General features: G+C 50.6%; 2 protein-coding genes across 2 annotated transcripts; one reads left to right on the forward strand and one right to left on the reverse strand.

Moving 5' to 3' along the window:
* Positions 1 to 7010: 7010 nt before the first annotated feature.
* CEBPB (CCAAT enhancer binding protein beta) lies at positions 7011 to 8316 on the reverse strand. The gene has a single exon (XM_036245020.1). It carries the CDS (start codon positions 8075 to 8077, stop codon positions 7037 to 7039), a length of 1041 nt encoding a protein of 346 aa, XP_036100913.1. The 5' UTR covers positions 8078 to 8316; the 3' UTR covers positions 7011 to 7036.
* A 24712-nt stretch (positions 8317 to 33028) lies between these two features.
* Positions 33029 to 56885, forward strand: PEDS1 (plasmanylethanolamine desaturase 1). Its single transcript, XM_036244474.1, has 6 exons — positions 33029 to 33245; positions 40986 to 41105; positions 49557 to 49648; positions 50811 to 50955; positions 52355 to 52567; positions 55437 to 56885. Exons 1-6 carry the CDS (start codon positions 33122 to 33124, stop codon positions 55556 to 55558), a joined length of 816 nt encoding a protein of 271 aa, XP_036100367.1. The 5' UTR covers positions 33029 to 33121; the 3' UTR covers positions 55559 to 56885.
* Positions 56886 to 67738: the final 10853 nt, after the last annotated feature.

Raw genomic sequence — 67738 nt, forward strand, 5'->3', positions numbered from 1 at the left:
GTGTGGCTGGCTGTTCCACCACCATCAAGAACCCGAGAGCCTTTTATCTTCTGGTTTCACCGCCTTCACCACGTGGCTTCCATGCTTCAGGGTTTGCCTCATGGTTGAAGCTAGCCCCTGAAGCTCAGACCATCACATCCGAGGTCCTGGCAGGAAGCAGGAAAAAGTAATGGGGGGAAAGGAAATTGCAGAGGAGAGAGACAAAAGAGAATGTCTCTCATAGCTGAGTCAGCCCCCTTTAAAGAGCTTTCCTGGACACCTCACCTATAGCTGCTATTTATATCTCACGGGCCACCCCTAGCTGCAAGAGAAGCTGGGAGCCCTGGCCGGTTTGGCTCAGCGGTTAGAGCGTCCGCCTGCGGTCCGGAGAGACCCGGGTTCGGTTCCCGCTAAGGGCACGTACCTCGGTTGCAGTTTGTCCCCGGCCCTGGTTGGTCGTGCGGGTGGCAGCCACTCGATGTGTCCCTTTCACATCGATGTTTCCCTCTCTCTCTCTCTTCCTCTCTCTCCCTCCCACTCTATCTGTACAAAAAAAAAATGGAAAAATGTCCTCGGGTGAGGATAAAAAAAAAAAAAAAAAAAAAAAGAGAAGCTGGGAAATGCAGTCTTACTAGAGCACTTGCCCCCAGTAATACAGGGGTATCATTGCTAAGGAAAAAGAAGGTAGGTCTGAGTATCAAATAGGCAACGTTAGCTACAATGAAGAAAAAATGCACGTGGCACGTGGCACGAAAACTCTGGAAGGAAAAGTAACAACTGCCACATATAGAGTGCTCTCTCTGCAATCATCCTCTGTGAATTAACCTGTCGTATCTTTACAAAACTCGGGGGAAATGTTATTCTCTTCTCGCTACAGGTGAGAGACAGTCACTTGTCCCAGATCAGAACTAGAATGCAAGCAGGCAAATTGTGGCATCTGGGCTCTTGATCCCCCAAAATGGAAATGGTGCTACTAATGACGATGATGACAAGTACGTATGATGTGCTGGCACCGCTCTAAACCTGTTACGTGGATTAATTCATTGAATCCTCACAACAACCTTATGAGACAGGTACTGTTATTCCATTTTACAAATAAGGAAACTGAGGCCCAGAGAGGTGAAGTGACTTGCCCAAGGCTGCACAGCAAGTGTTAACAGGGTTTATTTCTGGAGAGTAGAACTATGGGTGCTCCTTATGTCCTTTTCTGATATTCTGCCTTCTCCAACCCTCCCACCACAATCGTGCATTACTTGGGAAAGCAAATAAAACCAACCTCCTACCTGCCCCCCAACTTCCTCCCACTCCCACCCCAGAAGCCTCAGGGAAGCCGGGCCCTGCCTGCCTCCCTCTCCAGCCTTGTCTCTCTCCCTCCTTGGTGCCCTCTCCCCTGCAGTCAAGGCTTCCCAAAGAACTCTCCCTCTCTTGGCTGCCAGCCTTCGCCCCTCTGGTGCCCGCCTCCTGGCATGCCCTTCCCCTCATTCCTGCCTGGTGAACAGCTCTGCATGGCTCCAGGCCCTGGGTCAGAGGCTCCTCACCCACAAGGTCTCCTGGGCCCTGGCAGGGGGCCTCCCTGTGCCCTTCACCCACTGCACTTTGCCTCCTCCAGAGGCCAACCGACCTGTTTTGTCCCATCAACAAACTTATCAAGGGCTTTCTGGGTGCCAGGCCTTGGCATGAACACCTAGTCATTCATCCTCAAAACAACCTCTCTCAGCCTCACCCCGGTCTCCACAGCCCCCACATGAAGGACCCTGCTCCCTCTGTCCTTCTCTCTTCACTCCACCCTGGTCACCTCTGCTCTAGCCACACAGGGCTCTGTCCTGTCTCAGGGCCTTTGCACCTGCTCCTCCTTCTGCCCAGAGTGCTCTCTAAATACCCTTCCTAGTCACCCTCTACCACTTCCCCCACGGCCTTTATCACAATCTAAAATTAACTTGACAATTTACTGGTTGTTTGTTGTCCGTCTTCCCATGACAATGTCGGCTCCAGGGGCACAAGGACCAGTCTTGGGTTCACACTAGATGCTTCTGGATACGGTACTGCTCTTTGTTCACAGGTGAGGAAGCCCAGGCCCAAATTAGCCCAGCATCTTGCCCAAGGTCACCCAGTAAGTGAAGAACAAAGCTCCAAGCTCCTCCCACCGTCCTCCCCTTCCAGGGGTATTAAAATCGCGGTTTGCCCGTCTGTTCCCCAACAAAGCAGAGACTGGCAGACAGGAAAGCGGCTCAGCCTCAGGCTAGGACAGAGATGGATTCCAGTTCCAACTTCTCTGCTTGGTGGGCTAGTGACATTCCTTCTCAACGCCTCAGGTCCCCGCTCTTTGAAATGGGACTGCTACCTCTTGGCTTCGGAGGACACCCAGGAGAGGTTCAAACTCCAACAGTCTGGACCTCAGAACCCCCACCCCCGTTCCTCAGCCCATCCTGGCCTCCCTCACCCCCTGCATATGACCACAGCCACTGCGAAGTTGAGAACCCCCCATGAGGGGCAGACAGCCAGCTGGGGCCGCTGGGACTCTACCACGAGTCACCCAGGAGGTCAGCCAGGGTAAAGAAAGGACAAAAGGAAGGACAGGGACAGAATGAGAGGTTTAGGGCTACGGGGGCAGGCAGGAGACGGAGGCCTCTCAAGTTCAAATATAATGTGTGAATTCAAATCTCACATCAGTCACTCACCAGCTGTTGAGACAGTGACTTTGTCTCTCTGTGCCTCAGTTTCCCCAACTAGGAAAGAGAGACGATGAACAGTACCCATGTCACTGGATTATTGTGAGGATAAAGGCACATAAAACACACACAGTGACACCTGGTGAGGACTGAGCGCTCGTTAAACCAAGGCTCCTCCCCCTTCGCACCTCAATCAGCTTCGGCTCAGATGCCAGCCCCCAGGAGAGGCCTTCCTGGACCTCCCCAGCCCTTCCTGCCCCGCTTCCTTCCTTCGGAGCCCTTGTCCCCACCTGCCATTATGTTGTGCCTGCTACTGGACACTTAGTCTGTCTCTTCTTATAAACTGTCACCTCCACCTTGGTCACCGCATGTCCCCAGCACCCAGCATAGGTCCTGCACATAGCAGGTGTTCAATAAATGCTTGTCAAATAAATGGGAAAAAGATAACTGGACAGATAATGTCTCAGAGACGAGGACAAAACAGTCCCAGGGAGGTCTGAACAGGACTTCAGGAGAGGAGGAAACATTCTTTAGGTGTTTACATGGAGTCTACACTCTCTCTGAGTCCACCTTCTCCTTTCTACTCCGGCTTCTACCCTTCTTAGCTGTGCAACCTTGGACAGGTCACTTCCCTTCTCTGAGCCTGTCTGCTTGGCAGGAAAATGCCAACAGCAAAGCCAAGCCCTCCAAGAGACTGATTAAACTGACTCGCACACTCTGAACACCAGCAGTGGACCAGCATGCCTCCAGCTTTCTCGACACCCACTCTTCTCCTAGGTAAGAGCACTAGGCCACGGGGCAGTTGCACAAGATTCTGAGGTGTGAATGTGTTTTGTCAACTCTCCTGTCCTGAGCAAACACTGGTTGGGGTTCCTAACTAGCCTCAGCAGTCAACCCTACCAAATGGGTTTTGGTTAATATGACCAGCCTTCTTGGGCAGATGGAAGGATCCAGCCAGTCCATCTGCCAAGGGCCAAGACCTTGGAGTGGTGCCTTGCACACTCTGAGCACTGAACTCACTTCCACTATGATTCCTAACACATCCCTGGCCTCCTGGGCTCCCCTTAAGCTTCACCCCATTCTACTTTCTTTTTTATTTTTATTGATTTGAGAGAGAGAGAGAGAGAGAAACATCAATGTGAGAAACATCAGTTGGTTGCCTCCCACATGCATCCTGACTAGGGACTGAACCTGAAACCTGGGTATGTGTCCTGACCAGGAATCGAACCTGCCACCTTTCAGTGTACAGGACGATGCTACAACCCACCAAGCCACACCGGCCAGAGCCCTACTCTTTCTTGTTTCCTGACTTTTGAATGAACCGGTGGTCCCTCCTCCCTGCAAGCCTTTAGCCCTCCTAGCCCAGTGATGCACAGGGTGGGTATCCTGTCTATGACATTTCCCGAAGTCCTTTGGGCACAGCTCTGCCCACCATACTCCCACATCAGACAACCCAGCCCATCAGAGCCCTCCACCTGTTAACTATTTTTCCCAGCCCTCTTCAGGTGCAGTCAGATGGGCTCAGGTTTAAATCCCCTTTCTGTTGTCTCCAAAGTGTGAAACCATGTGCAAGTCACTTAACTATGGTGCTCGGGGTGCCTGAAATTGAGGTTAGGCAAGGAGCCCTCCAGGGGGGCTCAGGATTTAGGGCAGGGGGCTGGGATTACAAGCCAGGGTCTCCAGCCCAAGCTTTCCCCAGAGACTGGGATCGTGTAACTGGCTCCACCCCGTTCCACCTTGAGTGCCAACACCCCTTCTGTGGGCCTCGGCGGACTTTTGCGAAATGTGTGTAATACCTTCCGCGGGTGTTCTGTAGATTCGAGCAGGTGTACGCAAGCGAAGAGCTGCGCTCCAGGCTGGCTGCAAGACGGCTCAGGGAAGGGGGGCCGGGTGTCACTGCCGAGCACGCTGCTCCCCTCTCACCTCCTTTGCGTCCTCTGCAAAATGGGTGAGCAGCAGCCACCAGCAGCAGCCACTCTCCCCTCTCAGTGACAAAGGGGAGAGCAGAGACTGGAGAGACTCATTCCCAAATTGTGACCCTCACCCCCTCCAAAAACTGAGCCGCCTCCTTCCCTACCTAGTCTGTTAGGCCTGGCCTATGCGCTGCAGCAGGTAAATCCTACAGGTAGTTGAGCAGATGTGCTGCTGTTGGTATTGGGCTGACTTGGAGACTCCAGCGTCCTGGCCGTCACCCGGCCACCCAGGGCAGGGAGGAGACCTGTTTAGAGCCACACTGCAGGCCCAGGGCTGGAGTAAGGTTATCTCTGTCCAGCACTCCCAGAGAGATTCTAGCACTGGGGAGATAGAAACTGCCTTGATCCTCAGCTCCATAATGATGGGGCTGCATGTGTCTGTGCCCCACATCCCAGGCTCCCACAGGGAGAGCACCTCCAGGCCCCCAAAGGGAAAGAGAGGGAAAAAGCATTCCCCATTCTCAAACCACAGTTATCAACAGCTGCTCTCAAAATCCCAGGGTGCCCCAAGCCTTTGGCCAAATAATCCATGAACTCCCTTTCACTTCCCCACTGCTGAATTCCTAAGGCAGGGGGACCCCGAACCAGTTTCTTGCCCATAGGGATCTGATAGCCAAAAACTGCTCTAAAAACGGGCCTCATAATAGTACCCACCTCTCCAAAGGTTGTTGTGAAGTTTAAATGGAATGAGTAAGTCCAGGGTTTACCGGACGCTGGCCCCTGGCAAGCCCTCGCCACACTCACAGTGCACTGCAGACTGGGGTGCCAAATGCCAAGAGCCTCCCAGCGAAAAATAATAACAAGAGCAAAGGCTTATATAACACCTCCTGCGTGCCAGGCACCGCAGGACGCGGTACGTGTATCCACTAACCCCTCTGTCTACATCCTCAACTCTCAGGAATGCTGTCCAGGGCTGGAATGGGGGTGTGGGTACAGTGAAAAGAGGCGGGAGCCTATCGGGGGCAGACACGCAGAAGCCTTGCCAGGGCTGTTTCTGTCCCAGGGAATTGGGAACAGGGTCCCCAAGTTCAAATCTAGACTCAGCCACCTTGAAACAAGCAGGTGAGGCTGGGCCTCGGTCCACATCTGGGTACGAAGGGCAGTGGTAAATCTCCCATTCCCAGGAAAGGGAGTGAAAGTGCAGGAACCCTTCCCCCACCTCTCTCCATCCGGCTGGGCTTCTCCCCTCCAAGGCAGGGACATCCAAACTGGCCAGGGACACACAAACACAAGATCGCCCACATACCCAGGCTCCTCTCTTAAAACATATAGACACAAAGTATTTTTTAAACAGCCCAACCCACTACACTTACTAAAAGAATCTGCCCCAACTCCTCCAGCCCTGTACCCCCTCCTCCAGCAATCACAAGGCCCTGAACACTGTGCAGGGGTCACAGACCTCTACGTCCCTCCAAACCCAAGCCTAGCACTCAGGACTGCCAGAGACCCTGGACCCCTCCTCAAGCAGGGTTCTCAGTCACTCCTCCCCCGCACCCAGGGGCCCTGAGTCACCCTGAAAGCCTGACCAAGCACTCTTCTGCTCCTCCCCACCCAGTTCTGGTACCCCCATCTCCAAGCACAGGCCCTGGGGGAGGGGGAGTAGCAGAGGAGACAAACCAGCTGCAACACCCTACCCAACCGCCAAAAAAAGCCAAAAATATTAGCAGCCCCCACGCACAACAACCCCCGACACCAGAAAAGCAAAAATAAAACCACAGAAATCCAAAATAAAGGAAAAAAGCAAAAGCCAACTACTGCCCCCAAAAGGCTTTTTAACCATCCTCCAAAAAAAAAAAGTTTATTAAAAGTTGTCTTAATGCTTGAAACGGAAAAGATTCCCAAATATACAGACGCCTCTTTTCTCATAGAAATAGATTATTTTTTATAATACAAAAAAAAAAACAAAAGACCAAAAAAACAACAACAAAAACAACATCAACAGCAACAAGCCGGTAGAACATCTTTAAGCGATTACTCAGGGCCCGGCTGACAGTTACACGTGGGTTGCGTCAGTCCCGTGTACACACGCGTTCAGCCATGTTTAAGCCGATTGCATCAACTTCGAAACCGGCCCTCCCGCCGGCGCCTGAAGATGGGGCAGAGGGAGAGCCAGAGAGTTTATCATTCATCTGTACACACAGGACATTTCTTCTTTAAATACCACGGGCGGGCGCCCCATCTGCATGTGCGGTTGGTTTGGACAAAAATATAGATATATATATATATATAATAAAATATTAAAATTACCGACGAGCTCCCCGCGCTGCCAAGTGCCCCAGTGCCAAAGTTTTGCCGGCGCCACCAGGGGCGGGGGCGGGAGCGGGAGCGGGAGCGCGGGCGCTTCCCGGAGTCTCGGCCGCCGCGCGCCCGGCAGCGCGGAGGCCGGCCGACAGGGGGACGCGCGCGGGGGCCGCGCTAGCAGTGACCGGAGGAGGCGAGCAAGGGCTCGGGCAGCTGCTTGAACAAGTTCCGCAGGGTACTGAGCTCGCGAGACAGCTGCTCCACCTTCTTCTGAAGCCGCTCGTTCTCGGCCGTGAGCTCCAGGACCTTGTGCTGCGTCTCCAGGTTGCGCATCTTGGCCTTGTCGCGGCTCTTGCGCACCGCGATGTTGTTGCGCTCGCGCCGGATCTTGTACTCGTCGCTGTGCTTGTCCACGGTCTTCTTGGCTTTGCTCTTGACCTGCGAGGGTGCCGGCGCCGCCCCCGCGTAGCAGGCGGCCGGGGGCGCCTTGGCGTCGGCGGGGCTCGGCGTGCCGGGCGGGCTGGACGACGAGGACGTGGACAGGCTCCCGCTGCTGCCGCTCGGCACCGCCTGGTAGCCGAGGTAGGCGCGGAGCGCGTACGGGAAGCCGGCCGCCATGCCTGCGCCGCCGCCACCCGGCGCTCCGGCCTCCTCCTTCCGCTTGCAGTCCGCGGGCTCGAAGCCCGGCTCCGCCTTGAGCTCGGCGGGCTGCGGCGGCGGCGGCGGCGGCGGCGGGTGCAGGGGCGCGAAGCAGCCGGGGTGCAGCGCGCCCTTGGCGGCCCCCAGGCGCCCCAGGCTCACGTATCCGTACTCGGCCGCCTTCTTGCAGTTCTTGCCCCCGTAGTCGTCGGAGAAGAGGTCGGAGAGGAAGTCGTGGTGCTGCCCGGAGGAGGCGGGCGCGGGGGCGGGCGCGGGAGGAGCCGCCTCGAAGGTGTCCGTGGCTGTGGCCGGCGCCGGGGCCTGCGGCGCGCCCAGCGGCTCCAGGTACGGGCTGAAGTCGATGGCGCGCTCGTGGTCGCCGATGCTACCCAGCTCGCCGGCGGGGGGGCGCGGCCCGAGTCTGGCCGCGGGGGGCGCCGCGGAGGCCGCCTTGCCACCGTAAGCAGCAGCCAAGCAGTCCGCCTCGTAGTAGAAGTTGGCCACTTCCATGGATTTAAAGGCAGATGGCGGCGGCAGGGGGAGACATGCTGGGTCCCAGGCCACCAGGCGTTGCATGAACGCGGGTGCCCGGGGAGGGGGCTGGGGGCTGCCCGCTCCGGCCGGCCCGCAGGTGGCGCGGCCTCCTCGCTGCAAACTGTTGCCGCTGTGTCGCTGCTTCTGCTACTGCTATTGCTGCTGCTGCTGCTGCTGCTGCTGCTGCTGCTGCTGCTGCCGCCGCCGCCGGAGTGGCCGCTACTAGTGCGGGGGCTGGCTGCTGGGCCCTTGGCTAGGTCCCCTTCCCGGTCCCGTGCGCGGCTCTGACTCGCTAAAGTTTCTCCTGAGCCCGGTTATTTATAAGGCGGCGCATGGCAACGGTGCGTCACGCCTGGCGGCCGCCCCGGCCCCTCCCGCAGCCGGCGGGACATGGCCACACTGTGGCCCCCTGAGACCCCCGAGAGGTCGGCGGCCTGACGAAAACCATGAGCGCACCCTCGGGGGTCCCCTGGCCCCGGGGGCCGGCCTAACGCCCCCTGCCCACTCCCACCCGGCTGCCCCGGGATTGGGAGCGAGAAGGGGAGGTGCGACCCCGCCCCCGGACCGCCCCCTCTGGGCTCGGAGGCTATACTGAAAGTGGGAGGGAATCCGGGGAGGGGGCAATGCTATCGCCTTACCCCACCCGAAACACGGCGGCGGCCCGCCCCCTGCTGGAGAAGGCGGTGGCTTTAGGGTCCGCGGCGCCCAGCCCCGATGCCCCACAGAGTGGGTACTTCCCAGGCGGGATCCTGGAGACCTCAGCTTCGAGCTGCGCTGCCATTCCCCGGACGTGGCTCCGTCCCTAAACTTGCCCCCATCCCCAGCTCTTGGAAGAAGGGGATTCCCACTTCTGTGGCGACTCCCAGCTTAAAGCCACCTCCAATACGGGTGGTAGGGGGGCAGGTCAGGGGCGTGCTCCACTGGGCCTCTGCGGGGGTCGGCCACGCCCCTCCCCGAGCTCCACCCACCACACCTGCCTGCCGCCTCAGACCACACCTGGCTCTTCTCCAGCCCCACCCCAACCTGACCTGGGCCCCCAAGAAGGTAGAAAGGGACAGGGTGCTTGGCTCTACCACATTATGTGACCTTGGGCAAGTCACTTCACTTCTGAGGTTCCATTAAGGTGTTGTTACTGTTATTAGTTGTATTACTGTCTCCACCACAGATGCCCAAATATAAGGCTTAGCTTAAATCCATTCTGGGAGGCACATCATCAAGAAAGGCCTCTCCCAGCGGATACAAGGCGGTCCAGAGGGGGGCTAGCACACTCAAGGTCACATGGCTTCATGTCCCCCATTAGCCTCAAAAGAAAAGCCCTTATCTGGGCGCCCTGAGACCTATTTGCCAACCCGAGGCCACAAAACCTGTTTCTGAGGCTGGTGGGGAGGGGAGTCAAGCCAGGTCCCTTGGGGGTCATGCAGGAGAGAAAAGAAACTTCTCCCCATATTTACCAAGTCCCTACCATGCACTGCAGGTGGGCCTGGACCCAGGGTTCACTTCTTCATCCTGCCAGGAGAGGCTTTGGCTGCTCCTGGTTCACAGCTGGGCAAACACATGGCCAAGCCTGGATTGAAAGGTGTCTGAGGCCCTCCCTGCTGAGTGGGCTCCAGCAGTCCCTTGCCCTCTCCAGCTCCATTCCTGGGCCATTTGAGCAGCTCCTTGGACCCACCCCTCTGTCACTCAGGCCCAGGCAAGAGCTACCAGCCTGCCTGGGGCTGACCCCCGGCCCACTGACCCCAGCCCTGGCGGGCAAGCAGGCATTGCTCAACCTTCAGCTTTATCTGCTGAGCAGGGAGTGACCTCTGCCCTGGCGAGCTAGAGAAATGACCTCTCCAAGTGCCCTTGGGGGGTGGAGGGCACAGAGGGATGGGATGAAACACTGACCCAGCTTGCTGGCTTTCTGGGCCTTCCCAGCGCCAAGGAAGGATCCAAGGCCCTGGGGCCACTAGGCCCTAGATACATGTAGGGTACTTGGGGCTGAGCTTGTGGCCACCGCCTCCAACAGGCCCTCCCTGCTCCACCTGCTGGTGACTTCCCTTGCAGCCCAGATCTCCAGCTACCATTATCCTGCTTGTCTTGTCTGCCTCAGTCTCCACCCAGACTGCTTGCTCTGTGAGGGCTCTCCCCCCAATACTGGAACACCTGGGCCAGACAAGCCCAAAATTTACCAGCGAATGAATTCATTTGCTGTCACCCTCTGGACCAAGAACCCTGTTTCCCCAGCTCTGCCCAGGTTCAGTTCAAAGGTCACCTCCTCAAAGAAGCCCTCCCTGACCTCCCCATTGAAAGTCCCAGGCTGTCCGTCACTCCTTTCACGTGCCCCGGCTTTAGTCCCTTTACCTTTCTCACTACTATCAAAATTACTTCACACCTGCTCGTCTTGTTTTCTGTCCCTGCTGTCTCCCCCCCATGTCAGCCCCGCCAGGGCAGGGGTTTTCCTTCGTTCACCGCTGTCCCCCAGGGCCTTCCAGCACACAGGAGATGCTCAATGGCTGGAGAAGGTGAGGTCCCTGGTTAGCTGGGCTGTGTGACCTCAGATAAAATGGTTCCCCTCTCTGAGCCTCAGCACCCCTCTCCCAACTCTCAGAGTTCTGGGGAGATGCAGTGAGACCTGGGGGATAGGGGTCATCTAAAGCTAATTGGAGGATTTCCTGTGTACCCTATTTGAACCACATTTTAAGCTCTTTGTGTGTATTCTTTTAATCCTTTTGCTTACTTGTAGGAATCGGGTCTTGTGATTATACCCACCTTACAAACAAAGAAACTGAGGCCCAGCAGAGCTAAGTGTGTCTGCTCAAGGTCACATTAAAGGGGTGGGAAAGATTCAAGTATTTCCAGCCTGACCTTCCCTTTTGGGTTTGTAATAAATCATAATAGGTCTGGTGATGTGAACCCCATTTACTGAGGGGAAACACTGAGGCCCAGAGAAAGCTGGCATGGGGTCACACAGTTAGTCAAGAGGCAACACAGACCCTGGGGACCGGCCCCATCTCATCTTGCCCTGCTGGCCTCAGATGTAACTGTACTCCACAAGTACTGAGCCTTTGCTTTCTCCCCTTCCCTGCCCAGGATTCCCCATTCTGGCCTGAAAGTAAAGTCGGTGCCAGTTGCCACCTCAGTGCCCCCCAGGTGTCCTGCAAGGAGGCTCCGTGCCTGCTCAGGTGACGTAAGCCCTTGTTTTTACAAGGCTCATTGCTCAACAGGCCCTGCCTGCTGCCTCCCATTGACACCCAGCCTTTCCTGGGGAGGGGGCTGATGGCAACTGAACCCGTGTGACCCAGAGGTCCGGGGCTCCCCCCGCTGGCCCTGTGGGCAGCGAGAACACAGAAACCAGGATCCATCTGACACCACCCACAGTGACCTCTCCCAGTTACACCCTTCCAAGGTGTTTGTAGGGACCTAGATTGGGAAGGGTCTCAAACTGGCAGCCAGTGGCCAAATCCAAGCCACAGATGTGTTCAGTTTGACCCCGTGGTATTTTTGCTTTGTTTTGTTATTTCTTTCGGTGAATGTATTGCCAACATTTAAAAATCAGGAGATTTCACATCAAACTTCCAATTTCTAGCTTCTCTTTTGAAACCAAAAGCTGTGGGCTGGGCCCACATGGCTGCAAGTGGTGGGCAGGAGCCAGGAGGGCGTTGTGGAGGGAGCGGACCCAGATGCACTCCCTCCTCTGCCCCAAAACTGCTTTCAGAAGTCCTTTGCCTTCGCCCCATTTCCAGGAGGAGAAAAGCGAGGTGACCTGCCCAAAGGAAGTCCCACTTTGCTGCTTTGACACAAAGTGATAAAGAGGGGCTTAGAAATCAGCCAGCGGGCAGAAAAATAAGGCGGAAAGGGGGTCCATCCGAGATGGTCGGTGGAGATTGTGTTTAGAGTGGAGGGGCTGCAGGGGTTGGACATTTGTCCTGGCTCTGTAGCCTCCTGATCGCGGCGCTCTTGTGTCCCCTCTAGACCTCAGCCCCTTACACGGGCCCGACTGGCACGTGGGAGTGAATCAGACCTCCCCCGAACCCCGCAGAAGGCAAGTCACAAACCCCTCACAAAGCAGGCAGATGGGAAACAGGCCCAGAGAGGGTTAAGACGTCCCCCAAGATCGCAGTGAACTGGTAGAAGAGCCGACTTAAAAGCCTGACCGCACCCCCCCCCCATTCCAACGTCCGAGACTTTCCCCACCAGGCCTCCTCTTTGCGGTCTCACTTTCCCCCTCTCTCTGCCTAATGGGCCTGGGACTGAATCCCTGAAGACTGGGTGTCAGTGTCCTGGGCAACGCTCAGGGCTGGCTTGCAAAACATGCCTGAACATATGCTGCCACCACGTGGCAGGCTCTGGGAAGGCAGGAGTGACAATGTTTTTGAATGAGAACCAGTTACTAGGGACCTTGCTCTGGGATACAGAGGACAGCACTGTGAATATGATAGATTCTCACAGGACATGAGCAAGCCATTGAAAGAAATAAAAATGGCCAGCCGGTGTGGCTCAGTGGTTGAGTGTCGACCCATGCACCAAGAGGTCAGGACACATGCCCAGGACAAATCCCCAGTGGGGGGCATGCAGGAGGTGGCCAATCATGGATGTTTCTATCTCTCCCTCTCTTTTCTTCTCTCTCTAAAAATCAGTACAGAAAAAAAATAAAGAAATACAAACGTCCAACAAATAGTCCAAAGGTGCTCACTTTCACTTAGTGATTCAGCAAATACTTTTTGGCACCTACTGTGGCTCCTGCCTAGAGACATACTCACGAACAAGACAGAAGCCATTCCTGTTCTCATGGAGTTGACACTCCCCTTGGGGAAGACAAACAATAAATAAGATTAATAAGGAAAGTATACATTGTGTTACACTCTGGTAAGCACCATGGAGAAAAATACAGCAGAGGAGGCAAGTGCTGGAGGATTTGATTTTAACGTTAGTTCAAGAGAGGCCTCGTTGAGATGACATTTAAGCAAAAACATGAATTGGTGAGGGAGTGGGCTGTGTAGGTAGCTATGGGGAGAGTGTGCCAGGCAGGGGGAATGGCAAGTGCAAAGGCCCTGAGGTAGGAGCATGTCTCGCCCATGTAGTTGCTGTGGGTAGGGTAGAGTATAGGGAGAGTGGCAGGAAGTTATCTCATAGAAATAGTGGGGGCCATATCACACAGGGTTTGGTGGGCCATCGGAAAGACTGGCTCTTACTCTGGGTGAGCGGGAGCCACAAAGAGTTCTGAGCAGAGGAGGGATAGGCTCCGATTTAGGTTTCAACAGAATCCCCTGGCTGCGTGTGGGGATGGACTGGTAAGGGCAGAATCAGGGGGCCCAGTGAGGAGGAAAGTACAGTTGTGCAGTGTGTGACAGGGTATGGATCCCAGCAGGGTGGTAGCCATGGAGGAGGGGAGAAGTGGTCAGTTCTTAATCTATTTTGAAAGTAGAACATTCAGGATTTGCTGATAAGTCCCATTGCAAAACAGCCACACAATGGACCACTCCATAGCCATCTAAAGGGACAGCAGCATCACTGGCAACCAAAAGAAAAAAACAGATAAACTAGACTACATCAAAATTAAAAACTTTGTGCAGCAAAGGACAAAACAGAGAGGGAAAGGTAACCTGCAGAGTGGGGAAAATACTTGTAAATCATTTATCTGATCAGAGGTTAATATCTAGAACATATAAAGAACTCCTAGCCCTGGCCGGTTTGCCTCAGCGGTTAGAGCATCGGCCTGCGGACAAAGGAGCCCCTGGTTTGATTCCAGCCAAGGGCAATGTACCTGAGTTGCTTGGTCCCTGGCCCCGGTTGGGGTCATGTGAGTGGCAGCCAACCGATGTGTCTCTTTCACATCGATGTCTCCCTCTCTCTCTACCCCCCCCCCATCTCTCTTTCTCTGTCCCTCCCTCCCTCCTACTCTGTCTCCCTCCCACTCTGTCTGAGGATAAATGTAAAAATATCCTTGGGTGAGGATTAAAAAAAAGAAAGAAAGAACTCCTACAACCTGGCAATGGAAAACTCAACTTAAAATGGCAAAGGACTTAAAATAGACATTTCTCCAAAGAGATACATGAATGGCCAAAAGCACATGAAAAGATGCTCAACATACTAATCATTAAGGAAATGCAAATCAAGACCACCTCACACACCCCCAGGTTGGCGACTATCAAGAAAAACAAAATAATCATTGGTAAAACTGTGGAGAAGCTGAGTCTTGTGCACTGTCGATGGGAATGTAAAATGGTGCAGCCACGATGGGAAACGGTATGGCTGGTCCTCGAGAAACCAAACGTAGAATGACCATACGATCCAGCAATTCCACTTCTGGGAACGTACACCAGTGAATTGAAAGCAGGATCTCGAACAGATGTTTGCATGGCCGTGTTCATAGCAGCGTTATCCCAACAGCCAAAGGTGAAAGCAACCCAAGTATCCATTGATGTCTTAATGGATACACAAAATGTGGTCCAGAGATTAGCCAAGGAACATATATGCATAGCCCAGGCGACAGTGTGGCGATGGCTGGGGTGGGGGTAGGGGGTGTTGCTGGGTAGAGGTGGGTAAGGACGGGGAGGAGTGGGGAATAGGGGACAAAAAGTAGTATTTGCTGAATCACTACATGAAAGTGAGCACCCTTTGGCTATTTGCTGGACATCTTTCAATGGCCTGCTCATGTCCTATGAGCATCTATCATATTCACAGTGCTGGCCTCGGTATCCCAGAGCAGAGCCTCAGTAAAAAGGATTCATTTAAATCACGCCTGCATTCCCAGAGCCTGCCATGTGGTGGCAGCATATGCTCAGTCAGGTTTTGCCAGCCAGCCCAGAGGAATAGTGTCAACAGTAAAAAAAGAACATAAATGGGATCTACACATAAATGAAGTATTCAGTCTTAAAAGAAAAAAAAAGAATGGTACATGTTACAGTATTGATGAACCTTGAAGTCATTATGCTGAGTGAAATAAGCCAGTCATAAAAGAACAACAAATGCTGTATGAGTCCACTTAACACAGGTACCCAGAGCAGGGCGATTCATAGAAACAGAAAGTAGAATGGCGGGTGCCGGCGGGCCAGGGGAGGGGAGCAAAGGGGAGTGAGTTAGTGATTGACAGGCATGGAGTGTCAGTTTTCGAATGGTCAAGATGGTCAATTTTATGTCAGGTGAATTTCACTACGACTGTTTTAAGACCAGGGAGATCTTCGCATGTCGACGTGGAAAGACGCCCTGAGGCACCATGATGAGAAAGAAGGCATGGCAAAACAGTGTCCTGGCAGAGTCGTGTTTGTCTTGAAAACTTTCACCAGCAGGTAAATTTTTTTCATATGAACAACACAGAGTTGAGGAAGGTGTGCAAAAACAGGTATTCTTACACACTTTTTTTGTTGTTAATCCTCACCTGAGAACATTTTTCCACTGATTTTTAGAGAGAGTGGAAGGGAGGGAAAGAGAGAGAGAAACATCGATGTCAGAGAGACATCGACTGGTTGCCTCCCGCATGTGCCCTGACTGGGGATCGAACCTGCAACCCAGGTATGTGCCCTTGACTGAGAATTGAACCCACAACCCTTTGGTGCAAGGCCCAGTGCTCTGGCTATTAAGTCACGCGGGCCAGGGCCTCTTACACACTTTTAGTGGTACAACCCCCATTTTTAAGTAATTTGGCCATGGCTATCAAAATGGGAAATACCACTGGGCCCAGGAATGCCGGGCATTTATACCACAAAGACATACCTGCCCAAAGACAAACCGACACAGCAATGGCAGAAGCTGTCATTACCAGAAAACACTTGGCAGCTGCTAAAACGACTGAGCCATCTCTGTGGGAGAGGACCCAGTCCGGCACTATCCCACAGAACTTTCTGGGATGGTGGAAATGTTCTACAGCTGCCCTGTGCCACAGAGGAGCTGCCAGCCACCTGCGGCCACTGAGCACTTGAGACGTGGCCAGTGTGACTGAGGAACTGGATATTTTATTTGTTCTATTTTGATTACATTTAAATAGCCTGAGGCTAGTGACTATTTTCTGACCAGCACACATTGAGAACCCTCTCTAAGATCTCTTGTTAAGTGAAAAAAGCCATCTGGCCTGTGTGGCTCAGTGGTTGAGCCAGACTGACCCACGCACCAAGAGGTCGCCAGTTCGATCCCCGGTCAGGGCACATGCCCAGGTTGTGGGCCTGATCCCCAGTGTGGGGCATGCAGGAGGAGGCCAATTGATGTTCTCTCTCATTGATGTTTCTCTCTCTCTCTCTCTAACATCAATAAAGAAAAACAAAAACCTTTTTTAACGGTTTAAAATAAATAAAGTGAAAAAAGCCAAGTGCAGGCCAGGATGTGTGATGTGCAAACCCCCACATAAACGAGGGGGGATTTGGGCATTGACCCAGGGGTGTGTTTGAGGATGCGGTCTCCCGCTGGGAAGTCCCTAAGAAACTGGCAACAGTGACAGGCTGGGGTCCAGGATGCTCAATATTGTGTAATAATAACACACCCCAAAACTTCGTGGTTTAAAACAGCCACCATCCTGTGGGTCAGGAATTTGGACAAGGCACCAGGGGACAGTTTGTCTCTGCTGGCTGCTGGCTGGAATGCCCGAGGTGACTACCTTCCATTGTAGCACCCCAGCAAGGATGGCTCCAACTTAGGCCTCAGTTCTTTGGTCCTCCTTTATCCAATGTCTCCCTCCTCACGTGGCCTCTCCTAGAGACCTCGGCACCGGCAGCCTTATCACAAGGTATCTTTACATGGTTCTCTACATGGCCCTTGCACATGGTCCCAGCTGTGACTCCAGGTGGCCTTGCCTCGTGGTCCCCGCAGCAAGGAGCCACACCTCTTACGTAGCAGTTGGTTTACCCCAGGGCACGGACGTGAAAGCTACCCAGCGGCTAGGCCTTCCTCACGCTTAAGCCCCAGCCCGGCACACCATCTCTGTCACATTCATCAGCCAGCTCAGAGCAAGGGCAGGGGACCAAACAAGGGACACACACCAGGCATCTGGTTCACGGGGAGCCCCTGCAGTAAGTCTACCACAGGAGAAGCGCTGGGGGCCGGGGGAGGGGGAGGAAGAGCTGCATCCTCTTCTAACTGAAATGCTCGCCACAGACATGTATTACCTTATTATTGGCTTGAGTTCAGAAAGCCACACATGCATGGCGCTGCCTCCGCGCTCTGCTTGTGCTGTTCCCTCTGCCTCTGACGCCCTTCCCTTTCACCTGCAGCTGAGACCGGCCGGAGAAACTTCCTTTGAATGTCTAAGTGAAATAACTCCCTGCTTCCTCTGCACTCTCTACCCTTCGTGCCTCCAGGATCTGAGTCCACCCCTACTAGAGTTAGTTTTATGTAATCTCCCTCCCCTGGGAGCTAGGTCAACACACACACACACACACACACACACACACACACCCCACCCCACCCCACCCCCACGGAAGTGCTGAGTAAGGTGCTCAGTGATTTGAGGACTCAATTCAAGAAGATAAACACTTGCCTGATGGCACAATCTCCCCAGCCGGCTGGGCCCCGTGCAGGCATCTGTGGTTGCATTATCTAGAATGGCCACCAGGTGGCGATGGAGCCCAGCCTCCAATGTCCCAGAGTTGCTACCTGAACTGACAAAACACAAGATAATTCCCTGGGCCAGAGGCTCCAAGGCAGGGGGCTCCAAGCCCAGCTTTGAAGAGAAGTTTCCCGTCCTCGTTCTCTGCTCCTCTCTTTAACTTTAAAATCTGCTTCCCCCTCCAGCAGCAAATTGACTTTATCTATAGGCATGCCAACCACTGACCGATGCAACGATCCGGATGACTCCAAAATCATGTGCCCAGCGAAAGATACCAGACACAAAAGAGTGCCTGCCGCATGATTCCACTTACCTGCTCTAGAATAAGCAAAATTAATCTACGATGGAAAATACAGCTGGGGGTGGGGAGGATTGACGGGGCAGGGTCCCAAGGTACTTGTGGGGGTTGTGGTAAATGTTCTGTTACTTTCCTAAGGCTTCCATAACCAAGTACCACAAATTAGGTGGCTTGAGACAACATACCTTTATTCTCTAACGGTTCTGGAGGCCGGGAGTCTGAAATCAGGGGCTCCCTATGACGGCCCTTGGAAAGAATCCTTCCTTGCCTCTTCCAGATGCTGGTGGCTGCCAGCAGTCCTTGGTATTTCCCTGGCTGGTAGGTACACCATTCCAATCTCTGCCTCTGTCTTCACATGGCCCTCTTCCCCCATGTGGGTCTGAGGTCAAATCTACTTCTCCTTTCTCTTGTAAAGACAGCAGTCACTGGATGTAGAGCCCACCCTAATCCAGTATGATCTCACTTAACTTGGTTATATCTGAGAGATCCTATTTCCAAATAAGGTTGCACTCAGGGATAGCACTTGAATATCTCTCTTAGAGGGACACAACCCACTTCATGTTCAATATCTTGGAAAGAGTTTGTATAACACAGGCAGATGCATCTGTCAAAAACAATCTAGGGTACACCTAAGATGTGTGCATTTCACTGAGTGTACATTTTACAGACAGAGAAACAAATATTGCCCTCTAGCTAATGATAAAGTGCTGAGGGGTGAGGTGTACTGGTGTCTGCAACTGACTCTGCACGGAAGTTGCCCTGTCACTTTGGTCTCCTTCCGTTGGTTTTTCTTTCTCATTCATGATCTTGAAACTTTCAGAGTTCAGCTCAGTTACTTTGTAGACTGTCCCTCTGATGGGTCTGAAGTTTCCTCTGCTCCTTTGTCAGGAATCCCCCAAGTGGTGGTGTTCCTCCTTGGCGATTCCCGTCAGGAGGCATCTGAGAGCCATTTGTCCCCTACCTGGTGATGCTGATATTGATCATGTGGTCAAGGTGATGACTGCCAGGTTTCACTACTGTCAAGTTCCTGTTGTTCTCTCTGTAATGAATAAGTACCGTGAAGGGAGATTTTTTTGTTTTTGTTTTTTTGTGGTACGTGCCCCTAGCGGGAACCGAACCTAGGACTCTGGTCCGCAGGCCGATGCTCAACCGCTGAGCCAAACTGGTTGGGGTGGGAGATCTTTTTTAACTATTTAAACATAGTGTTATTCCTCCAACTTTCACCCACTGACTTGAACATCCATTTGTGTGCTTGCCTCAATCAATCTATTGCTATGTAATAAATGACCCCCAAATTCAGCAGCTTAGAATAATCATCATTCATGTTCTCACTGTCCCTGTGCGTCAGGGATTCAGGAGCGGTTTGGCTGGAAGGTCCTGGCTTCCAGTCGCTAAGAAGGTGCAGTCAAGGTGTCGGCTGGCACAGGTGATCAGAAAGCTCACCTGTCCAGCAGAAATACAGTATGAGCCGCACGCTTATGTTTAATTTTCAGTTTGGGTAGCCACGGTTTAAAAAGCCACAGGTGAAATTCATTTCAGTGATATATTTTATGTAACCCAGTATACCTCATCCTTTCAACATGATCCCGATGTCAAACAACTATTAACGAGATATTCGACATCTTTCTCTTCGCGCTGTCTTTGAAACTCGGCGTACACATCACAGCACAGTCCAGTTTGGAGTAGCCTATATGGTAGCGGCCACTGTGTTGCACAGCTCAGTACTCACCGCATGGGCCTCTCTTAGGCTGCTTGAGCGTCCTCGCGACAGGGAAGCTGTCCTCCCCCAGACACGAGGATCGGGGAGAACAAGAAGGAAGCATGTGCCTTTCGTGACCTACTTTTCCTGTACAGCATCACAACTGCCGCCATCTACTCATTAGACTCGAACCACGGAGTCCAGCCCCACGCGAGAGGACGTGAACTGCACTCCACCTCTTGAGAAGGGCATCAGAGAATCTGTGGACAGATCTTAAAATCACACCGCCACTTGTTTGTTTACTCACTTATATCAGTATGGATTTGATTTCATTCCATGCGTTCTAAAGCCACAGCTACCGTGACTTACTTGATGCTCGAACTGACCCAGATTCGGCCAGCATTCGCCCCTGCCAGCTGCCTCCTGTGTCCTTTTACCACAGGGCCATTATCCGCCGAGCGTGTTCCAGGCTCAGATTATGCTTTTCTTAGCCCTGCCCGGGTTCATTTTAGTGGAGAATGGGGATTTTGAAACCGAAATCGAGTGTGGTCCAACTTTTGAATTTTTACCAGCCCCCTAGAAATAAAGTGCTCTCTCCTGTTTCTTCTTTTCTTTTCTTTTTGTGTATTTGCATTTCCTACTACTAATGATTCTGAGCCTTCTTCTGCGCTTGTGGTTTTCCCCTTCTGTAAACTGCTCTTCACACCCGTTGTCCTTTGGTCATTGGGGTGCTGTCGTTTCTGTTGCTTATTTGCAAGTTTCTTGTATATTCTAAGCACTGCAATTTTAGACACTGCAATGTCTTCACACCCTGACATCTGTCTATTAATTTTGTCCATGCTGTCTTGTGGCCAGAATTCCTTCATTTTGATGTAATCAAAATCATTTTTTAATTTTTTTTCAAGTTTTATATGTTGGTGCTTTTGTATTATGGTAAAATATAGATAATATTTTTTTTTCTTTATTGATTTTAGAGAGGAAGGGAGGGAGATAGAAACATCAGTGAGAGAGAACATTGATTGGCCACCTTCTATATGCCCTCCACTGGGGATTGGGCCCACAACCTGGGCATGTGCCAGCAACCTCTTGGTGCATGGGTCAATGCTCAACCACTGAGCCACATCAGCTGGGCCATTTTAGCCATTTTTAAAGGTACAATTTAATGGTATTAATTGCACAGTGTTGTGCAACCATCATTACCATCCATTTCTAGAAACTTTTCATCTTCCCAAACTCAAACTCTGTACCCATTAAACAATAACCCCCGTCTCCACCTCCCCTTGGCCCCTGGAAACCTCTAATCTACTTTCTGCCTCTGTGAATTTGACTACTCTAGGTACCTCTTACACATCAATCATACACTGTTTGTCCTTCTATGACTGGCTTATTTCATTCATTGTAATGTTTTCAAGGTCCATCCATGTTGTAGCATGTGTCAGAACTTTTCTTTTTCATAGCTGAATAGTATTCCATTGTGTGTCTAGAAGTCCTACTAATTTTATAAGTTTGCACTTTATTTCAAGTCTTAATCTATCCAGAGCCCACCTTTGTTTGCAGTGTGAGGTCAGTTTTATTTGGGGCCAGTTTCTCAACACCATCTTCTGAACAATCTCCCCTTCTCTGGGTGGGCTGTGGGGCAGCCTTTATTGTGTATTTATTTCTCACGTCCACACCGGCAGTTCCGGCACCCTGCTCTGCCTCACTGCACCAGCACCCCATGTTTTATTAGAATGGCGTGCGCCTTTTAGCTGCTGATAGGGGAGTCTCCTCTTTCCTATTCTTTTGGAAGATTGTGGCTAAGTCCTTTCCATGCCACAGCTCATCAGATCCTCAGGACAGTACTGAATCGATGGGTATGATCCTTATCCCCACTTGACAAGGACATTGAGGCCGGGAAGGGGAAGTAACTTGGCAAAGTTGACAGAGCTGACAAGTGGCAGAGAACAAAACCAGTCCTGTCTGACTCTAGGGCCACCTCTTGACTCCCTGAGCACCCAGCTGCCTCTCCCCATCTGCCAGGCTGCTGGGTTTTTATAAGAAAGGGGCGGGGGCTGCAGAGGCCTGCTGGGCTGGCCACTTGCCAGTTTGCTCTCATAATCTTCCCTCCTGTCAATCACTGCCTAACCTGGAAACCACTGAGCATTTAAACAGACCTTCCAACAGGGGAGTGGTTACGGAGATGATGGAGGCACCCCAAAGCAAGCAAGAGGCTGCCAAGAAGCTCAGCGATCTGTAGCACCAGAAAACCATTGCCACCTCTAAGCTGGAAGGACCAAGGAAGAAGGTGAGGTTACAGTAGCCTGGCGCCTGTGGTCACCCAGCTAAGCTAGAAGCACAGTGGACTGTTCGGTGGGAGCTGGAGCCATGGAGGAGACTCGGTCATTGATGCAGATGCAGCCCAAGGTGTAAGGAGAAAGGGAGAAATACTCTGGCGTCTCCCCTCCTTCTGGCCTCCAATCTCCCACTAGGACCTCCTCCTGGCCACTGGGCAGTCAGTTGACCTGGAGCCTGGGAAATACAGCCTTCAGAGGTCAGCCCCTCTGTAATTCAGAGCAAAGCAGGAGAAGGGCAGGAAATGGATCTGAGAGCAAAGAAAACCAGTCCCTGCCCAACAGGCCTTCCCTTCCTGGTCCCAGTTCCCGCCAGGCAGCCCCCACCAGGGTTCTAGCCCAAGCTTCCAGGGTCTCTTGTTAAACCCCCCTCCTTCTTTCCCTTGGGCCCCCAGCTGTAGCTCATCCTGGGGTGCCCCATCCTGCCCTGGCATCTCAGCTCTTTCAGCATCTGTATACACAATGCCCTGTATTTTATTCCTTCTATTTGAAATTCCTGGAGTGGTCCCCATTCTCCAGACTGGACCCTAGCTGATAGACCAGCCATGCCACAACTTACAGAGTAGTCACAGTAGTGCCACGTGAAGTCTGTGGACCGACTGAGTAATGAACCGGGGGAGGGGGCAGAAATTAAATGAGCTGGGTCCCCAAGTCATGGCAATCCCACGGCACAGTGTGGGCTATGCTGCAGAGTCACCTCAGTGACCTCAAGACTGGCTCTGAGCCTACAGAGATGCTGGCGATTGACAAGTCGGGCTCGGGCTCCAAGCGGCTCCCTGTGGCTAGGCCGAGGAAACCAGGCTCTTCAAGGGCCCCTCGGGTGCCCGTACTCATCACCCTGCATACATCAGCCCGCATTAGTTAGCCAGGGCTGCCACAACAAAGTGCCCCGGGCTGGGTGGCTTAAACCACAGAAATATAATTTCTCACAGTTTTAGAGGCGGGAAGTCTGAGATGAAGGTTTTCTTCTGAGGCCTCTCTCCTTGGCTTGCAAAGAGCTATCTCCTCCCCCTCTTCACACGGTCTTCCCTCTGAATATGTCTGCCCTCATCTCCTCTTCTTGTAAGGACACCAGTCATATTAAATTAGGGATTATGCCCTGGCCGCTTTGGCTCAGCGGTTAGAGCATCGGCCTGCAGTCCAGAGAGACCCGGGTTCAGTTCCCGCTAAGGGCATGTACCTCGGTTGCAGTTTGTCCCCGGCCCTGGTTGGTCGTGCGGGTGGCAACCACTCGATGTGTCCCTTTCACATCGATGTTTCTCTCTCTCTCTCTGTTCCTCTCTCTCCCTCCCACTCTACCTGAACAAAAAATGGAAAAATGTCCTCGGGTGAGGATGATAAAAAAAGAATTAAAAAAAAAAATTAGGGATTATGCTAATGACCTCGTTCTAATTTCACCACCTCTTTAAAGATCCTTTTTCCAAATACAGTCACATTCTGAGATACTGGGAGTTGGGACTTCAACATATGAATTGTGGGGGCACGTATTCAGCCCATAATACCTCCCACTGTCACAAGATGGCATTATAACCCTGTTCCCAATGAGGAAATGGAGGCCCAGACAGCGGTTTGTCCAAGACCTCGCAGAGCTGAGTCTGCTCAGGTGCAGACCCACCAGACGCCAAGGAATCTTCTTTTTACTTTTTGTGACTGCGTCAGACCCTGGGAAATAGATTCCAATTTCCCCTTTAATCCCTTTCCGTTCTAGGCTATGACTATGATCCACCATTTATTGTTCATTTACTATGAGCCAGGTTCTCCCCTGGCATTTTATGTGCTCTCTACAAACACAAGATACAGCTCCTCCAGGCGTCTGCTGAGACCCCCTCAGAGATGCCCCACCCGGGCATTTGTAACAATCAAAGCCTAATTGTAACAAGGCCTCTACCTGCACAGATCCAACTCCTGCTTTATTTTCCTTTAGAGTGTCATCAATACCTGAAATTGTCTTTTTAAAAAATATGTTTTTGTTGATTTTAATGAGGAAGAGAGAGAGAAACATCAATGTGAGAGAGAAACCAATGAGTTGTTCCTGCACATACCCCGACAGCAGACTGAACATGCAACCCGAGACTGCCCTGGCCAGGAATTGAACCGGTGGCCTTTAGGTGCATGGAACAATACTCAACCAACTGAGCCACGCCAGCCAGGGCTGAAATTATATTATATGCACATTTACTTCTTTATTGTGCCCCCCCGCCCCACACACACACACACACACGACTGTAAGCTCCATGAGGGTAAGACCCAATCAATCATCGACATCACAGGTACCTAATGTTGGTTCAATAAATATTCAAATAAATCAATTTACCCATTGAATCCTCACCAGACTCTATAAGATGGACCCTAGGATCCTTATTTGATAGAAAAAGAAACTGGGGCTCAGACCAAGTCCCAACTCTACCCCAGCTCACCCAGCGAGGAAGTAGTGAAGCTGGAATTCAAACCCAGGTCAATGCTCTCAACCTCCATGCTCAGGCCAACCTCTCAGCCTTGGCCTTCCTTCCAAATCTCTCCCTGCTCAGTGGCTCCCAAACTATCCTCCCAGCTACCCAGAATCGCTCTTGTTCTGGAAATCCCCATTGCCCGGCTCCAGGGCTGCATTATCGTCTTGTGCCAGCAAGTGTCACCAGAGAATCCCCCGTGGCCACAGCAGTTCACGAATGTTCCATAGTTTATTTAATTCACCTCTAAGAATATTTCCAAATTTTTGCTCCACAAACCAAACGACATCCTTGCACCTGTGTTCGTGGGCTATGAAGTGACAGTTTCTCTGGGAATGGATTCCTGAAGTGGAATTGTAAAGAGCATTGAACATCTTTAAACGGCACAGATTCCATGAGCTCGCTAAGCCTGGTTTACAACCGAGGAGTGTGGGGCCCAGAGAGAGCACATGTTATCCAGGGAAACACAGCAAGCTAGAAGGGCTAGGTTTGGAACTGGCTACCTCCGGCCAGGAATTTTTCTACTGTACTTGGACTATGCTTCCACCCCGGCCTGAGTTCACTCATTGTGCATTTTTATGTTTGTGGGCCTGGATCTGACTGCTCTCTCTGTCATTCGATCATGCATTCAGTCATTTCACTGTTGAGATACAGGCTCAATGCTGTAAGAAAGGCTCAAATAACAAGTGTCTCCTAGACAAGAAAATAGTTAATTTTTTCTCTCTCACATTATCTGAGTGAAACAGTCTGAGTTCAGATGGTGGCTTTATGGGACCCAGGCTCTTCCTGTCTTATAGCTCTTCCATCTTCAACCAGCAGTTCCCATCTCATGGTCCAAGGTGGCTGCTCTAGCACTGCCATCATATTTACATTCCTGCTGGTAGGAAGTTGAGAAAAGGAAGTAGAATTCAGCCTCTTTAAGGGCACAAACCATTTCTACCACTTCCATTCTCATTCTGTTGGCTGGAATTAGTCACATGTCTTATACTGTTGCAAGGGAGGCGAGGAACAGTAGTCATTAACTAACATACCTAACATCTTTTCTGCTAAAACTCAGGGTTCTATTACCAATGAAATATTGTCCATTCTCTGCCACTCACACATCTTCTGAGCACCCACCGTGTGTGGGAGAAGGTGCAGCAGACTGAAAATTGTGGGGACTTTGGAATTTGACCCATGTTAGGATTGAATCCTGATTCTGTCTTTCCTAGCTGTGGGTCATGATCTCTCTGAGCCTCTGTTTCCTCATTTATAAAATGGAAGAGGAGAGTAAGTGTGCTCCTTCCATGTGGGAGTTCTAAGAGTTACAATGTAGACTCCGCTTTGAGCCTAGTGTACAGTTGGAACTAAAGAAATGGCAGCTGCTTTTAGAATGGGTCAGACCCTGAGCCAGAGGTGACTCAGCAGAGGCCCTGCCCTGGATTCCAATGGGGAGACGTTCCAAGGCAGCCTCCTATCGGTAAAAGCGGGAAGACATGTCTGCGTGTAAGCTCAATGCGTCAATCATGCATGAGTCAGAAACAGTTATGACTGTAAGTCATCGAGTAGCAGCTGGGCCGAGGATAACTGGCACCCTTCCAATCCCAGCTCCTCAGCCTCATTTTACAGAAGAGCGAATGGAGCCAAGGGAAGAGCCACGAGCACAGCGCACAGCGTGACTACACTGTTTTATGTATCAGTCTCCTCCTAATGGGGCATGTGGGTTAGTTCCAGTTTGAAACAGTCATAAACAGACTTGGCTGGGCCTCCCTATGCCTATAGGAGCAGAGTTTTCCACAGTAGCTGGGGAGAAATAGACTTGCAGGGGTGAATTATAAATCCACAGGATGTTCCAATTGCAACAGAGGGAGGTGTCTCTCCCCAATCCACTTATAGATCAGTTTCGGAACCTCAGCACTACTGACATTTTGGGCCAGAGAATTCTCTGGTGGGGGTTGTCTTGTGCACGGTAGGATGTTTAGCAGGATTCCCGGCCTCTGGCCGTACGATGCCAGCATCATATCCCTACCCCCGTTTGATGACCACAAGCCTCCAGACACTGTCAAATGTCCCCCGGGGGCCCAAATCATCCCCTTTTGAGAAATGCTGATACTCACAGAGCCTGTGAGTAGGATTTCTAAGCACAGATTCTTTAAGCAGTTTTGTGATTATTGATTTTCTTCTCTTTGGGCTGGTGCACATCTATCTCCTTGGAAGATGGTGCAATGATTTTGGTAGTCACTAGTTTAAGAATAAGGATTTCATGTCATTATTGAAACAATTGATGGGATTTAAATATGGACAATAGCCCTGGCCGGTTTGGCTCAGCGGTTAGAGCGTCGGCCTGCAGTCCAGAGAGACCCGGGTTCGGTTCCCGCTAAGGGCACGTACCTCGGTTGCAGTTTGTCCCCGGCCCTGGTTGGTTGTGCGGGTGGCAGCCACTCGATGTGACCCTTTCACGTCGATGTTTCTCTCTCTCTCTCCCTCTCTCTCTCTCTCTCTCTTCCTCTCTTCCCCTCCCACTCTATCTGAACAAAATATGGAAAAATGTCCTCGGGTGAGGATAAAAAAAAATATATATATATGGACAATAGTCCTGGCCAGCATGGTTCAGTGGTTAGAGCATCAGCCTGTGGACCAAAGGGTCCCAGGTTCAATTCCCGGTCAAGGGCACATACCTGGGTTGTAGGTTTGATCCCCCACCTTGGTCAGGGTACTGTGCAGGAGGCAACCAATCAGTGTTTCTATTTCACATTGATGTTTCTCTCCCTCTCTCTCTCTCCCCCCTCCACACTTTCTAAAAATCAATGGAAAAAATATCCTCAGGTGAGGATTTTAAAAAAGAATAACAGCCCGGCCGGTGTGGCTCAGTGATGGAGCATCGACCCATGCACCAAGAGGTCGTTGGTTCGATTCCCAGGCAGGGCACATGCCCAGGTTGTGGGCCCGATCCCCAGTGGGGGGCATGCAGGAGGCAGCCAGTCAATGTTCTCCCTCATCAATATTTCTAGCTCTCTCTCCCTCCCCCTTCCTCTCTCTAAAATCAATAAAGAATAAAATATTTAAAAATAAATAAATAAATATTTTTAAAGAATAATAAATAAATATGGACAATAGAAATTATAATATTACATCAACATTAAATTTTCTGATTTTGAAAACTACACAGAGGTCATGTAAGAGAACATCCTCGTTCTTAGGAGGTGCACACTGAAGTTTTAGAGGTAAAAGGACATTGTATCTGTAACTGACTCCTAAATGGTTCATAAAAACTACACAGAGAAAGAATGACAAATCAAGTGTAGCAAAATCTGACAATTTGGGGATCTGAGTGAAGGAGATAAGGAAGTTTACTGCAGTATTCTTCCAACTTTTCTGTAAATTTGAAATATTTTTAAGTTTTAAAATATCACCTATGTTTTGGTTTTATTTTTAAAACATGGTTTTCATCTGTTATTTCCATTTGCTCTCATTAAAAAGAAAGTTCATGTCATGATTGTGTCCAGAAACCAGGCCCCATTTAGGCCCTGGTCCCAAGAGTCTCCCAGAAAAGGGATCTCAGCATAAGTGTGGCAGGCAGGAAGACCTTTTCAGTTTATTTGGGTCTGTAAAATACCTAGAAGGAAATTTCACCCAATATTAACAGTGATCAGCAACGGCCCCTCCCTCATCTGCAGTTTTGTTCAAATTTCCACCCCGCCCCCATTGGCCCAGATGCCTCAGGGAAGTGACCCCAACCCTTGATCCTTGAGAAGCCCTGATGGACCTAAGGGTCATCTTATCCCCCTGCTAGTGATTGGTCAAAAAATGAGCATGTGATGCAAGAGAGCCAATAAGGAACAAGGGGCCTCCAGGCTGGTCTTTGACTTGCTTTGATCTACAAAATGTGAGAAAGTGACTTTATAAGACTCTTGAGCGCAGGATTCTTGGATGCTACCCTGAGAAGGCCATGTTAAGAAGCCAGTCCTGGAAAATGAGAGGCTGCGAACAGAATAGAGATGCTCCAGCCAACAACCAGCACCCACTGCTGCACGTATGAATAAGGCCATATTGGACCTTCAAGCCTAGCTGGACACTTAATGAAGCTGCATGAATGAGCCCAAGTAAAACCAGAAGAGAAACCACCAGCCAATACACAGTTGTGAGAAGTAATAAGTCGATGCTGTCTTAAGCAACTGTTTTGGGGAAGGATGCGAAGATTCACTGAGGTGATAACGTGACCTGGCACACAGAAAGTGCTCAGTAAGTGGTCATCACTGTTGACCATGCTTTTCTGCTCTCATCCCCTGTGCTGATTGGTTATTCCTTCCCTTTTTCCCCACCTAAGGAAGAAGTCCCTTTCATTCTCCAACCATCTCTGCACCCTGCTTCATTTTCCCACATCACTTGTCCTTACCTGGCATTAGAGTATCTTTTCACCTATTTATTGCCTGTCCTTCTTGCAACTGTGAGAGCAGGGACCTCATCTGCCTTGTTCACCGCTGTACTGCCAACATTTTACACAAGTTCCAGCCCAGAGCAGGTCTCAGATTTGGTGAGTGAATGGGGCAATCCGGTCACCATGATGCAAGTCATGAAAGGTTTCATCCTCCAACATTGTGACACCTTGGGGGTGTCCATCTCGGGCAGTCTTAGAGCTAGGAGGAGCTAGAGGACAGAAACCTAAAGGGGGAGAAGGGGCCAGCCACATGACTCTTGGGAAGAGCATGAACCAGGAAGCAGGTACAGTGAGTGCAAAGGCCCTATTCTCACCTGACAATAGGAGATTTCAGGAAAAAACAAAAACAAAAAACTGGAGAGTCAGCAGGGCCTTGAATGTCAGGTGAAGGTGTAGATCTCATTCCAACACCTACCTAGTCAAGTGTAACAGCCAGAGGAGGAAACAAATATCTCTGCAGTGTCTCCTGCCTGCCAGGTACCCTACTTCTCACTATCCTGTGAACCTTGCAATAAGCCCATGAAGCAGAAGGAAAATGGACCTACATAGGCTCAGAAACACAGCTATGAGACTACAAGCTTCAAAGGCTGGGCTCCTTCCACTGCCCATCACCTCACTTTCCCTCACCCCCACATCTCATCAACCAGCAAATCCTGGCTGCTCCACCTTCCAAACACATCCGGAGTCAACCACTTCTCCCACCTGCACAGTCACCCTGGTCTCACCCTCCATCCCCTCCTACCTGGACTACTGCAGTCATCTGCTCCCTGATCTACTGCCTCAGCACAATCCCTGAGTCCATTCCACACACACAGCCAGAGGAATCCCATTAAAATGTAAAGTCAAGGTCACTGTCAATTCTCTACCAGAACTCACAACAGAGCTTTTGGCAATGGTGTAAATGTTCTCTGTCTGCATTGTCCAACTCAGCATCCACCAGCTACATGTGACTAATAAGCACTTGAAATGTGCTTAGCATAACTGAAAGATTGAATTTTTCATCTTAGTTTAGTAGCCACACTCTGAGGGCAAGGCTGTGGAAAATGGGCATCTTGAACACAGCTGGTGGGAGTGTAAATTAGCATATGGCTCCAATGGCAATATCTACATACCTACCTCCTGATAGATTTGTCTATCAAAACAACAAAGGCATTTAATATTTGTCACAGCAACCCCACTCCAAGAGTGTGTCCTACTGATCTACCTTCACATGTCAAATAATATTATGTAAAAGGTTTATAACATCCAAAGACAGGAAACAACCCAAGTGTCTGTCCATTAATAGGCAACTAGTTAAATGATTATGATCCACCCACACAGTAACGTACAATGAAGTTGCAAAAAAGAATGAGGAAATATGACACCTAGAAAAAATAAATTGGACTTCATCAAAAGTTAAAACTTTTTGTTATCAACGGACACTATCAAAAAAGTAAATAGAAAAAAAAAAAAGTGAAATGATCACCAACAGAATGAGAGAAAATATTTGCAGATCACATATCTGATAAGGGTCTAGTGTCCAGAATATATAAAGAACTCTTGCAACTCAGTAATAAAGACAAATAACTCAGTCTTTAAATGGTCAAATGTTTTATCCCAAAAAAATGTACAAATGGCCAACTAACACATGAAAAGATGCTCCACATTAGGAAAATGCAAATTAAAACCACAATGAGATCATCAGTTCACACTCATTAAGGTGATATAACCAAAAAATGTGGAAAATAACAAATGTTGGTGAAGATGTGCAGCAATTGGACCCTTGTGCATTGATGGTGGGGATGTAAAGTGGTGCGGCTGCCATGGAAAACAGTTCAGCACTTCCTCAAAGTCTAAACATAGTTACCATATGATCCAGCAATTCCACTCCTAGGTACATACCCAAGAACAATGAAAATGGATGTCCACACAAAGATTTGCACAGGAATGTTCACAGCAGCAGTATTTTGGAATAGCCAAAAAGTGGAAATGACTCCAGTCTATTAACTAAATTTATAAACAAAATGTGGTTTATCCACACAATGGAATGTTTGTTATTCAGCCATAAAAAGGAATGAAGTACTACAACATGGATGAACCTGTCAAGTCCCCTGCTATTTCCCTAGAACAGTGCCTGGGCCAGGATGATGCTTAATAAACATCTGTTGAGTGAATGAATGAATGATCTCCGGCTGTCTGTTAGTCTGTCACCAGTGGTGCTGGGCACTAGGAGGGTTCCAGACACCAGACAACAGCGGTAACCAGCCATCCCAGACTGCTTGGAGGTCGGGGACATGTGCAGAAAACTTTGGAGGGTATTTCTCTGAAATCTCAGACCCAGTTCCCATCCCCTACCATCCCCCACCAAGGCAAGCAGCCCTTAAACTCCTGGGTTGAAAATCCAAATGTGTCAATAAATGACAAGTCCAGCCAGTTTCTCCAGAATTCACCTGGACTTAAACTGAAAACTGACCCTGCCATCAAAATGAACTTTTCTTTCCTTGAAGGAGGTGGAGAAGGAAGCAGGGAGGGAGCATGGGCCTGGCTGGGGACAGGTGCTGCCCATAGCAGGGACACTGAGGAAACAGACCTAAGGTGACGAGGGTGACTAGCAGCTGAGGAATCCAGGGCTTAAAACTTCAGAGAGCCCTGGCCAGTTTGGCTCAGCGGTTAGAGCGTCGGCCTGCGGTCCGGAGAGACCCGGGTTCGGTTCCCGCTAAGGGCATGTACTTCAGTTGCAGTTTGTCCCCGGCCCTAGTTGGTCGTGCGGGTGGCAGCCACTCGATGTGTCCCTTCACGTCGATGTTTCTCTCTCTCTCTCCCTTCCTCTCTCTCCCTCCCACTCTATCTGTACAAAAAATGGAAAAAAAAAAAAACAAACTTCAGAGAACCAGGGCAGGGTGGAGTCTCCAAAAGGCAGGGGTCTTACCTCCCTTCTTTGCTCCCCCTTGGGTCCTTCTGTGGTCGCTAGGGTGGCTCCCATTTAGTGACAATGTTTGGAATTTATGTTAACAATTGTGTACTTTGTAGTCAGCTAGACCCGGGTAAAACCCTGCCCCTGTCATTTACCGGCTGAGGTAGTAAAAGCATGTGACTAAGCCTTAATTCGTTCAGCAAGCATTTACTGAGCCTATCATGTGCCCAAGAGGTGGGATTCAGCTGTGAACAAAGCAAGTCCTGGTCCTCAGGAGCTTGTTGTCTGATGGGGGAGATGTGAACTGCAAGTTCATTGCCCAGGATAAGCACTGTGAAGACAAAACAGGGTGATGTCACAGTGACTGGAGGAGGGGGTAACTTTGAGCAGAGTGGTCAGGAGAGGCCTCTGAAGAGACACCACCATTGGTTATTAAGAGTAAATGAGCCCTGGCCGGTTTGGCTCAGCGGTTAGAGCGTCGGCCTGCAGTCCAGAGAGACCCAGGTTCGGTTCCCCCTAAGGGCATGTACCTCGGTTGCAGTTTGTCCCTGGCCCTGGTTGGGTCATGTGGGTGGCAGCCACTCGATGTGTTGCTTTCATGTTGATGTTTCTCTCTCTCTCTCTCCCTCCCTCCCACTCTATCTGAACAAGAAATGAAAAAATGTCCTCGGGTGAGGATTTTTTTTTTTAAAAAAAGAGTAAATGAAATACTGCCCTTTAGCTCCGGCCCGGCTCCTAACAGAGATTAAGAGCTCACCAAATCTTACAGTGACTCCTAGGGTGATTCTCATCAGTTTAGTGTTCTCTCCTTCAGGAGAACAGGAGCTCCAGGAGGCCGGGCGTTTCTCTTCCCGGGTGCACAGCATAAGGTGGCACACAGCAGGTGTACGCACGGTCCTCGGAATCTGCACGCGGGAGAGCTCTATAAACTCGCCCATCTTAAACAGGCCCCAGCTAGGGAGCACTATTCCAAGTGTCCAGCAAGCGCTGGCTCCCTGGCCCGGTCCAGCGCCCTGGCGTTCTTTGCACACAGTAGGCGCTGGACGGTGCGTGCTGAAGAAATACCCGTTTCTGGGTCCAACAGCGCACGACCTCAGCCCATTGCACGGGACAGTAAACCGAGACCGACGTGGAGGACCGCGGCCTGCGTTTCCGCGAAGCGTGCTCCCGAGCACAGGCCAGGGCGGAGCGAGGCTGGCAAGGACGCGCCGCCGCCCCTCGCTTCCGCGCCCAGCTGCGCCCAGCTGCGGTACTACCCCCCGCGCGCCCCGGTTGGCTGTGGCTCAGAGGCCGCTGATTGGCCCGCGCAGCCCCGGCGCGGGCTCTGATTGGCTGTGACGCGTGGCCGGGCGAGGCCCCCGCCGGCGCCGCCGCCGCCCCCGGCGTTGGGCGGTCATTGGACAGCGTGATATAGCCGCGGTTCCGCGGCCCTGCTGCCGCAGCCGCCGCTGCTAGCAGAGCGCACCCGGTCGGGCGGGCCGAGTGGCCATGGCGGGCTCCGAGGACGAGCCTGGACTGCAACCGGAGCTCGATGAAGACGAAGCAGCGTATTGCCGGCGCTGGGGCGCGCAGCACGCCGGGGCCCGCGAGCTGGCCGCGCTCTACTCCCCAGGTAGGAACTTCGGGCCCCCCTCCAGGCCTGCAGCCATCAGACGGGCTGTGGACAGCGACCCCGGGTCCCCGGATCGGAACCCCAGCCTCAGGCCCGGATGCAGAACTCCGGCCTCGACTTCTGTTGCAAGTTTAGGGACCCTGTACCAGCACCGCTTCCAAGCCCAAGCCAGAACCCCAGTCCCGAGACGTTCTGGATGCTTAGACTCCCCATATCAAAGAACTGCAGTATCAGCTCCCGGGACTACAAATAGAGCTCCCATCGCACCCCCAGATCCCAATCCTAGCCCCCGGGCACATGCGGCTGCAAAGACCGCCGCTGGATTTAGGGACACCCTCACCCCATAACCCAGTACAAGCCAGAGGCAGCTCCTTAGCTAGATGCTTTGCGCCCGGCTCCCTAAAAGTCACACCCCCTCCCAGGTTCCCTGGATCCAGCATTCACACCCTAGGGCCCCATCTGCGTCCCATCCAGGGCCCTGCGCTGGAAACAGTGACCTCGGCCCCCAAATCTGGGTACGTCAGACCCCCTGCAATGGGAACCCCAATGCAAAGGCCCCTAGCTACCGTGTCCCCCAGATGCCTTTCCACTAGAGCCCCATTCTAATTATAGTTTCAATGGCTGAAACTACAGACCACTATTTCCTCCCTCCTCTCCATCACCGCCCCCACCCACTCCCTGCAATGAGCACCCTCAGCCCCTTTCTTGGTATTCTGGAATTCCCGGTGGGGTGCCCGGTGCAAATCCACCAGTTTAAGCTCCTCCCACACACAAGCCACAATTCCATCCCTTGTCCCTCCCCCATGTGGATGGACATATTAGCCCCCTCCATTAGACCACAATTTAGAGACATTTGCTCCCATTCTGTTCTCAAGCCAAGGCCCCTGGCTGCTTACCGCTGCGCCTACCATTTATGCTCCAGCAAGCATCAGCCCCCACCCCTTCTCTGACTTCCTCCTTTGCCCCAGGAATCTCATTGCTTGGCCCCAAGAAGGCCAAGTGTCCCCAGGCATTAAGTGCCTTTGAGTACTCTACAGTCAGGTGACTGGGAGCTGCCAGGGGCCCCCTGCTGACCATGGTCATCACACCAAGCTGTTTGTCAAGCATTCTGACATCTTAACGTTTGCCACCATGCACAGGCCTAGCCTGGAGTGGGCATGGGTCCACTACCACCTTTTGCTTGACTGGCCTGGGTTGCACACCATCTCTGCCATAACTGGGGCTACATGTCATTGGGCCATTTGCTTTCTCCTTGAGGATCCACAGAGACCTTTCTGGACTTGCAATCCCATGCTTTGCGTGGGTTGTTTTTGTTTTGTTTTGTTTTTCCTGACCCAACATAGGTACCTAGCCCACACTGTTGTAGTTTCTTCAGCCTTTTCCCAGAACACCCCTATGGACTAACTCCTGCACTTCTAGAGCAGGCTGGGCTTGGCGTCCTGACTCTGTTACCTAGTTGTGTAGCCTGGGCCAAGCCACTTTCCCTCTGTTAAGCTTCAGTTTCCTCTCCTCTAAAGTGGGTACATGGGCCCTGGCCGGTTTGGCTCAGCGGTTGGAGCATCAGCCTGTGGACCAGAGTCCCAGGTTCGGTTCCCATTAGGGACACATACCAAAAAAAAACACCAAAAAATTACAAAAAAAGCCCTGGCCAGTTTGGCTCAGCGGTTGGAGCATTGGCCTGCGGACCAGAGAGTCCCAGGTTCGGTTCCCGCTAGGGGCACGTACCAAAAAAATTAAAAAATTAAAAAATAATTTTGTAAGAAAAAAAAAAGTAGATACATGGTAAAGTTTATTTGTTCCTTAGTGTCATTAAGAAGGGGAAATTAGATCATCTTCAGTGCCTGGCATATAGTAGGCACTCCCTATTGTTAACCCAATGGTCTGACCTTTCCTGTGAATCTTGGGTACGCTGCCTTACTTCTCTGGTCCTCAGATTCATCACCTGGGAATCGAGGGTAAGGATTCAAAGGCCTCCTCCTTTGGTGTCCATCCCTGCCCACTCGAGTAAACCCTACCTGCTTTTAACAATCATACCTGGGCATTCTGAGCCTCCCCTAGGGATCACCATCTCCCCATTCCACCATGATGGCATCTTTGTCTCATTCTGGTCTTCCCAAGTGTTCCCCACTCTCTGAAGAACAGTCACACAGGGATCTGAGGCTGCAAACAGCCTCCTGGTGCCCCAAACCTGCAGTCAAGGCATAACTCCTCCTAACATGGAGTTCGGGGGTATGAGGAGTGGAGGAAGGGAAACTGGCCAGATTGGTTTCTCCAAATTTCGTAAGGCTCCCTCTGTCCCTTCCCTGTGTGGCCTTGAGGAAATACCTTGACCTCTCTGGGCCTAACCTATAAAATGAGCAGCCAGGCTCACTACATACTAAGCAGCTCTGTCCTAACCCCTGTTTTAGATGCTGGAGGCAAAGCAATGAACAAGAAAGGAAAAATGGGACTGGCATTTTAGTAAGCCCTATATAGAAAGGAAATATCTTGCTTGCCCAGTGGTCACAAAGCCTGTAGGACAAATATATAAGCAGAAAGAAATGAAATGTTGAGGCAGTGAATTTTAGAGGAGGCAGCTAAAGCCTCACAGGTAACATTTGAATAGAGATCTGAAGGGAGGGAAGCATGAGGATATTCGAGGAAGGATTAGTCCAGACCAGGGAAACAGCAAGTGCAAAGGCCCTGAGGTGAGAGCATGCCTAGAGTGTCTGCAGAACAGCAAAGAGGCTTGTGGGCTGGAGGAGAGTGAGCAAAGGGAGAGTAGGAGACATTTCTGGGTTCCAGGACTAGAATCTTGAGATTCCTGGGGCTAGAAGTGGGCAGACACTATCACGATTGTAAGCAATAACAAAGCAAAGAAAAAATTTTCAGCCCTGTCACGTGCTGGGCATTTTCCTCACATGCTCTCGTGTCATCCTCACTACAGTTGTCTGAGGAGGACCTTGGTATTAACTCCATTTACAGGAGAGGAAACTGAGACATCCCCCCAACCCCCACCCCACAGCCGCCTCCTCATAGAGAAGAACGTGTTCTTTCCATCCGTAATCTGCCTGGATTGGCCTTGCACCTGTCCGCACCAGAAGAGTAGTTGGCTAGGTCAGAGGTTGTATTTATTTGGTTTCCCTGAAGTTTGCCTGGCACTTTATGAGTACCCCATCCACCTTGACATTTCCTGAGGCGCAGCAAAGAATAGGACCTGCCTGTGGTCACACACAGTCAGTCAGCATCAGGGCTAGAACCAGAACACTGGTGGGGGTGTTCTAGGATCCGTGTTCTCCATCTTGACTGCGGGCGTGAGCCAGCCCAGGGTGTGCACGCGGGAATGGGACCAATGTTCCAGGTCAGCGGAGCAGAGAGAGTGGTCCTGGTGTCTTCGGGGAGCTGTGAGTCATCGGATCAGCATGGCATGGGGCGGAGGGAATGTCGAGGGGTGAGGCAGCCCTGGCCCAATCCCATGGACCCCTAAGTGTCTGGCCAGGGAGCTGGGGCCTGGTCCTGCCGGTCCCGGGAGCCCGAGACCCATGGCCCACTCCACTCTGGATTTCAGTTTCGCAGCAGCAGCTGCCCTGTGCCAGGTGCCAGGATTTGTGAAGGTTTGGCAGGCTTTCCCTGACCTCATGGGCAAGCCAGCAAGTGAGGCAGGTGCCAGCCGAATCCTGCCTGTGTGTACAACACTTCTCAGGTGCTCCGGGGGTGATCCGAAGGGCTCTCTAGACTCAGCTGTTCACCTCCCCCTGGCTAACTGCAGATGCTCCTGCCCTAGGGACCCAGGGCTCTTATTACAGGGTTAGGGGAAAGGTGAGGGTGTCGGGAACACTGAGTGGAGCTCCTGGCCTGTAGCCCCAGAGCTGAGCCTAGGTTCAGTCCCCCAGACGGGCCTGACTAAAGCCAGAGGACAGAGGCTTGGGGCCCGTTCCCTGGCCAGGCCTGGTCCCTGCCACACTCTGGGCCAAGGTTTCTCTCTGCCTCCCTCATCTTATTCTTTTTCCATTTCTTTGTTTCTCTTTCTCTCTGGCCATGCTGTTTCTCTTTTATTCTGTCTCCTGGTAATCTCTCCCTGTGTCTGTTTTTCTCTTTCTTCTCTCTCATCTCTGTGTCTCTTGATTCCTGTTCTCTATCATGTCATTCTCTCTGTCTCTTTCTGTTACCTGCCTTCTCCCTACTTCCTGTCTACACTGTCCTGAGGCCCAGGGTCTCCTAGAGGCCAACGGCCATCAGAAGTACAGGTGTTCAGAGTTTGTCTGACTGAATGAGAAGATTTGGGCCTGATGCCAAGGCTCTGGCTGCAGCCCGCCCCCAGGAAAGCAGAGATGGCTGAGACCTGGCTCCTGACCTCCCCTGCACCACCCAGCCCTCCACAGTCACCATACACAATCTAGCCCCTCCCCAGGCCAACAGCAGTCACCGCTATAACTCAGCCCAGATCATGGGCCTGGCCAGCCAGGGTGGCTGAAAAAAACAAGGCCCCACAATGCCAGAGGCAGCCCCAGCTCGTGTGTCCTGGCAAAGCCCTTCCTCCAAGGACTCCAGTCTACCAATCTGGAAAGTGACAGCATTTAGACCACTCGATCATGCAAGCCCTGCCAGGCCGACTGCCCGTACTGTGACTTAGGTGACTCTCGAGGGACTTTGGATAAATCACCTAATCTCTCCAGGCCTAGTCTCTCCCTCAGAAGGATGGGGCAACTATCTATGGCGTCTATTGAGAGCTGGCCGAGGGAACCCTCCTGGTACTCTACCTGGCACTTAAGATGTACTTCATGAAGGCCATTTATTATTGCAGGTGTATTTTTTATGGATCAAAGCTGAGGTCTCGATCTGCAGAAGGATCCTGATGCCAGAGGCCAAAGAGAGTTTAGATGGGGAAATATTCAGATTTCAGGAACATGCTCCACGGCGTGGGGAGAGAGCTGGGCAGTCTTTGGAATCAGGACAGCCCCGAACATTCTGGCTGTCGTGTCCCATGCACGAATCCAGGATCCAAACCTAGCTCTTCATTTTTACCCGCTGAGCTCAGTTTCCTCATCTGAGAAGGGAAATCACCCGGGTTCTCTTGGAGACTGAGATTTGAATGAGAGGCTGCCTCAGGCTCAAAAACTCAGATGACTGCAGGGGCCTGGTCAGGGACGCCACCAAGGGAAGCCACCCGTAGGGGAGGGGACCAGGGTTAACTGGGAGCTCGTGCCCCCTTCTGATGGGGCAGCCACTACTATTCAGGCCCCAAGGCGGCCAGAGTCCTGTGTTCTCAAGAGAAGCAGGAAATAGGGATTTTATTTTTTTAGTATAGTTAATTTTTTTAACTGAGAACAAACTGTGCCCGAGGGAATGGGTCTGTGGCATCACTGATGTGGGCTAAACCTGGCACTGCAGGTGTGGTAGGCCTCAGTGGGTATCATCTGTGGTTCTTGTCTGTAGCCTGGGCAGCGAGCAGACAGTTGGGCATTGAGAAATCACCTGTCCCTTGCCTCCAGCTGATCCTTCTCCCCAGGATTTCTGCTTCTGAGCCCCAGGCACTGGCCACAAAGAGGAACCAGATGGGGAAGGGCCTGCTGGGCCAGATCATGGTGACCTTAGCTGCAGGTTACTGGGGTGGCAAGGCCATATGACCCAAAGGAAACAGCTCCTGATCAAGAAGCAGGAGTTCCAGGTCCCCTTCTGCTAATGTGTGACCCCTGCTGGGGTCCTTGCTATTTCTGGGCCTCAGTGCCTTCATCTGTATGAGACGGCCAAGGGAATGTGACTCTGGGCTGTCCCTTCCCCACTCTGAGCTCTGAGTCTTGGTCTTTCACAGGGCAAGGAGAGGGCAGCTATTCTGATTCTGGCTCAGGGTGTAGCTTGCTGTTGTGTGACCTGGACAAGGCCTGTGTGTGTGTGTGTGTGTGTGTGTGTGTGTGTGTGTTCCCCCCTCTGCACCTCATTCCCTATCAAAAACAATAGGAACCTGGCTGGTGTGGCTCAGTGGTTGAGCATCGACCCCTGCACCAAGAGGTCGCTAGTTCAATTCCCGGTCAGGGCACCTGCCCAGGTTGTGGGCCCGATCCCCAGTGGGAGGCATGCGGGAGGCAGCCAACCGATGCCCTCTCTCATCGATGTTTCCCTCTCTCTCTTCCTGTCCTTTCCTCTCTCTCTAAAATCAGTGAAGGAAAAAAAATTTTTAAAGAGTCTCTTTTAAAAAAAAAAGAACAATGGGATGTCTTCTTCCCAAGGTGCTTTGGGGAGGGGAGCCCAGAGACAAAGCCTGGCAGTTTTTCCTTTAGGGTTATCATTGGGAATTTTACTCCACAAGCATATATTGAGTACTAGCGGTGTCCTGATGAGCAAACCAGACCTAGTCCCAGGCCTCCTGAGCTCACATTTGGGTTGGGGAAGATGGGCGTTATACAGGCAGTAACAGTCCCACGTGATGGAACCCATGTTGGGGGAGCCCAGGGCTCAGAGGAGGAATCACAGGTGGCTTCCTGGAGGTAGACGTTCCGGGTCAAGATGTGCAACGGCAGGGCCAAAGTCAGCCCGGTGCAGAGGGGTGAAGGAAACAGCACGTACAAAGCACTAAACAGAGGGAGAGGACAAATGCAGGAGAAAACTTCTTTATGTGCCCTGGCCCCTTCAGTGGTTAATCGCTCACAGGGGCCTGCCTGGCCTTGCTGTGTAAGGTGATCCTGTCCCAGAATGTGGTCAGGGCCATCAGGGTGATAGGGAATGGAGGGAGGGGACCAGGGACAGCAGGACAAGTAAGAGCAGGGTCTTAGGAGCCAGACCCTCTGGCCACAGGATCCTGGTCTGTAGCTGACTAGCTGGGTGGCCTTGGGACCAGTCTGACCCTCAGGTTTTTCATCTGCAAAGTAGCATCCACCTCAGCTGGTACTCGGCACATTGTAACTGCTCAATAGATGTTAAACACTAATGATAACAAAATTATTTTTAAGGGTCTTGGAAGACCCTTGGGACCAGCTGCCTGGGAAAACAATATTCTCAGGGGCCCTGTCACACATTCTGTGTCACCCACATGCTGTTTTTATTTCCTTTTCCTTTTTACATTTTTGATTTAAAATTACAAGAGAAGATTTTTGATAGAGTGAGTACATTTTTAACAAATTTTAAATTCAAAAGGAAGTGAAAAGCTAGTCTCAACTATATAGTGTTTGGTTTTGATTTGCATAAACGGCTGCTGTTTGCACTTAGCAGTGTGTCTTGGATGTTCTAACATGTGTACACCCTGGCTTTTCCCTGGCTACAGAGATGCTGTGGACCAAATTAATTTGGCTGATTCCCTCAGGTTGTGGACACTTAGGTTATTTCCAGTGGTTTCTTGCTGCAAACAAAGCTGCAGTGAGTGAATCAGCTTGTCCAAGATTATTTGCCTATTAAGAATATGTGGCAGCATTTATTTTTTTATTTTTTTAAATGTTATCCTCACCCGAGGACATTTTACCATTTTTTGTTCAGATAGAGTGGGGGGGGGGGGGGAGAGGGGGACAGAAACATTGACGTGAAAGGGACACATCGAGTGGCTGCCACCCGCACAGCCCAACCAGGCCCGGGGGCAAACTGCAACCGAGGTACGTGCCCTTAGCAGGAACCGAACCCGGATCTCTCTGGACCGCAGGCCGACGCTCTAACCGCTGAGCCAAACCGGCCAGGGCTGTGGCAACATTTAAAGAGGTTTCACACCCCGGTCCTGATTTCTAGCTTGAGAATGAGAAGCTGCCCGACATGCTCACCTCCCCCCTCTCCCTGCAGGCAAGCGCTTCCAGGAGTGGTGCTGCGTGACCCTGTGCTTCAGCCTCATTGCCCACAACTTGGTCCACCTCCTGCTGCTGGCCCGCTGGGAGCACACGCCCCTTGTACTGCTGGGTGTTGGTGAGTGCCCTCGGCTCCGCTGCCTGCCTCAGTTTCCACAGGGGCCAGGGACGTACCTAGTGTCTGTGCCCCTCTGATGGTGACTTGCACATGTGTATACGTGCGTACTTGTGTGTGTGCACACTAGTGCAGTACATGCTGTGGGAACTCCACCTCTCGTCTCAATCAATGGCACCTGTGTCCTTCCTGTCATTTGGGTCAAAAACCTGGGCGTCATCCTCAGCTCCTCTCTTTCTCTCACATTCCACATCTAAAGCATCAGCAAATGCTCTTGGCTCCAATTTCAAAATGCATCCAGAATCCAACCATTACTCCTTACCTCCACTGTCCCCACCCGAGCCCAGCCACCGCCCTCTCCCGCCTGGACTATCGGAGGAACCTCCTTCCTGGTCTCCTCACTTCCACCTTTGCCTCCATTCTCCACGCACAGCCAGCAGGATCCTGTTACCTCAGCCGGGTCATACCACTGCCCTGTGTACTCAGAATGAAACACCAACTCGCCCTGGCCGGTTTGGCTCAGCGGTTGGAGCGTCGGCCTGCGGTACAGAGTGAAACACCAACTCCTCAGCATAGCCCGGCCCCAGCTCCTCCTCAGACCTCATCTCCCTCCACTCTTCTCTGGCTCACCTTTCTCCCGCCACACTGGCCTCTTCACTATGCCTCTGCCATGTGCTGGACACACTCCTACCTCAGGGCCTTTGCATATGCTTCCCCCTGTGCCTGGAACATTTCCTATAGATACCTAATAGTTCACTGCCTCATCCAGTTTCTGCTCGGAGGTCACCTTCTCAGGTAGCCCCCCCAGTTACTCCTCAAAAATAACAGCCCTTTTATGCATCCGCCCCTCACCCTACTCTTTTATATAATATGTACGGCCTCCGGTTGGCACTGGGGGGAAAGGGTGTTCTAGACAGCAGGCCCAGCTGGGGCAGAGGATCAGCAGCCTCAGCCTAGCTGTGTTGTCTGAGCCAGGACAGTGGGCATCCCATGCAGGTCACCACTCCCTTCCGTGGTTGGGACCAGGCAGTTTCCAGCCCCCAGATCCAGAAGCTCTCTGACCATCCAGCCAGCTCATCTGATTCCAGTTTCCCAATCTTCTACCTTTGCCTCTGGGCTGATAAGAGCTGACAATCCCCTGATAGCAGTGTTTACACAGGCACTAATCAGTTTAAGTAGCTACACTGATTTGTATGTTAATACCCACACGGTACCAGCCTACAGAGCCCCTCCCCCCCATGCAGCATTATCTCCCCAGAGGTTCTGGTGACTCTGCAAGGCCTTTGAAACAAGGGAAAGCAGAAGCATGAAAAGGTGCCCTGTTAAGAAATGCAAACAGATGGTGCAATGCTGCAGGCACAGTCAGACAAGGGAGTAGGCAGGGAAGAGGTGAGACCAGGGAAGGTTTCTCTGGGAACGTGATATTTGTGTAGAGACCTGAAAGAGGTGAGGGAACCCTGGCCAGTTTGGCTCAGCGGTTAGAGCGTCGGCCTGTGGTCTGGAGAGACCCGGGTTCGGTTTCCGCTAAGGGCACGTACTTCGGTTGCAGTTTGTCCCCGGCCCTGGTTGGTCGTGCGGGTGGCAGCCACTCGATGTGTCCCTTTCACATCGATGTTTCTCACTCTCTCTCTCTCCATCCCACTCTATCTGTACAAAAAATGAAAAAATATCCTCGGGTGAGGATAAAAAATAAAAAAAAAGAGGTGAGGGAGGGGGCCTGGCTGATGTCTCGGGGAGGGGTATTCCAGGTAAAGGGAACAGCAAGTGCAAAGGCCCTGAAGCTGGTGTGTGCCCAGTGCTCTGGGGAACAGAGAGGAGGCCGGGGATTTTATTGCAAAGGCTGTGAGCTGCCGTTCCCGCAGGGGGCTTACGGCAACTGATGCTGCAGGGAAACGAGGGGAGGCGAAGACGGCCCAGACCTGGGTCGGGCGGTGGAGGCGGTGTCAAATTAGGGGTGAGCTGTGAAAGGTGAGCCACCCATACGCTGCCAGATTGGCTGTGGAGCCGAGAGGGGTGGGGTCAGTGGCTACTCCAGGCTTTTGGCCCAAGTGATGGAAGGGAAGAGGCTGAAGGAGCTGGCTTGAGGGTAGATGCTTGAAATGCCTGCCTGGGAGCCAAACGGGTGGTCTGTCCAGCAGGAAATCAGAAATCCCAGTCTAGAACTGGAAACGGCAACGAGAGATTGAAAGCTGGGGGACCTGGGGGTAGTGTTTGAAGCTCAGGTGCGGGGGAGCACCCCCATGGGCCGAGTGGGAGCAGAGCCCGTGGCTGCTGGTGCTTCCAGATTGGGAGAGGAGGGGAGCCAGCCAAGAGGTGGGGAGCATGGCAAGAGGAGGATGTTCCAGAAGACTTGGGGGCAGTGAGGGGACCACTGGATTTGGCCACGCGGAGGTCATCAGCAAGCTGACCAGGACTGTTGTGAATGAACGAGTGAGCCAGTGAGCAGCCCGGGAGCCCTGGGCTGTGTGCTGCACCGAGGAAAGTGGAGGAGGGTGCGGCCTGTGAGTTGCAGACCAACAGGAGAGGGTGTTCTAGGTAGGGAGCACAGGGGTGAAAGGTCGGCAGTGAGGTCAGAGGTCAGATCACGGCGGGCCTGGTAGGTCATGTGGGGCATCTCCATATGGTTCTGAGCTGAAAGCTGGGGTTTGGCCCAGGACCATTTGGACCAGTCCTCAGCAGTGTCCACTCTGTCTCCATACCAGTCCTTGAGTTGGGCAGGGACGGAGAAGTCCCTGCTGAGTGACCTGTGCGGAAATGGACCCCACCAAGGAGCCTAGGGATTATCTCAAGTCACCCAGTCAGTCAAGGTAGCCTGGAGTGAGCCATCCACTCCTTCCCTGCCCCCACCCCAGTGTCCTGAGAGAGGGACGTAACCAGGCTGAAGCCATCCCCAGGACGAGCCAGCCGCCAGCCACTGCCAGCAGCTGGGACAAAGAAGCTTCTGTGTGCCTGCCCCCGCCACCGCTGCCTCCATTAAAGCAGCCTCGGGCAGCAGGCCTGGAGTCTAAAGACAGCCACCCACAGGGGCCTCGGGAGCACAGGGCCGGTTCCTCCCAGAGGGCGGGCAGAGCTCCTTCTCCCAGGATGACTCCTGACCTGTCCAAGCATACATCCCTCCCTGCTGGGCCGGCCGCAAAGGCCAGCGCTGGTCACTCACAGGTGACAGACGGAGGCTCTGAGAGGAATATTCAAACTACTAACCTGAGCTACATTCAGGGAGCACGTACTGTGTCCAAGGGACCGTGCTACACACTTGACCTCCATCAGCCCATCTTATTAACTTGATTTTAGTCCGGTGAAGTGCGTACTGGTGAAATCCCCATTTCCCAGACTGGGACATGAAGGCTCAGTGTCATCCTGAACACCTTGCAGTGGTCTCTGGCCGTGTGCTAGGAGCCCCGACGGCCCGGCCGCCGTGGGGCCCTGGGCAGCCCTTACCCTCTGAGCCTCATGTCCTCCTCTGGAAGTCGGGAAGTAGTAGGGCCCGTCACAGTGGCCATGAACTGAAATACTACTTATTTTTTTAAATAGACATTATCTTAAGACCAGTTTTAGATTTACAAAAGTGAGCAGTTAGTACGGAGAGTTCCCATATACCCCTGCCCCCAGTTTCCCCTATTATTAGCCTCTTGTATCTTAAGTCAGGATCACACATTGGTTATCATTACTGTTCCAGTATGGATACATTATTACGAACTGAAGTCCACAGTTTACTCAGGTCGCCTTCGTTTTTACCCGAGGGACCCCACTCAGAATCCACGTTACATTTAGTTGTCATGTCCCTTTAGGCTCCTCTCAGCTGTGACAGTTTCTCAGGTTTTTCTTGTTTTCCGTGACCTTGACAGTTTTGAGGCCTGGAATTTCAGTGGCTGCCCTTCTACTAGTTTGTCGGGTGTTTTTCTTAGACTGGGTAATCTGTTTCGGAGATGAAGAGCTCAGAGGTAAAGTGCCATTTTCATCACATCATAGCAAGGGTGTGTGCTGTCACCATGATTTAGCCCTGTGACGCTGACCTTGACCGTCTGGCCCAGGTAGTGTTTGTCGGCTTTCTCCAGTGCAGTTACTCTCCTACCCCTCCTGTACTGCATTCTCCTTGGAAGGAAGTCCCTGTGCCCATATGTAAGGTGTGGGGAGCTATGACCCCCCCCCCCATAGTGCACTTTTTAACACCTACATAGCACCAGGCACACAGGAAGGGCTCCAACGTTAACCGTTATCACAAGCATTGTTTTTCTAATACAGATGCTTCTCGACTTAGGATGGGGTTACATCCTGGTAAAATAAGTCAAAGAGCATTTAATACACCTGACCTACTGAACACCGTAGCTTAGCCTAACCCTCCTTAAATGTGCTCAGAACACTTAACATTAGCCTACAGTTGGGCAAAATCATCACACCCAGCTTATTTTATAATGAACTATTAAATATCATATGTCATTTATTATGTGTATCGCCTTTGTACCATCGTAGAGTTGAAAAGTCATAAGTTGAGCTATTGTAAGTCGGGGACCGTCTATATTGTTTTTATTACTATTTCTGCACATTCTGTAAGAATTAAATGCTTAGGGAGATTACGGAGATAAGATGTGTAACCCGCTTAGGACTGGCCTTGGTGCAGTGTAGGGATGAAAAGAGATAAGACATTTAAGGTGCTGCTGACATAGGGCCTGGTACCTAAAGTGCCTGAAAAATGTCAAGAAAAATATAAGTAATTGAATAGGTGACATCTTTTCCCAAAGGAAATAAGGGCTTATGTCTACACATGGGCTTGCAAATGAACATTTTCGCGGACATTGGAGTCATAACAGCCCTACCTGAAAACAACCCAGACATCCAATAGCTGTGGTACATCCAGACGGATGAACATGCTCTGGTACATCCAGATGATGGAATATGACTCGGCAATAAGAAGGATGAATTGCTGATGCATCAGCTACAGGATGACTCTTAGAAGCATTATGCTAATGAAAGAAGCTAGACTCAAAAGAGCACATACTACATGAATCCATATTTGTGAAGTTCTAGAATCTGCAAAACCAATCTATGATAAACAGATCAGCGGTTGCATGGAATGGGTGGGAGGAAAATTAGGGGGCACAAGGTCACCCACTGGGGGGCTGCCTTCGAGCGCAGACAGCATTTAGAGGCATCATTTATCAGAACGGTAGGGATAGAGCCTCAAGGGGCACCTCAGTTGACTCCTCACTATGCAGGGATGATACAGCAATTGCCCAGGGTCATACAGCAATATTATAGCAAGAGATGAGGCTTCCGATTCTAGATCTAGATTCACCTTAGCTCTTGGCCACATTGCCTCTTGTCCCTCCTGGTAGACACAGGTAGTGTGTATAGAGCATCCTGTAGTATGCAGTAGGAGCTCTGTTAATGCCTCTGGACCTACTGAGGTACAGTTTAAGGGCATGAAAGGGTGCAGGTTTTAGAGGCAGGCAGACCCGCCTCTTCCCATCCCGTGGCCCCCACCTCCATGCCGTGGGACTGGGGGAAGGGGAGATCAACTTCTCAGAGCCCCTTCACTCATCCAAGAAGTGGGGATAATAAACGACGCCACCTCAGGCGGTGACAAATGCCGTGATAGAAATAAAGCACAGAGACGTGACCAAGAGCACCTGCCTGAGAGGTTGGCTTTCACCAGGCAGTTTGGGTGATGTTTGCCCTGAACCTGAAGGCTGAGGAGGGGCCAGCCACGCGGGGATCTTGAGGGCGGGGTGGGGTGTCAGCTAGAGGCAGAGCAAGAGCAAAGCCCTTGGCTTCCCTCTCCCTGGCTTCCCTCACTCTTGCCTGGGTCCACCCTCCCAGCATTGTCATTGAGGAGCAGGACTGCCCAGCCCTGGGAGGCCCTGCTGAGCCCTGACCTCAACCCACCCACCTGTACAGTGTCACCCTATGGCTTATCCTTCATTGTCCAATGCCAGGAAGTGGTGCTTTGCCCTACCTGCCCACCTGTCCTTGGCACCAAGACCTTGCAGGTGCCTGCATAGAGCTGTCTCCCCCTCCCCACCATCTGTCCCGTTTGGTGTCGTGGGGTGGAGGCTCCAGGGCCTCTGGAACTGGGCCCAGAGATCAGAACTGCATGTCCACAGTGACCCACCTGCCCAGGCTTGCCCCTCACTCGTGACCCCCATTCTCCAGGGAGGCCTCTGGGGACTTTTCTGCAGCCTCCACAGTGCCCAATGTGCTGGTCTCTTGTCACCAAGGTCCTTGTCACAAGGACCCTAGCAGAACTCAAAGAACCCTTAAATGGCCTAGCTGGGCCTTGAACGAGTTCACACAGAGAAACTGAGTCTAGGGAGGAGAAGGGAAAGGGTTTGCCTGAAGTCACGTGACCCAGTGGGTTACACCTGTCATCACTAAAAACTGCCTTCGTGTTGTAGCTTTGCCCACCTCGTGTCTCTTTGCGCCAGAGACAGTGAGCTCAGCCTGATGCATCTCTGGCTCTGGAGCCTGGTGCACAGCACAGGTTCTCACAGGCTGCTGCTCGACAGACGAAATGACGGAAGAACCACCACAGTAGTAATAGGTATCAAGGGCTTCGTGGGTGCCAAGTACTGTACTTAGTGTTTGCACTGATTAATTCAGTGAGTGTTTACTGAACCCCTGGTAAGTGCCAGGAACCAAGATACAGCCATCAACAAAAGACTGAAATCCCCGCCTTTGTGGAGCTGACATTCTTGAGGGACACCGTAAACAAAGAAAATGAAATCCAAGGTGACAGGTGCTTGGACAAAAGGAGGCAGGAGATAGGAAATGCGGGCAGGTGAGAGTGGGTACAGTTTTATACCAGGTGTCCCTGGAGGACTTTGAGTAAAGAAGTAAAGGAAGTGAAGGAGTGAGCTGTGTTTCATCTCGGGAAAGAATTCCCGGGCAGAGGGGGAAGCAAATGCAAAGACCTGAGCCGTGTGGGGTATGCAAGGGAAGGGACACACCAAGAGGGCTGAGATGCAGTGAGCGGGGAGTGTGGCGCTGGGGTGTTACCTTGGACAAGTGGGCGCCTCTGCCTCAGTTTCCCCGTGTGTGCAGTGGTGATGGTTCATCCTGCTGTGTTAGATTTGGACCTTAAGGCAGGTTAAGAGCCCGGCTCTGCCACATCAGTCTAGTTACTTCTGTTCTCCAGACCTCAGTTCCCGTCTCTATGAAGTTCCTGTCTTCTAACAGATTATGAGAATTGATTAAAATCCAGCATGTAAGGCACTTGTGTCTGACACTAAGAAAGTGCTCAGTAGCCCTGACCGGTTTGGCTCAGCGGTTAGAGCAGCGGCCTGCAGTCCAGAGAGACCCGGGTTCGGTTCCCGCTAAGGACACGTACCTCGGTTGCAGTTTGTCCCCGGCCCTGGTTGGGTCGTGCGGGTGGCAGCCACTCGATGTGTCTCTTTCACGTCGATGTTTCGCTCTCTCTCTCTCTCTCCCTCCCGCTCTATCTGAACAAAAAATGGAAAAATGTCTTCGGGTGAGGATAGAAGAAAAAAAAAATGTTCAAAAAAAAAGAAAGTGCTCAGTAAATGGTAGCTGCTATTTTTTTTAAAAATCATCCTTCTCATCTGTCTAGAGGAGATGGGCACAGAGAGGCTGAGGAACATGCGCAGTGTCGCATAGCTAGTGAGCACCGGCTGGAAACTGAGTCCGGGTCTAAGGCTCGTTACCTCTGTGTCATACTGAATCATTGGGTAAATGGTGTTGGGGCCTCTAAGGGAATCTCACTTCAGTTCTGAACCAACTGAGAACAAAGACAAAAGGCTGCTGGATGCCATGTTACCACATTTATTGTTGATAAAAGCTAGGTTGGATTGGGGAGCGTGGTGTCTATCTGCACCTAAGGTACTTTTTTCTTTTCTTTTTTTTTTTTTTTGGTACGTGCCCCTAGTGGGAACCGAACCCGGGGCTCTCTGGTCCGCAGGCCAATGCTCCAACTGCTGAGCCAAACCAGCCAGGGCTTTTTCTTTTTTTTAATTCATTGTTGAGAGTATTACAGACGTCCCCCTGGAGATTATTATGCTGAGCAAAATAAACCAGTAAGATACTTCTGACACCAAACCCCAAAAGGGTATTTTCATCTAGTCACCGACAACACTGTAACAGGGTAGGCTTCCCTGTGTGGGGCGATTGCAGGAGATGGGACAGTCAGCTCCTAAACAGGGAAAGGTTGGGCTGATCTAAGCATGCCCAGTTTTTCTCTCCAGTCCCCGCATCTCCCCTGGGGCAGAACCCGTAAAGGGACAGATCCAGATTGAGGCCAGGAGCATTATGCCTGAGGCTCTATTCACAGGAAAGAAAGCACCCAAGTAGAGAAGGGACAGCCTTCCCACTAACAAATCAGTGAATGAGCAGACAAGCCAATGAGGGAATGCGGGGTTCCCTGGTTTGGGGTGGGCAGATGGGGAGATGTCCCTCTGTGTGTCCCCTGTCCTCTGTCACCACTCACCTTGTTCTTGTCCACAGTTGCAGGGGCTGTCATTGTTGATTTCTTGTCTGGCCTGGTGCACTGGGGAGCCGACACTTGGGGTTCCGTGGAGCTGCCCATCGTGGGGAAGGTGCGTACATTGACCCAGCCCAGCCTGTCTCCTCTGGAGGGGAGTGGGCTCTCTGACATTGGGTGAGTTCCCTTTCCTGCCTGAGCCTCTGTCAGAAAGATGCCTGCCCCTCCTCCGGAACTAGAACAGGAATCCCCTGGGTTTTCTGGAAACAGAAGCATCAGGCACAGGACAGTCAGAGAGCTTTGATATGTGCCCAGCTCACCAGAACCCCTTGACTTGGGGACCACGTCTTACTCTCCTTTGCCCGCCCTCCTGTGCCTCGCTTGTTTGCTTTCACTGAACTTTGTCTTGCACCAGTCAGACTGGTACAAGACAGTACAAACTGGCTTAACCAAGCAAAGGTGCTGATTCATGCACTGAAAAGTTCAGTAAAGCCAATTTAAGGCATGGTGAGTCCAGTAGGACAGACAGACCGTACATATTTTCTAACTCAGTCTCTCTCCATGTCTGTCTCCGCCTTCCTCTCTGTTGGCTTCACACTCCCGTAGGTTTCCCCCTGGTAAGGTGGCCAGGATGGCTCACAGCTTCTAAGACTTCCATCCTCCCAGCTCAGCACCCACCCCCAGTGGAAGGAGACTGCTTCCTTTCCCATGGAGCAAAAGTCCCATGGCTCACTCCCATTGGCTGAGCTTGGGTCACATGACCATCTCAGCCAGGTGTGGCCAGAGTGACGGAATGCTTTGGTCAGGCCAAGGGTCACATGTTCACTCTTAACTGGGGAGTGGTAGGGTTTAGCCCCATCAGAATTAATTGTACCAAGAGAAGAGGGGGAAGGTGTTACCAGAAAGAAGGGCTTGGTTGCTGGGAAGAAATAGAAGGTCCTGCCTATCACTGTAAGGGCCTCCTGGACTGTCTTAGGGTGGGAAAGGGCAGAGCTTGTCTCCAAGACCCCTGACAGCCCAAGCTGGGAGACAGGCCCAAAGGGGGCAATACCAGCGCAAGCAAGGTCCCTGCCAAGTCCTTCTGACCTGTCTTCTGCTAGACCGGACCCTGAAGGCTGGGTGGGGCCTGGAGCATCAGTGGTATGGTGGAATGTTACAGCATCCCACAGCCGAGGTGGTGAGCTCAAACTGTGTGCAGGAGGTTATGGAGAGTGGCTGACCACCAGAGGCTGGCTTGCTGGATCGGTGCCCATGCCCGCCTCCCTGTCCCACCCCAGGCTTTCATCCGACCATTCCGGGAGCATCACATCGACCCGACAGCCATTACACGTCATGACTTCATCGAGACCAATGGGGACAACTGCCTGGTGACACTGCTGCCACTGCTGAACATGGCCTACAAGTTCCATACCCAGAGCCCTGGTGAGCATGCCAGCTGGTGGTGGGCCTCCAGGGGCCCATCGGAGACAAACTCCCCCGACCCGTGAGCTTCCTGTGGGGCGTGTAAGAGTGAGTGAGTGTGTGTGTGTGTGTTTGGCCCCTCATAGTGTTAAAAAATTTTTAGTGACCTACCTACATGTAAAATTGAGATACACGACATAAAGGTCTGTTTCCAGCTTCTCTTAAACAACCCGATCTGGCCACGCTGGGTCCTGGTTCCCACTTGGCTTCTCACTGGGCTGGAGCTAAGCTGCGGTTGCCACCTTTAGACAGGAATGCACACTCTCCAATTGCCACAGACCCCACTACTCCCTACTGTCCTACACCCCGCCTCCCTTGCTTATTTGTATTACCTGCCTGGCCCTGAGAGCTGATTTTGCTGCCCTGGCTTAGTGGAAAGCGTATCAGCTGTGAACTCAGACAGTCCCGCATTCAGATCTCTGCCCTGCCTATTTTAGGGAGGGCACTTGTCCCAAAGCACATCACTTCACTTCTCTGAGCCTTATCTGTCAGGTGGGGAATTAGTCATTTCTCCTCCAGGTCTTGTTCTAACAACTTGACACATCACTGATCCTTAGAGCAACCTCTCTGTGGGTAGATGTGATGAGTAGATGGTGGACCGGGTGCTGTGGTGCTCCACCCACATCTTCTTCCCGAGGGGTGGGGCCTCCCCTGGCTGCTGTGCATGGTGGCTGCTAAGAGGTCCCAGCTGCCTCTTCTGAGAACCGGTAGGGCAGGTCCTGCCTCTCCCCTGGGGATAAGCCTGAAGCCAGTGACAGGAAACACCTACAAAAGACCAGCCCCCTCACTTCTGAGTGGGACCAACTTTGTGGAGCCATTAACACTCCAGGGTTCCCGCCCAGGATTGGGCTGAGACAAGACTCCCCCTGCCCCATCTTTACTCCCCCGTCCTGTTTCCCTCAGTCCCTCCCATTTCTCCAGAAGAGAGGCTTTCCCTCACTCCCCCCACCCCCGATAAATTACATGCACCCAAATCCTTGTCTCAGGCTGTGCTTCTAGAACCTGGACGAAGACTTGGTCCCATTTTATTAATGAAGATGTTAAGACGCAAAGAGGCAGAGTCACTGACCCAGGCTCTCACAGCCAGGAAATGTCATAGCAGGGCCCTGAACCCAGCACTGCAACTCCAGAGCCCACATTCTTAACTGTTACCTATACTCACTCAGTATCTGCCCACAGAGCAGAGGAGGGCAGTCTGCGCTGGCCTGGAGCCACGGGGGAGGCTGGAAGGAGGCCTGGGTGCTCACCTGGGATGGGAGCTACCCCAAGCAAGTGGCAAGAGCCCGGCTGATGGTGGATCCCCACCCCATGTGGCAATTATGTGGGCCCAATGGGTACCCACCCTCTCCCCATCTTGCAGAAGCCCTGGAGCAGCTGTTCCCCTGGGAATGCTTTGTCTTCTGCCTGGTCATCTTCACCACCTTCACCAACCAGATCCACAAGTGGTCGCACACATACTTTGGGCTACCACGCTGGGTCATCCTCCTGCAAGACTGGCATGTCATCCTGCCACGTAAACACCATCGTATCCACCACGTCTCACCTCACGAGACCTACTTCTGCATCACCACAGGTGCGGCTATATGGTGGCATAAAATAGGACACCAACCCCCTTCTGCCTACAACTCCATTCTCAGGGTCAGTAGGGCACAGGTCACAGTGGGAGGTCATGCAGCTCTTGCCCTGTGGGAATGTTTTCTCAGAACACATTTGTTGAGCACCTGCTGTGTGCCAGGCACTCTTCCAGGTGCTGAGGACATAGCCATGAGCAAGACAGAAACTCCCTCCCCACCTCATGGAGTTGTGATTCCAACGACCCATCCATCCAGCAAATATTTATTAAACACCTGCTATGTGCCAGGCAGTGTTCTGGGCTTAGGACACAGCACTGAACAAAAGAGGCAAAAATCCTGCTTTTAAGGAGTTTACATTCTAATAGGGGACATTCCAGACAATAAGTCCTACATCTGATGATGCTAACTGGTATGGAGGAAAATAAAGCAGGGGGTAGGAGAAGGAAAGGGGGAGCTTTGCCCTTTAAGTAGAATGGTCAGGGAAGGCCTCACTGAGAAGGGGGCATTTGAACTAAGGGAGAAAGTCATGCAGACCTGAAAGAAGAGCACTGCAGGTAGCAGGGACAGTGGGTGCAAAGGCCCTGTGGCAGGAGCATGCACATTTGTTTGAGGAGCAGCAAGGAGGCTATTGTGGGTAGAGTGAAGGGTTAGAGGGGCAGAGTGATGGGGGAGATGACAAATCCATGTTTGAGAAATGCTATGGGGGAAACAAAGCTGGGTGAAGGACAGAGAGGCATTGGGTGGAGGAGGGGGAATGGCTATTTATATAAGGAGGTCAGAAAGCTGAAATAAGTGCAAGTACCTTGCAGATAAATAGGGAAGGTTCAGTCTAAGCCAAGGGAACAGCAAATACAAATGCCCTGAGGCAGAAAGATGCCAAGAGTGACTAAGGAACAATAAGGATGCACACATGCCATTGGTAATGGGCCAGTACCAGAGAGATGAGGTGAGGTGAGGCAGGTAAACAGATTTTCCAGGGCCAGCTGGGTGTCTTTCAAGATTAAGTATATAAGGTGCTATCAAGTCAGGCCAGCTTCGGTTCACCTGTCATCTCCATGTGTGCCTTTAGAAGACTTCAGCCTCCCCTGATCCCGTGTTTCTTATCCACAAAATGGGGCTGCGGCCACTTCCTTCACATACCGCCTTTGCAGGGCTGGGTGTGAACGGCAGGATGGCAGGTGCAAAGTCCTTAGCACATAGTAGGCACTCAGTAAGCTACTGGGGTTTGAGGGGAGGGGTTGTTTTTCTGGAGGCAGAACTGAGAGCCACAAAAGAACATTTTTTGCATGTCCTAAAGTCATGCTTTTTGAGAACAGGTGGAGGGGCTAGAATTTAGGCCATTTGGGAGTTCAGTTAACTGCTCACCAGGCCTGGGATCGATCTTGATTTGGCCATCTGCTAACTGGGAAACCCTCTAAGACTTCTAAGTCTTAGTCTTCTCTTGTGGAAAAGGGGACTGATGATAGTATCTACCTGGTTTGGGTGGGAGACTGTCATACAGATGTGAAATAAGATTGTGAGCAATATGATTTGAGCACCTACTCTGTGCTGGGTACCATTCTAGGCACTGGGGATCAACAGTGCAAGAACATGAAGTTCTGTTTAGAGTTGACATTCTAGTTGGGGATTGGAGAAAAAAGCCAACAATAACAAAAAACACAGGAAGTGCTGAATTAATTAATTAGTTACATTATCAGAAAGGCTATAAAGAAATAAAAGAAGGGGACGCCACAGGCCTGGAGCACAGTTCAAGTGGTGGTCAGGGAGCTTCTTGGTGGCATTCGAGCCAAATAAAAAGAAACCCTCTGGTGCAGCCACTATGGAAAACAATATGGTGTTACCTCAAAAAATTAAAAATTGAACTGCCATTTGACCCAGTGATCCCACTTCTAGGAATATACCCTAAGAAGCCTGAAACACCAATCAGAAAGAATATATGTACCCCTATGTTCATAGCAGCACTATTTACAATGGTTAAGATCTGGAAACAGCCCAAGTGTCCATCAGTAGACGAATGGATAAAAAAGCTGTGGTACATATACACAATGGAGTACTATGCAGCTGTAAGAAAGAAAGATCTCTTATCCTTTGAAACGACATGGAGGGACCTGGAGAGTATTATCCTAAGCGAAACAAGCCAAGCAGAAAAAGACAAATACCACATGATCTCACTTATTTGTGGAATATAATGATCATAACAGTCTTAGGAATAGGGTAGACCCAGAGATGTGGAAGTAGGGTACAGACTGACAACCTTCAGAAGAGGGGGTGGTGGGGGGAGGGAAGAGATAAACCACAGAACTTACATGCATGTACACATAACCAATGGACATGGACAACAAAGCCGGGGACGGAGTAGGGGATGGGGAGGAGGGTGTCAATGGGGTAAAAAAGGAGAAACATCTGTCACAAAAATAAAATTTAAAAAAAGAAACCATGCCAAGCCCAGCTAGTGTGGCTCAGTGGTTGAGTATCAACCCATGCACCAAGAGGTCCCCAGTTGGATTCCTAGTCAGGGCACATGCCCAGGTTGGCCAAATCCCCAATTTGGGGCATGCAGGAGGCGATATTCTCTCTCATCGATGTTTCTATTTCTCCCTCTCCCTTTCTCTCTCTCTAAAAATCAGTAAATAAAAAAATTTAAAAAAAGAAAGAAAGAGAATGAATGAGGGTGTGAAGGCATGTCTAAGCAGCTCCTGAGCCCATTGGTGGGAGGACCCTGTTCCCAGATTCCTTGATCACTCCTTGTCCCCTCCCCTCTGCAGACCCATTCCCTGTTGCTCCCTGCCCCAGGCAGGAGCTCTTTCCCTATATTCCCTCAACTGCTCCTCTCGCACTCAACCGCTCGGTGCCCTGTTTCCACTGCAGGTTGGCTCAACTACCCTCTGGAGAAGATGGGCTTCTGGCGACGCCTAGAGGACCTCATCCAGGCCCTGACAGGCGAGAAACCTCGGGCAGATGATATGAAATGGGCCCAGAAGATCAAATAACTCCTCCAGCCTTCCACCTCGTTGCCAACCTTTCCTGGCCTCCCCAAACCGAAGCCATCTGCCAAATTCCAGCCTTCATTGCGCTGGCCCCTCCAGGTGGAAAGGGCGCCATCTGGGCTGGGCCTGGGCACCCCCAGCCCACCCTTGTGACACAGAATACTTGAGCCACTGATTTTTCATTTCCTTTTTTTTTTTTCCATTTTCTTTCCTTGGCCCCTCCTTAGCTACCTGAGCTGCTCTGTCTGCCAAGCCTGACTTTGCAAAAAACAAACAAACAAAAAAAAACAATAAAAAGAGCCCTTTGGGTAGAGGGAAAGCTCACCCACTTCCCACACTCCAGTCTCCCCCACCCCAGCCCCACTGAGCAACCCTTCGGCGTGGCTGGCATTGGGGCCATTAAGTCGTATTATCTGTCCCTCCTTGTCTGCTCCCAGTGGCCTAGGAGGCCCCAAGCACACCTAAGTGTCCCTGGAGCGTTGCCCTGCCATAGTCCTGCAAACTGACCCTAAAGGCCTTGGTGGACAGCCCCAGCCCAGCCTGTACATTCAAGGTTAGCAAAGTGCAGCAAGGGTCTGAGAGCAGTTGGCCAGAAGAGGCAAGAATCCCCTGCCCAAGTTTGGACCCACCTCCTCCCCTGTCCTGCCTCCATGTGCCCATGATTCCAGCCAGAGTTGATGTTTCTAAGTGAAGGAAGGATGACTTGACAAGGCACAACCCCTGCAGTGGGGTTTTGATCATTTGAAAGGCGACATAGTGTCTCCTCTAGCCAGGGGTATGTCAGAGAAGGAACAGTGGGCTTCTTGGGTTTTTTTTTTTTTTTTTTAAAGGTGCTTGCTTGTTTAATGTAAATAATAGAAAGCCTTAATATCTTTTCTGTAACACGGAGTAATATTTTAACGTCATGTTTTGGATGTACATAATATATTTATAACAAAGCAGCAAGACTCTACTTAACCTCGGCTGCCTCGTGTTTCCTGGTTGGCTGGGGGAGACGGGTAAGGAGTCTGGAGGGTGAGGACCCACCCCTAGCCTATTCCCAGCTCCCGCCCCCCCCAACCCCGGGCTCAGGATGGGGTTTTGTCATCTGAGACAGTGAATTAATGTTGTTATCTGCTCCAAACACTTGGAAGGGACCCATGATTTAGTAAGGAATCGTCTTCTTGCAGGAGGTCATGAGATAGATTATTAATTCCTTCAGCAAATGTTTATTGACACCTAATGTGTGCCAGGCTCTGACCTGGACCCTGGGGCACAGCAGTGAACTTAAATAGAAAAGGACTTACACTAGTGGATATGACCTCCTGGGGAAAGGGACAATAAACATAAATAAATGCACATGGGCATTCAGATGTTGATTTGTCAAGAAGTCAAACAGTGCCCTGGCTGGTTTGGCTCAGTGTAGAGCGGCGGCCTGCGGTCCAGAGAGACCCTGGTTCAGTTCCCACTAAGGGCATGTACCTCGGTCGCAGTTTGTCCCCGGCCCTGGTTGGGTCATGTGGGTAGCAACCACTCGATGTGTCCCTTTCACGTCAATGTCTCTCTCTCTCTCTCTCTCTCTCTCTCTCTCTCTCTCTCTCTCCCCCTCCCTTCCCTCCCACTCAATCTGAACAAAAAAAATGTCCTTGGGTGAGATTAGAAAAAAAAAAAAAAGTCAAACAGCATGGAACCACATTGGAAAAGCACGGTGGGGCTATCTGAGGAGGTGACATTTGAGCTGAGACCTAGAGGGGAAGATGGAGCCAGCTAGGGAGAGAAGTGGGGAAAGAGGCCACTTGACAGCAAGTGCAAAGGCCCTGAGGCAGGAACAACTTGAGGCTTTTAAGTGACAGTGTGATTGGACTGAAGCCAGCAAGGGGAAGGTGGAAGATGAGGTTGGAAAAGTAGGGACTTCTTATGCAGAACCTCACAGGCTGAGGCAATTGGGGAGACACTGGACATTTCAGACAAGTGAGTATCTTGTTTATTCACCGAACAAATAATTATGAGGCACCTTCTATGTGCCTAGGCACTGTGCTTCAGTAGTGAACACTACAGGCATTACAGTCAATATCTGGGCTAGAGAATTTCTACAGGATTAGACGAAAAAGCCTGTTGAGGACAGAGAAATAACAAGACTCTTAAAGCAGTCACAGATAGGGAAAAAAGGAGAAACATCTGTAACAAAAAAAAAAAGTCACAGATGAAGCACTTTTTTAAAAATGTGACCCATAACTTCATTTTCCTTTAAGTTTGTCCTCCACTAGACCTTTAATTTATGACTGTCTAAAGAGACTGCAAAAGGAAGGGGTGTTAGAATTCATCAACTCATAAGTTACAGAAAACTACAACTTAAGCAAAAATAATTTTATAAGTTCATATAACTGAGAAGTTCAGAGGTGGTTTTGACTTAAGGTTTGGCAGGACTCAGGCTCACATGACTCATCAGAACTTGGTCTCAGACTAGTTCTCATTTATCTCTGGGTTGACATTGGACCAGCTCAGCCGTCTCAGTGGGAAAAGTCTCCTTTCCCAGTAGTTGGAGTTAAAGCCACAGGCAAAGCTCTCATTGGCCAGGATTGGGCCATGTGTCTATCCCTGAACCAATCACCTTGGTGGTGGGGGTGGGAACTGGTGGAGAAGTGTTCTGATTGGCTGGAGCTGAAACGTCCACCTGTAGTTGCAGAGATAGGATCCACATTTTCTAAGTCACAGGATGTGAGGAGAGGGATGGTTCCCAAAAGAAAAATTAATGTGTTATCAAAACAAGTCTACAGTGGAATGGGTCAACAGCCAAACCCTTTGGAGGGGGCGGATAAGCAGCCTTGGAGCTGCAGGGGTTGGTTTCCCATTCCTAGGCCTGCTGGGGAGATTTTCCAGGCCCTACCAACCTATGTTAATTCTCCTTAGTCAGCAAAAAAACCAGCCCAGAGAGGTGAAGACTTGCCCATAGCTAGTAAGGCGGAGCCAGGCCTCATACTCAGATGGTCTCCCTGCTCTTGAATCCCAGGAGCTGGGAAAAATACTTTTCAAAACCAGAAAGAGGGCCCGGCCGGTGTGGCTCAGTGGCTGAGCATCGACCCATGCACTAAGAGGTCACCAGTTCGATTCCCAGTTGGGGCACATGCCCAGGTTGTAGACCTAATCCCCAGTGGGGAGCATACAGGAGGCGGCCAATGTTCTCTCTCATTGATGTTTCCATCTCTCTCCCTCTCTTCCTCTGTCTCTCTAATATAGCAATAAAGAAAAAAAAATTTTTTTTAAAAAAAGAATACATCTCTAAAAAAAAAAACAGAAAAAGGTATGTTTTGAGTCAGGTCGGGAGTGTGAGGGTCGTTTGTGAGATGGGGGTGTTGCAAACAAGTGCCTGTGGGAGCAGGGGAGGGGAAATGCTAGTACCTACTGAGCACTTACCATGTGCCAGACTGTAGAGAGCTCTCTGCATTGGGTCCCATCAGGCAGTCCCTGCAGCTAAGTGGGGAATACACATAGCTCCATTTGCAAATAGGGAAACTGAGGCACAGGGTTATGTAACATGCCCACCGTCACACAACTGGAAGGTGGCAGGGCGGATCTGATCCAGGGCCACTGTGCTCTAACACCTGCCTGCAGCCCCAATGGAGAGAGGGAGCGGAGGAAGTTGGTAGCCAGTGAGACATGTGTGCCCTATAGGAAAACAGCAACACAGCAGGATGAGAAACAGCAGCTGATGCTGAGAACTCGGATGGCCTGGAGACATCAGGCCCCCACAGGACAGCTGCTACTCACATCAGCTGATTAAAGAGGAGCTGGGCCTGGCCGGTTTTTCTCAGTGTTTAGAACATCCACCTGCAGGCCAAGAAGTTGTGGGTTCGATTCTGGCCAAGGGCACGTACCTCAGTTGCGATCGTCCCCTGCCCTTGTCGGGGTTGTGAGGGAGGCAACCAGTCAATGTGCCTCTCTCGTGTTGATGTTTCTCTCTGTTTCTCTCTCTCTCTCTCTCTCTCTCTCTCTCTCTCTCCAACCCTCCCTCCTTCCCTCCCTCCCTCCCTCCCTCCCTCCTCTCCACTCTATCTAAAGATGAATGGAAAAAAATGTCTTAGGGTTGAGGATTTTTTAAAAAATAAAGAGGAGCCCTGGCCAGTTTGGTTCAGCGGTTAGAGCGTCGGCCTGCGGTCCGGAGAGACCCGGGTTCGGTTCCCGCTAAGGGCACGTACTTCGGTTGCAGTTTGTCCCCGGCCCTGGTTGGTCGTGCGGGTGGCAGCCACTCGATGTGTCCCTTTCACATCGATGTTTCTCTCTCTCTCTCTTCCTCTCTCTCCCTCCCACTCTATCTGTACAAAAGATGGAAAAATGTCCTCGGGTGAGGATTAAAAAAAAAAAGAGGAGCTGGATTTGGGGTGGTAAACACACAATACAATATTCAGATTATGTCCTGTAGAATTGTATACCTGAAATCTATATAATTTTATAACCAATGTCACCCCAATAAATTCAATTATAAATAAATGCATTAATTAATTAAAGATCTGTAAACCCAGATTTTTTAAATGCTGGTTCCATTTTTTAAGCATATCTTGGGAAAAAGAAAACAGATACCAGCCGGTCTACCTCTGCTCCCAGCTTCCCAGCTGATGTGGGGATGGCTAGGTTTTAGGTGGATTTGTGCTGCTCTCTGGTGGTGGATTGAGGCAGGTGGCAGCGCAGGGCAAAGAGGGATTTCCAGCTCCATAGACTGTCCTGTGTCACCCTCTGTGCTCACTTCTTAGAAGGGTCTGAGCAGGGCACCGCTCCCCACTTGAACACCACCCCCTTTTGATAAACCTAAAATTTCAAGTTCCCCTCTTGAACATTAGTTTGTAATAGTAATGCATGCATAAGGTAAAGAATTAGAATCAAACAATACAGAAGGGTTTAGAACAGAGGTCAGCTGACTGTAGCCAGTAGGCCAAATTGGGCCCACCTGTTTTTCTGAGTATTTTTTTTTTTAATTTTTTAAATTAACTTTTAGAGAGAGAGAGGAAGAAGGAGATGGAGGGAGGTGAGAAACATTGATTTGTTGTTCCACTTTATGCATTCATTGGTTGATTCTTGTATGTGTCCTGATCAGGGATCGAACCCACAATCTTGGCATATTGGGACGATGCTCTAACCAACTGAGCTACCCGGCCAGGGCACCATGAGCACTTTTTTAAAGTTGGAGGAAAAAAGATTTCCTAACACATGCAATTCAAATTTTAGTATGGATTATATTGTTGTATTGACACCCAGCCACACCCACTCACTTGCATATGTCTATGGCTGCTTGTTCAATACAGAGGCGATCAAGACATCAAATGGCCTGCAAAGCCTAAATATTTACAAACATGGCCCTTTACAGGAAAACTTAACCAACTTCTGGTCTAGAGTGAAGAGTAAATTGCTCCCCACTCATGGTTCTCCAAGCCCTCGGTTCCCCTCTCCGGAGGCCATAATTTTAACAAGACCCTTATATAGACATAGGGGCATGCCTGTCCCCTTTTCACAAAAATAGATAGATTATTATTTACACAGTTCTACACCTTGCCTTTTTCCACTCAATATATTTTGCAGACAGTGTTATATCAATGCTTCCTTATTTTGTGTAGCATTCCAACTTCAGAATGGACCTGCATTTTTTAAAATAATTTTTTTTTATTTATTTTTTTTTTTATCCTCACCCGAGGATATTTTTCCATTTTTTGTACAGGGAGAGAGAGAGGAAGGGAGAGAGAGAGAGAAACATCGACGTGAAGGAACACATCGAGTGGCTGCCACCCGCACGACCAACCAGGGCCGGGGACAAAGTGCAACCGAAGTACGTGCCCTTAGCGGGAACCGAACCCGGGTCTCTCCGGACCGCAGGCCGACGCTCCAACCACTGAGCCAAACCGGCCAGGGCTGGACCTGCATTTTTAAACTCATCTCTCACTGGACGTTGGGTCGTTTTCAGTCTTGGATAATACAAACAAATTACTATTAAGTGCATAGGAGAACTGAAGTGTTTGCTCATAAGGGTCAGTAGATCTGAGGGGTCAATCCTGAGAAATGGTTGGGTCAAGGGTGTTCGTGTGTTCCATATTGATAGCTCATGCCACATTGCCTTCCAATGAGGCCGTGCCCATTTAAACTCTCACAACTTTGAAGAGTGCCAGTTTTCCCACACCCTTGCCAACACAGTGTGTTATCGAGTGTTTTGTTCTTTGCCAATCTGATAGGTGGTTTTAATTTGCATTTCTCTTACTGTATTTCATTGAATCTAATATATCATTGATTATAAGATGCATCCTGATTTCACAGATGTTTAAATGTAAATATGTGCATTTTAGAATCATTGAAATACTATATGTTGAATGAGACTGGGTATCTTATCTAATTTCCTTACTCTGTCCATGTCTTTTTCCTATTTTTCTTGGGAGGAAGGGTAGTGGTGGTTAAGAGCTTTGAGTTCAAATCCCAGCTCTGCCACTTACAAACGTGTGACTTTAGCCAAGTTCCTTAACCTTTCTGTGTCTCAGAGTCATGCTCTGTAAGATGGGATAATAATGGTACCTACCTCATAGGGTAGTTCTGAAGATTAAATGAATTAATACAAGCAAAACACTGTTTCTGAAACACAGTAAATGCTCCAAAAATGTTTGTATGATTATCAGCTTTCTTTGAGGTTATCTTTTTCTTAAAATTTAAAGACCTCATCCTTTCTGTTTTCCCCCAAATCCAGACCTGTTTGTTTGTTTTTGTTTATTTGTTTGATCCTCACCTGAGGATATTTTTTCCACTGATTTTCAGATGGAGTTGGGGGGAGGGAGAGAGAGAGAGAGAGACATTGATGTGAGAGAGACACATCGATTGGTTGCCTCCTGCATGACCCTGACAAGGGCTGGGAATCAAACTGCAACCTAGGCATGTGCCCTTGACTGGAATTGGACCTGTGACTCTTTGGTCTGCAGGCTGATGCTCTAACCCCTGAGCCAAAGTGGCCAGGGCAAGACCCCCTAGTTTTCATTCCTTTTCTCCTGACCACAAAAGTAACAGATGATACAAATGTGTTGACATTACAGAAATAAATTGTATAGGAGGAATCCAATGGAAACAACCCAGATGTCCAGCAATAGAGGAGTGAATGAATTGTACCATGATCCCCTACCCACCCACCCACTCCAATCCCCCTCTGATTATATATTTTAGCAACTACATCAAACAGTAAATATCTTAGTGATATACTTCAAACACACCCCAAGGGGACAGGACTCCATGTATGTGCCATAAAATGCGACTAGCAAATGTGTCACACACCCCATCAACCACAAACACCTCCCCAGGTGTTCTACTCTCTGCTTTCTCGGTGCTCATGACACTTCCTGTCAACAGTTCAACAGCTTTATTTTCTGTAGTTTATATTATAAAAGCTATAGCATGAGGTTGAGGTTTTGTCTTAACTCTAAATTGGAAACATAAACAAAATTATATAATATTATCCACAAATTTGTTATTCAAAGTTTGGTCTGCAGGTCAGCATCTCCTAGGACCTTGTTAGAAATACAGAATCTCAACACTCCCCACTCCCAAGGGAACCAGAATCTACATTTTAAGAAGATTCCTGCCCTGGCCGGTTTGGCTCAGCGGTTAGAGCGTTGGCCTGCAGTCCAGAGAGACCCGGGTTCGGTTCCTGCTAAAGGCACGTACCTCAGTTGCAATTTGTCCCCGGCCCTGGTTGGGTCGGGCAGGTGGCAGCCACTCGATGTGTTCCTTTCACATCACATCGATGTTTCTCTCTCTCTCTCTTCTCTCTCCCTCCTACTCTATCTGGACAAAAAATGGAAAAAATGTCCTCGGGTGAGGATAAAAAAAAGAGGAAGAAGATTCCTAATGATCTGTGTACACATCAGAGTTTGAAAAGCATGCATTGCTCTAAAAAATAATTCTGTAGGTTTTGTAAAGTATGTTACTTTTTTTAATTGATTTTTTTAGAGAGAGAGGAAAAGAGAGAAAGAAACATCGATGTGAGCTCTGGCTGGTTTGGCTCAGCGGTGGGAACGTCAGCCTGCGGACCAGAAAGTTCCAGGTTCAGTTCCCACGAGGCCCTAGCGACTAAAGGCATGTACCAAAAAAGAAAGAAAGAAACATCAGATGTGAGGATGTGAGAGAGATATCGACTGGCTGCCTCCTGCACACCACCTACTGGGGATCGAGCCCACAACCCTGGCATGTACCCTGACTGGGAATGGAGCTGGGACCTCAGTCCATGGGACAACACTTAATCCACTGAGCCACACTGGCCAGGCTATATTACATTTTGAATATACTTTTTCACGCTATTCATGCTTTTTAAATCCCAGAGGTTCCCAAACTACCCAGATGTTTTCCCACCTTGTTGAGAACAATGTTTTGGAATCAATGCTGTGGAACAGTCCGTGTCTATATATCTCTTGACTGGAGCGCTGTGCCAGCTTCCTGTATCTATCAGATATACTTTGGCTATATACAACAAAAACTTACCTTTAAGAGCAACTTAAGCAATAAAGACACTTGTTATCAAATGTCATAAGAAGCTTGTAAGTAGGCAGCCCCAGAGTTCATTCAGCAGCTGAACTATGTCATCCAGGTTCTAACTCTTGTCATCTTTCTGTGCTGGCATCTTCAGTGTGTAGCTTTTTGGCCTCAGGATTATGCCTCACGGTTTTATCATGATTGCCACAGCTCCAACCATCATAACCTCATTAGAAAAGCTGGAAAGGGGACAAAAAGGCTATTATCAGGGGAGTAAAACTTTCCAAACACACCCCCCTCCCCAACTCACTGGACAGAAAGAACTAGGTCACAGGTACACCATTGGATCAACCAATGGCAAAAGGAAATGGCAGTGCCCAAAACTGGCTTGGATTCACACCTAGAAACTGGACCTTCTGGCTTCCTAAACAAAACCCAGCTTCTGTAAGCATGGAAGGACATTGTGACTGGACTGACAGTCAGTGGTGTCCAACACACCCCTCTAGTCTCCCCATCTCCAGTCTGATGCTACCCAATTCAATCCCCTAGGGCTTCCAGGCTGCACTTGGTAAAAATACAAACCCGCATACCTTTTACTTAAAACTTCCCAGGCACCATCCAGATCCCTCACCAGAGAGGCATGTGCCCCAGGATTAAGAGAACTGGATTCCAAACCTGATTTTACTCCTTCCTTGTTGTGTGACTCAGAGAAAGCCAGCTAACTCCTCCAAGCCTCAGTTTCTTTATCTTACAAATGGAGATGATAATAACTACTTTTATTTTTTGGTAGGTTCCCCTAGCGGGAACCAAACCTGGAACTCTCTGGTCCGAAGGCCAACACTCCAAGCGCTGGGCCAAACTAGCCAGGGTTAATAGCTACTTTTCAAGGGTCTTTGGGGTTTAAATAATAATGGCGGCTAACACTTATATAGCACTTGCTCTGTGCCAAGTCCTTCTCTAAATTTAGTTCTATTAACCATTTTAACCTTTCTAACAAGCTGATAAAATTAGACTCTTATCCTCATCAGACGAAGCTACCGCGTCAAGCAGAGCTGGGACCCGGCTCAGGCGCGCCAGAAGAAATCTTGCACTGGGCACCGACTGACCGCTGGTGAGGAGGTGCAGCCTCTCCAAGAGCGTAAGCAAGCAGGACTACAAGTCCCAGCAGGCTCTGCGGCACCGCTGGACTACAATGACCAGTATGCCCGGGGGCGTCCTGCTTAACGCATTTCCTCCTGCGAGGTGCTCTGCATAGGAATACGCTTTATGGTCGATTTTGCTTGCCAGAAATTCCCTAGGAGAACCAAGGGATCTATGCAAGTAAACATAAGATCGTGGATAAGAGGCTTGTGTTTTAATCCTCACATCATCTGTGAGCGCGAAGATTCCGTTTCCTCATCTCTAAAACGGGAATATTCCTAGGAGTTGCAGTATTGAGTAGTGAGGATTAAAAGCTGGATATATCTTGGTAAATGTCAGTTCTTCCAGTGTTCTCTCCTTCCAATATGCCAAAGGGTTTTATCAGAGCATTTTATTTACACAGCCACCCAGTGAGGTTGATACCCTCATCTTTCTTTTCCGAAGGGGAAACTAACGCCAGGAGAGGTTCAAGTCTCTTACCTGAAATCACACAGCAAAGTGAGCGGTGAAGGAGGACTCGAATCCAGAAAATTACACTTCAGTTGAGTCCACCTTAGGGGCCCAAATGCTTCTCACTTGCTACCTGATGCTTTATAGTGACCCAAAGTCCAGGGCAGGCATTTTCTGTTCTCTTCAAGGTAACTTGAATCATGAGATACATGGAATAATGTCAGATAATTGCATGTGGCCAGGGCTGGGAGCTACACGTGGCGTTCCGAATCAAATTCATGGGGCGATGCTGGCTGTGAGAACTGAACAGTGGGAACAGCACAGTACAAGGCCTTGAGGCGGGAGAGGACATGTGTTCCCAAGGCCTTGAAAAGGGCCAGTGTAACTGGAGAGATACAGCAAGTCTCAGAGGTGCAGGCAGTGCCATGGAGGGGGGAAGGTGAGGTACCCAGGGTGCTAATGTTAGGGAGGCACTCACTCACAGGGTCATGCCAGTGCAGAGCCAGGACCTCAGAGTGAAAGCCTCCTTAAATTTGGGACCTCGCCCTGGCCAGTTTGGCTCAGCGGTTAGAGCGTCGGCCTGAGCGTCGGCCTGCGGTCCAGAGAGACCCGGGTTTGGTTCTCCCTAAGGGCACAAACCTCGGTTGCAGTTTGTCCCTGGCCCTGGTTGGTCGTGTGGGTGGCAGCCACTCGATGTGTCCCTTTCACGTCGATGTTTCTCTCTCTCTCTCTCCCTCCCGCTCTATCTGAACAAAAAAAATAGAGAAATGTCCTCGGGTGAGGATAAAAAAAAAAAAAATTGGGGGCCTAGACACCTCTCTGGCCCCATCTTAGTCCTGGTCCTATGTGCAGGATTGTGGGTAGGGTGGCCATCCATCCTGGTTTACCCTGGAGAATCCTGATTTCGTCTTGTCCTGACAAGATTATACTAGGCACCCTTTCATTCTGATGACTGTCCTTGTTGGATGATAATTCTATGGTCATTCAATTGGTAGTCTGTATTTTTTTTTAATCCTCATCCGAGGACATTTTTCCATTTTTTGTTCAGATAGAGTGGGAGGGAGGGGGAGAGGGAGAAAGAGAAAGAGAAACATTGATGTGAAAGGGACACATCGAGTGATTGCCACCCGCACGACCCAACCAGGGCCGGAGACAAACTGCTACGGAGGTACGTGCCCTTAGTGGGAACCAAACTTGGGTCTCCCTGGACTGCAGGCCAACACTCTGCTGAGCCAAACCAGCCAGGGCTGTATTTTTATCCCGAAGGAATGGGGAACCAATGAAAGTCGTAGTGGAAGGGTTTTTGAGAAGACTCTACCATGTCGAGAATGGCCCATAGAGGCTGGAATAAAAGCTGCTGGGGTCATCCAAATGGAAGACAAGGGCAGCCTACCCTAAGTAGGAAAAGTGGATGGAGTTGAGAAATGCTCAGGAAGCACTGCTGTCAGAACAAGGTGATGAATGGGATGTGCTGGGTAAGGGCTTCTGGCTTTCTTGTTCTTACCTACTGAAAGTTCTGGTTCTTCCTCTGCCAGTGTTTAGCTGTGTGACCTTGAAGCAGTCCCTTCGCTTCTCACATCCCGTTTCCACAACCATATAAAGGCTTCTCAGACTATGTACAGTAAAGGTGGTGATATGTCCCCAGGGCCTGTAAACAAACTGTTTCCTCTACCTTCTCATCATTCAGACCTCCTTCTCATCACTCAGGTCTCCCTTGGGAGTCTCTCTGACCACTGCCCGCTGCCCCTTCCCTGGTTTACTCTCTATCCTATCATAATTGCGTTCTTTCCTATTTACTTGTTTACTTGCTTTGTCTCCGACTAGAATGTAAGCCAGTAAGAGCAGGGACTTGCTTCGTTAGGGCTGTATATCCATCCCCAGCACCAAGCCCAGTAGTAGATGCCTACTTAATTGTTTGTTTGGATGAACAAATGGATTGCTGAGTGAATGAATGAATGAATGTATTCCCAGCCACCTTAAGGCTCTCAAATCATCTAGCTCCTCCGCTACAAGCCTCCTCTGGCCGGGGAGCATCAACTCTGGAAGCAAGGCGATCTGGCCTGGGCTCAAATTCTGACTCACGCACTTAACGGCTGAGTTTAGATAAATCGCCTAACCCCTCTCAGC

This window comes from Molossus molossus, unplaced genomic scaffold (genome assembly GCF_014108415.1).
Source record: "Molossus molossus isolate mMolMol1 unplaced genomic scaffold, mMolMol1.p scaffold_m16_p_6, whole genome shotgun sequence".
In the NCBI taxonomy this organism is placed as follows: domain Eukaryota; kingdom Metazoa; phylum Chordata; class Mammalia; order Chiroptera; family Molossidae; genus Molossus; species Molossus molossus.

Excerpts from the sequence above, each read along its gene's own strand:
- CEBPB (XM_036245020.1), bottom strand. The coding sequence starts at position 8,077 with ATGCAACGCCTGGTGGCCTGGGACCCAGCATGTCTCCCCCTGCCGCCG.
- PEDS1 (XM_036244474.1), top strand. The coding sequence starts at position 33,122 with ATGGCGGGCTCCGAGGACGAGCCTGGACTGCAACCGGAGCTCGATGAA. Across the intron at positions 49,649-50,810 it reads AGCTGCCCATCGTGGGGAAG|GCTTTCATCCGACCATTCCG; the intron begins GTGCGTACATTG and ends GTCCCACCCCAG. Across the intron at positions 50,956-52,354 it reads GTTCCATACCCAGAGCCCTG|AAGCCCTGGAGCAGCTGTTC; the intron begins GTGAGCATGCCA and ends CCCATCTTGCAG.